We start from the raw sequence: 72,089 nt of genomic DNA, 5'->3' as shown, positions 1-72,089 counted from the left end.
GGGGTTAGGTTCCAAAAATTTTAAAAACATACTATTTTTATAATTAAGAGAAATATCTTTATTAAAGCAATTTTCACCAAAAGTGTAACATATTAAAAAGTATTAAATAATGTTTTCTTTTTCATCATTACTAAGCACCATTAACCGAGGGCGTTTTCTTTGTGACAAGCTACTATCTTCATCCTCTGAATTTAATACTCCACGAACAAAATGGATTTAAAATTCTAATAAATTTTTAAATTCTGCAGTCAAATCTGATACGACATCCATGCTCGAATGAAAAATTTCAAATGAGATATCTTTGGCTCGTAAAAGCTCTTATTATGCTCCATGTGGTACGAGGTTTTCCCCCAATTCTCGAACCGTGTTAGAGTGAACCCCTGTTATAGACTCTAACTGTGTTATACGGGGGCTACCTGTACTTCTTGCCTCTTCCAGCTTCTATGGGTGGACGTCAGTCCTTGATGCTCCTCTACCTGCAGCTGCATCATTCTACTCTGCCTCTATTATCACGTGGTGTTTTCCCTTTGGGTCTTTGTCTAAATTTCCCCCATCTTATAAAGACACCAGCCATATTGAACTAAGGGCCACCCCAATGACCTTATCTTAACTTGGGTACATCTGCAAAGGCTCTATGTGCAAATAATGTTACATTCGCAGACTTTTTGGTGTCCGTGTGGTAAAACATACGTACAATGTTCCATTTTAACCATTTTTAAGTGTACAACTCAATGGCATTAGTTATATTCACAGTGTTGTGCAACCATCACCATTATCTATTTCCAAAACTTTTTATTACCCCCGAACAGAGACTCGGGCCTCATTAAACAATAACTTCTCATCTTCTTTCCCCTTAGCTTCTGGTAACCTCTAATCTACTTTCTGTCTCTATGAATTTGCCTTTTCTAGGTCCCTCATAGAAGTGGCATCATGCAGTGTCTGGCTAATTTCATTCAGCATAATGCTTTCCAGTTTCCTCCATGTTGTAGCATGTGCCAGCACTTCATTCCTTTTGTTGGTTGAATAAAATGTTATGGTATAGGTAGCACACTTTGTCCATTCATCCACCATTGGATACTTGGGCTACTTCTACCTTTTGGTTAGTATGACTAATGATGCTATGAACACGGGTGGACTAATATCTGTTCAAATCCCTTTCGATTCCTTTGGGTATATATTTAGGGGTGGAATCACAGATTATATGGTAATTCTAAGTTTAGCTTTTCAAGGAACCTCAAACCATTTTCCATGGTGGCCATACCATTTTACATTCCCACCTCGTGATTTTAAACGACCAATTGTTTCCACTCTGGGAAATTATATTTATTTCATTGTTCTTCCCCATTTTTCTTAAAAAGGACATGTCAATTATTGGTTCTTCAAATGACCATCACAGAAATCTGCTGACCAACCAAAACCAAGTTTATTAGACCCACTGCAGCAAGGGAGACTATATCTTTAAAGGTTGTTAGTTGGGTCTCAGAAGGGGACAGTCAGGGGATAATGTTTATGGGGTTTAGGGCCTAGTTTTGGTGACAGTAAGGCAGGCCTTGGTAGCTGAGTCACTAGCACTGGGCAGAGGTTACGCCACAATAGTTTTGGATTTGTGGGTACAGTGAAGCGAGCGTCTCGATAAGTAAGCTCTTATAGTTGGCTCATAGTCTTATCTTCCAAGAACAAAGGTTTATTTCCTGGAGTAAATAAGATAGTTTTGTTTCTTGTTTAACAACATACCCCATCCCAGTATTGGTGAACACAGGCACAGGAAGTTATGTTGGTGTCCCTCTTCAGAGGTAAAGAGGGAAGAATCTTGTCCTTTTTTTAATATCGGGTATTCACTGGGTGAGAGTCACGACAGGAAGAGAGGGATGACAGGACCATGAATGATAGAGCTGGGATGGGCAGTCAGGTGGGAATTATAGTCCTTCGGCCGGTTCTCTGAACTCAGATCAAGTAGAATTTCTGGACTCTGCACTTGAACTCTAACTAGTGAATACTTTTGTTTAATGTGATAGAAACAATATATCCACATGGGGGCTTCCCAATGTTTCTAGTCTTGTCAGCCATGCAGGTAACATAACAGTTCTCGCCTCCTTTCCTCAGACTACCAACACACACACACACACACACACACACACACACACACACACACACACTTCTTTCCTCCCCATATCACCTTTAACACAACTTCCACTCAGTCAAAAATTGACAAAGAGCAGTAAGAAAAACTACAGTAGCTCCATAAAACTCTGCATTGTTTGGAGAAACAGGACAAAATAGCACATTTGTTAGCTTTTATCTGATATGTAGTTGCACAAGTTGTTTCAATTCTTGCAATATATTTTGTGCACTAAAATTCCTACACTTTAATAAAATCAGATTTTTATAACCACGTATAACAAAGGTCCACAAGGATTGGGCTAGAGTTTATGTTAAACATGACTTCAACGTTTACAACACTCAGCTGAAACAACCAGTAAAAAGTTAAAGAAATTTTATTAATCAGAATTCCTCTTGGGAAAGCATTTTATTTACTGGAAAGAAATATTTTGATAAGCAAGTTTGACTGGGAGAGTGGGATCCCAAGGACATGATTAAGTAGTAGCAGTAGTAGTAAGAATAATACTAGTAAACTGCCTTTTATGAAAGCCGAATGCTGGTATCAAGTGGTCAGTTGTTTAGTTGGGCTATGAGTTGGTTTTGTCACGCATCTTTGAGCAGAGAAGCAAGAAGAAAGCAGAATCTCTCTGTATAATAGAGAAGACCCTGCTAGGATGAGCAATGCTAGAAGAAGGAGAGAGAGAAAAACAATTCTCAGACATAATACATCAAAAAGCAGATAGAAATGATATATCAAATGTGTGCTGTTGGATGTAAACTCTAGGCCACTGTTGATCACCCTTGGGACTATTTACATTTTAGACCACATAATTCTTTATTGATGGGGCTGTCCTGTGCATTGTGGGATGTTTAGCAGCATCTCTGGTCACTAACCACTAGATGCCAATAGTATCTTCCTCCTTCCCCCAGTTCTGACAACCCAAAATGTCTCCAGACATTGCCAAATGTTCCCTGGGGCACAAAATCACCATGGGTTGAGAACCACTGCGTTGTATCTTTAGTAAAGTGTAGTTTGCTCTGGAATGCGGTAGGGGAGAAAGGCCAACAGCCAGTTACTAAAATGAATGTTCTAATAGAAAACAGGAAGCGGCTATAGGCTTACTTTACTGGAACACTTTACTCCTGTACTAATGTTGTAGACTGGAGCTATGGCCTGCACAGTCAAGTTTCTAATACACAGTCGATTCGTATTGCGAAGGCAAGATGAGACAGAGTTAGATCTTATGAGGATTCTTAGCTCCTGTGCCCCGGATCAACCTTGAACCTTCCTTTATCATAGCACTTTACCTTATACTTTAATGCCTGCATATATCTATGGGGTTTTTGTTTGTTTTGGTTGGGTTTTTGTAGACGGCAGGCTTTTATTATCATCACTGCCCAACACAATGTCTAAAACATTCTAAGCCTGAAGTCAAAAACTGGCAGTCCACTGGCCTTACTTGGCCTGCAGCTATGATGTTTTATTTAGTTCTTTCAAACATTGAGAATGTTCACATTGAAATATAGACGTACAGCTTTTCTGAAAGAACCGAAAGATGGTTCAGTTATAAACAGACATTGCCACGTGGCCACAATTTCTGGATCTGAGAATCAGCTTCCTCTTTAGCAGAGGGGCACCAGTTTGCAGAGCTCCTTCCATTCGCTCGGTATTGTTTCAGCCCTTTCTCTTGACTGTTTTACTGGCCTGCTGCCTGAAGGTGTGTGAATTTTCAATCCCAGTATAAATGCTCCCAAAATGTTTACAAAATTGGTCTTTGATTTCGCATTAGGTATCCTAATATTGTATGGTGTAAAAGAAAGAAAGGTGGCCACATAGCAATCTGAAACAGAGCTGAATGTATTTGTTTGTCTGACCAGAGAAAGCTGCATCACTCGTGCAAAATCAGCAGGTCTTTCTAAACAAAAATTAAAAGGATTAGATATGTGTCAAAAAGAAAGTAGAGTTGACCCTTAAACAACACAGGTTTGAACGGCACTGGTCCACTTATACGTGGATATTTTTCAATAAATACCGTAAGTGTACTTTCTCTTTCTTATGATTTTCTTAATAACATTTTCTTTAGCTTTATTGTAAGAATACAGTATATAATATGTATAACATACAAAATATGTGTTTATTGACTGTTTTCGGTAAGGCTTCTGGTCAACAGTCAGCTGTTAGTAGTTAAGTTTTGGGGGAGTCAAAAGTTATGCATGGATTTTTGACTGTGCAAGGGGTTGGCACCCCTAACTCCCACGTTGTTTAAGAATCCACAGTACATCAGATATATACTGAGTATAGTAAGTCTGATGGCTCATGAGGCTAACTGTAACCTCCTCTCTGCAATTAGTCACAAAAAGCAGGACCAGAGTGCTACAAGAGAACCACGATGGGCTGTGTAAGGCTTGAGTTAGCACAGGGCCACACAAATCTCTATGTCCATGCTGAGGACTGGGAGAAAGTTTTTGTTTGTTTAACAATGGTTAGTACGCATAACTATTATTTAGTCAGGTGGCTATCTGAGTGACTGAGACAATAGGTCTCCCAAGGTTTAGTTTGATCTTCGACTCTAGCACTTTCTTTCTGGATCATTCAGAATGTCTTAGTGATATTAGACGTAGGCCACTCAGTTTATTACAGTTGGCCGTCTTGAGTTCCACAGCCTGTTCTCTCTTTGCACCTCCAGGGACTCTATCGAGTCCTTGAATTCCCCAATCACAACACTAGTTCATTGTACCAAGTGGATTCTCACAGCTCCCAGCCCTGGAGAAAAATTAGGCCAGGCTGGGTACTTCCTGTAACAGGACTTTCATTTTCTCCAGCCAATGTGATAAATCAGTCATTCTCATGGCCATGGATTTTGGGCATTAAGATAAGTTATTGCTCAATCAGTGGACCTGCTTTTGGGCACAGACATCAAACCACGCTTCATTTCCCTGGATCAGTAGTTGACAGGATGCGTAATAACCATTTGACATTTTGAAAGTGAATACTCAGGCAAGATAGATAGACTGTAATAATCAGTCAGCCTGTTTACAAAGTACTTGCCTCCCATGAATATAATAATTTGACTGAAGAGATTATTAAAACATCCTTTTCTGAAGAAAGGGGGAAAAAGGAACCCCTCTAAGATGTTAGAAATTGCAACAGCAGTGATGGGAATGGAATTTGATATGTTTGGATAGTTTATAAAGCTTCCAGTGACTTATTAAAAATTTTACATTTCTGCCCTTATTATCATGCTCCTTTTAATTATTTTATTGTGGTAACATATACATAACATAAAATTTTCCATTTTAACCATTTTTAGGTGTACATTTCAGTGGCCTATTTGTTTTTTAAAGCTGTTCTTTTGCTAATAAACATCAGTGGGTGAAGGGGAGAAGGACAAATTAATTCAGGTCTGTTTTCACATCTGTAAATGGAGACCTAGCCTATGCCACCAAAAACCCTTTTCAATAAATCTTTACCCCCTCAAAGCCTCTGAAATTAAAGACATGAGGACATGGCCAAGTATATATTCCACTGTTTTTAAGAAACAGGACTTCAATTATTCTCCTCTTTTCAAATCCAAAATAGGGTAGTTAAATTATGTAGAAATAATAAGATATTAATTTATGATTTGGTGAGAGGAATAGTGCTAGTTAAACTCGAGTGAAGAAACCACACCAAAACAGTTTATCAACTATTAGTTGATTAGTTTCAGTCTATTTATCTTATTTGTATGCCTTCTAAAAGTCATTAAAAGTAAAAAATAAAACATGCAAAGCAATACTGAGTAAACAAGTATCCTTTATTTACTTTAAAAATTATTACTCTCTCAAAAATAAAAGCAGACATAAGATCAAATGCATACTTTAAACTTTGAATCTTTTTTTTTAATCTTCACATAAAGGAAAGAAAATATCTGCTTCAAATTTATTTTTGGGCATTATATAGGGCAGGTATTTCCAAATAATGACATAAAAAACACTGGTTTAAGGAGTTGTCAGTTGGTCCCACTGTCAATCACTGGAAAGCTGCAAACTAAATCCTCTCCTTGGAAACTCCCAATATATGACCACAGTGTAAAGGCTCTGAGAAGTCCCACAATGAAAGAGATATCTTTTCCATTTTCCCAGTGGTTAGCATCATATGTGCAGCTATGGCATTTGCTCTGGAGCCATGCGATATTTAATTTCGCATCAGCACCATCTTTTCATTGTCACCAAGATTAATCTTCATCAATAGAGGAGTTCTAAAAAATATGCTACAATTATTCAATTCCTTCAACTTCCAGTGTGGTAATATTTTACAAATTAGGAAACTGTGGCTATTAAGAGGATAGAAAAATGCCCGCAACTACGCAAATATTATCCAATAAGAAAAGCCTTTATTTTCATTTTATATTTCAGTGGCCTTTTTTCTTTAAGGAAATAAATCAGATTTCTATCGATTATAACCAAGGATGTTCTTTACCAAAGCTCTTTTCCTGCAATCCCAGGAGCTGCCACCAGGTGGTGGTGAGCCAGTTTGGATGCTTAGGCTCCCTTCCTAGAGAAGTGAGGGTCTGACCAAGCTCAAAATAGTTTCATTAGGGGAGGAAGGGAGGACGGCAGAGAGGGAGGGAGGGAAACAAGTGACAGGGTATCATGATAAATTAACAAGATGCATCTATTGATAAATTTTTTATAAACAGATCTCCTAGGGGCCAACTTGCTTCTCCCTTCCAATCTCCTCTGCCCTTCTCCCCCGTTCACTGGCCGCTGCGGTGGACAGTTCCCAGCACAGTGACAACTTCCCGCCTCAAGGGGGTCACCCCTGCTTTTCTGTCAGGGGTTTTTCTTTGGTTAAAAAGATTTTTGGCGTCTGTTCTATTTGCTCGGGGAAGCCTAGAAGACTCAGAATTCAATAATCTCAGAGGCAGCCCTCAGCCTATGAGGGGAAGTCCGTGGATAAACACGGATAAACACCCCAGCTTCTCCCTGTGGGGGGACCATTCTGTGAAGCATCTGTGTGGCTCCTCAGAGGGTTCCCAGTGAGACTGAGCCCCAAATGCCCCTACAGAAAACTGCTAATTTACATGCCACTTACTTTTTGGCCTTTCTCTGTACCCCTTCTTTTCTGCTCCCTCACTGGTACTTACTGAGATCACCTCCCCAAAAACGACTGGCCCTAACTTATCTCAAGGTCTGGATTGCTAAACTAGGACACTAGTACAATTTAACTCTGGTATTTTTTTCAGTTTTATTAGATACTATATTAATATTAGAATCCAGGCAATGGAAATTATACCTAGATTGGTACACACACACACACACACACACTCACACACACACACACACACACACACACACACACAGTTTGTGCTTGTTTTTTGACCCTGCTAGCTAGCTCTAAGTCTGGCAAAACAATAGCTACACAAACTAACATCCAAACGTTATTGATTTGCTAATTGCAGTGCTTAATCTGGGCTTTGCCTCTGTGTCTATTTAGTTTAGGCTGTTGGATTTTTTGGAAACCCCTTCTTTATTAGGTCTCATTACAGCTACAAACAAGAGAAGAAAAAAGAACTAAATCGCACATACTAACATACTAGTAGACATTGTATTATTCCATATTTATAGTTTGGCTTTTTACCTGAGCCAAACTGTTTTTTTCTTCTTCTTCTCTTTTAAGTAGTCTTTAATTTTTAGAGCAGTTTTAGGTTCACAGCAAAACTGAGCAGAAAGTACAGGGAGTTTCCATATACCCCTAGCCCCTACTCACGTACAGCCTTCCCCACTATCAATGCCAAACTGTTTATAATTAGATATTTTTTTGCCTTGCTGAAACTTAAAAAAATTTTTAATACCACTGTGGGGACAGAGTCCCAGAGAGCAGTTTCCAGGCTCTCGTGGAAAGGTGCTGGCTTGGGTAGTAGATGGCCATCAGCGGTGGCTAATTGCATTCTCAGCCCTTGCTCTTCTGATGAAGGCAGGCAGAGAAACTCCCAGGACTCTGCATTGGGCCAGCAAATATCAGCAGAGTTTGCCCAAGCAGAGTGGAGCACGTGGATTTTCATCCAACAGTGGGAGGCTGGGAGAGAAGAAAGATCACAGCCTTTTCCTTGAGTAAAAAAAAGTCATCTGTATGAAAAATTAAAGTAAAATTCAATGAAAGGAAAGCTAAAGTTTTAGTTAAACTTTGGAGCCATGGTAACGACTGATGTGGCAACTTGCTCCAGTGTAAAAGTCAGAGTAGCTGGAGGAAAACACATAGATAAATTTAAAGCATTTGGATTTATTTCAACACATATGGTTGAAAGCCTGAACTTCTATTGTCAATAAGAATCATCAGGTCCACAAAAGTGACTGATTTTATTAATGCCATAATTTTATAGTAAACTCAACAAACGTCTACTGGTTTACCAGCTGTATGCGAGGCCCAAAGGGACATATCCTCAGACAGGGAGTCCATATTTGTCAGTGACCGGTCTGTGATTGGTGCTCCGCTGGATGCTTTCACGTGTCTCCTCATTTAGTTCAAACAAGACTCTGATAAGAGACATCTTCCCCATTTTACAGCTGAGGAAAGTGAGTCTCAGAAAGTAGCATGTCTAAAATCATATGGCCTAAACAGGCAGAATTTGAACCTGGTTCTCTTTGACCTCAAAGCCTTTATTCATTCTAGCTCACCTCTTTAATTAAAAAATTAATTTGCCAACATGTTTTCTTTCCTAGATACGGTCCTACTGCTTCGGAGTTGTTTAAAGAAATGTTTATTGGACTCCACCCCTCTCCCCCACACCACCTACCCCCACCCCCAGCACACAGACAAACAGGATCCCCTGAGACCCCACTGGCCTCACAAAGAGCCACATTGGCCTATTGAGAACTTAAAATGTATCTGGTTCTAACTGAGATGTGCTCTAAAATACACACAGGGTTTCAAAAACTCAAGTAAAAGATAATGTAAAACATCTCCTTAATAAAGCTTTTGGTATCTACCATGTGTTGAAGGAATATGAGGGCTATATGGGGTAAAATAAAATATTAATTAAAATGAATGCCAGCTCTTTCTTTTTACTTGTTTAGTGTAGCTACCAGAGAATTTTAAATTGCCCATGTGGCTGGCATTCTATTTCTAAAGGGCAGCTCCGGGCACAGGCTGTACTTAGACCTCTTCTTTTGTTGCTTTCTTCTTAGATTAAGTTGCTCTTACTGGGAGTTGACAGAAGATTTGTGAGGAGAGCTGACAGCTTCTCAGCGGGCCTGGATGTCAAAGGAGACCCTAATGCCGGGACTGAACCTGGCTAATCTGCTAGAGCTGGAATTTAGTGGCCTCGGATCCTTAACAGAGTTAAGCCTTCTAGTGAGCTTTGGCTGTTGAGAACACTACCTGTCTTTTTGGATTGTATCTTAAGGAACTTAAAAGAGGCTAGGGCAGTGGCATAATCAAGGAACTAAACAGTCTCACTCTGTGTTGTCAAATGCTGGTTCAAGTTCAAGTTTTCTAAATTTGCCCTGCGTTTACCTGGATAGCAAGCTGTGAGCTGTTTCATTGTTTGCCTCCTTGCATAAAGGAAACGCCTCTAAAGACTGTAGTCCTCCTTTTTCATGCTGCAGTTGAAAGGGATGGAAAAGTACATTTGCCTTGGAGAGGCTAAGAGACAGAAAGAAACCCTGCAGGGGCTATCACATTGCCTCCTCCAGCTGGGAAAAAGGCGGCTGGCCCAAGATGGGATTTCAGCCCTGTGGTTAAATAAGCAAACCATCTAGCCATGTCACAGAATAATAACAATATGAAAAGGGGTAGGTAAATCCAGGTCAACTCCACACATTCAGCAGCTGGGGCCACAGAAGCCCAGGGAGGCGAGGCTGGCTGAGGTCACTAAATGTCACTGCCTAGACAGCCCTACTCCGCAGGTGGTAGTGATGGGAGAGAACTTCACAGATAATCCAGTCCAGACTCTCAAACTGCTGTGTACGATAGAATCACCTGGGAATTGTTGAAAGTCCCCAAACCCAGGGCTGCACCCCAGACCAATTAAGTCATCAATGCTTGGAAAGTTTCCCAGGGAATTCCAAAAGGCTGCCAAGTTTGAGAATGACTGATTTTTGCAGACACTGAGACCTAGAAAGGATCAGGGAACTTTGCTTAACTTACAAGAGCTAGCAAGTGACGGAGGTGGGACAAGCCCCTTTTTTCCTCTCGCTCTTGGTTTTGAAATTTTCTCTTCCTTCATTCTCAGACCACTATTCTTAGACCACATCACTTTGCCTTCCTCTGAAATGTCTGTCCTCCAGATCTCTGCAGGGCTATTTCCTTCTCGTTTGGACCTCAGCGTCCATGCAATGCTTCCTGAAAGAGGCCTGCCCTGAGCACCTGCACCACCTCCCAAGTCACCATCATCACATGTCTGTTTTTCTTCTGGGCACTTATCCCTGTCTGACATCCTCCCAGGAATGGTCAGTGTTTCCCCATAACACACACACACACACGCACGCACGCACGCACACACACCCCCCACATCTTGTCGGCCAGGTTCCCAGCTCTCTTGCCAGCTCCTGCAATGGTCTCTGTCCCATTGTAGGGGATCAGTAAGTATTTGTGGACTGAATGAATGTTGAACGATTCTTAACAGTGACATGCTCCTGATACTGTCTTCTGAGGGTATCATTTAGGGGAAACATACTTCCAATTATGTAAGTTGGAGAAAATGTTATTTAATTTTGAGAAATGGATTTTCCAGTTCAGCTCTTCCAAATTGCATCTGTTCCATCATGTGAGGCTTATCTGGGTGGCCAATGTGAATACATGTGAACGCTAAGACTCCTGGGCTATTTAAAGGGACAACATTTTACCCATGATCCAAAAATGGACTTTGATTAGATAACGGAGGGTAATGAGAATAAGAGAGTATCCCATGACCAAATGGAAACATTTGTTGCCAGTGAAGATCAAATTATAATTGTACTTCTTGCAGTTGCAGGGATTAACAATGTGGCAGTTAAAGAAAAAACTTTCCAGGTGAATAATAATATATATAGAAAGTAATGCAGGTGGCATTCAGTGTACTTGTAAGTCCACATATTCATGAATTCTATGGTGTAAAGTGATCCTGCAAGCGCACAGAGGTCACTGTCAATTCTCAAATGCATGAATGGAAAGCTGCAGTAAACATGACCCCTTCCCACTGAAATCAGCACTTACTTTAGCACTTACTCCTACACAAAGCATTTAGAACCTGGTTTCTCAAAAGTGTTCTTCCTAGAGTAGCAGCAGCAGCAGCAGCACTGTAAAAACTGGTTACAAATGCAAGATCTCAGGCTCCTTACCACACACACACAAACACACACTCTCACACACACACTCATACACTGTTAGAGAAGAACTGGTCTACAATCAGTATATCAGTATACCAGTGGGTCTCACCTTGGGGGAGGGGAGCAGATTTTACTTCCCAAGGGACGTTTGGCAATGACTGGAGACACTTGTGATTGTCACACCTGGGGACAATGAGGAGGGGGCAGGTTATTGGCATCTAGTGGGCAGCGGCTGGGGGTGCTGTTCCACATCCTTACAGTATACAGGACCATCCCCCCACCAAGAAAGAATGACCCGGCACAAAAAGTCAATAATGCTGAGGTGGCGACATCCTCTCTAGACCAACAGACTCTAGAGGTAAAAATAGTAACGTTATTATTAATAAAGCAAATTGTAGCCTATAAGCATTGGTCAATGAGAACTAACCACAGGATCCATATAGCTGAAAACTGGAACAATGAAATTTGAAAATCAATAATTACTCAATAGCCAGGCACATAACTGATGAGTTCCCCAACCCCCAAAAACAGGAAAAGGAAACGTATCACATTCTACTGCATAAGAAGCCACGGGGGTTAATGGTAAAAATATTTTAAAGTAAATGAAACTCTCTGTCATCAACCTGACCATTTTCATCTCCTCTCTGCACCTTGTTCTAGTCCCAAGTTCGCATCCTCCTTCCTCCAAATACACTTTCCTGTACTGTCCCCGCTGACTGAAATGCCCTTTGCCCTCTCCTTCACCGGCCACATTCCTCCCTCCCCTACCCCTAACATGCCATCGGTCACGCCCCCCACCCCTTCATGGCTCCTCTCCCAGCCTCCCAGTTCTCCCCTGCCCCTGTGCACACGGGAGTGTCTGTGTCTAGCTGTATCCACCCAGTTTACCAGGGCCTGAATCCCACCCCCAGAGAGTTTCTCTTCCTAGGTCTGGGGGTGGCCCCAGCGTCAGCCATTTTCAAGCTCCTCAGCCAGGCTTGAGAACCACTGTTCTCAAATGCTGGTCAGTCTCCTTAACGCAGGAGGAACTGAAGCCATCCTAACCACAGCTTGTTTTTCAGGCTCGTTGCCCACCCTCAGCATTTTGACCTCTCTTCACTTCCTTGCCATATTTCTAAATATGCATGCACTTTTTAAAAGGTTATCTTTTTTCCTTATTGAAAAATGTAACAGTGTATTTGTATACATTTGGGAAAAAGATGAAGAATGAAGAAGATGAACTTGATTTATCTCTAATCCCAGAACAAAGAAGTAACCAGTGTCATCATTCCGTATGTCCTAGCAGTACTGCCATGGGCATAGTCATGCTTAACCTAACCCTGCTCTGCACGTATGCTTCTGCTCATATGGTCCCTCTGCCTGGAGTGCCCTCCCCACTCCCATCCCTTAGCCTCCCAACAAACTACTGTAGACGCCTCAGTGACTGTCACATGTACGTGCTTCTCTTTTACAAAATGTTTCCTGACCAGCTCAGGCAGAGGAGATGTCTTCTCTCATATCTGCATTCCCATTGCACTGTGCTCACTTCATCTCACGGAGACCTGGGACATTGTCTGCTGCTCATTTCCCCCCCTGCAAGACTGTGAGAACTTTCGTAGGAAGTCGTGACGTTTTTTTATGCTTTTTTTGTTTGTTTGTATTTTAATCAATGATGCATAGCACAGTGCCCGGATGGGAGAGAGACTTAGTAAATGTTTATTGCATTGGTGAATTTGCTTCTGTAATTGAATGAGAGAGCAAGGTATATCCCTTCATGAAACCATTCAGGAGGGTAGCATGTCAGCAACTGGTGATGGCCTGTTTTTGTTTTCTTGTTTAAATTTGGCTTTATGCCTTTTTATGTTTAACAACATTCACTGTTTTCTTTGTTCTTGAGAGACTAAATAAGGCTACCATTTTGAGATCAAAATGACAGAGAACAGCCATAATGAATTTTCGTCTTTTATTTATGTTCTGCACAATTAGACTATGTGGGAGAGGAGTGGATGGAGTTAAGATGTCATGAAAGTAGCGGCCTGGATCTTTAACAGCAAGGAGGACATATATCCACGGCCCTCCCAAGCCCCACAGGTGACATTTGAACTGAGAATGTTTTGATAAATGGACTTGGTTTAACCTGGGTGTGATAGTGGATTATGCTTTAGTTTTAAAGGTGCTCCAACCTTCATAGCAGGAACATGGCAGAGGGGGGCTAGGAGGACATGGGAACTTTAATAAATAGTTACTTTTGTCAAAAGAACTACAGTTATATGCATTTTCTTGTGTGTTATCTGGAGCATAAGGATGCTGCTAGAGATAGCAAAAACCAGCAAACTCTACATTTAAAATATGTCATGTTTTAAATAAAATATAAATACCTAAATTATAAATATTCTTATATTTTTTAAAAAGCAAATGGTAAAATACCAGGGAAGTAAAATAGGTAATTCATAGCTTCAGAAGAGAAAACAAATGTTGAATTCTGAGCAAAGCAAAGTCCTTATATGAACTCATTATCATTAATGACAATTAAGATAGCAAGACTGCTCCCTAAATCTTTCCCATCAGCTTCCATTTCAGCTTATTATCACACAAACTCTGCAGTCATTGCATTAGAACTGTTTTCAATTGTATGCTCACAATTTGTTGGCTCATAGGGGACTCAGATTAAAAAACAAAAAACAAAAACAAACTATGAACAGTTTCAATTACATTTCAACAAAAAGTGGGACACTGCTATTTATTTCTCTCTCCATGTCAAATTCCAAGGAGCAATTTGAGGATGGGATTTGAACATGGGCTAAAGCTGACTTACTTGTTCTACATGGCCAGGCCTTTTGATTCCATGCTAAGTAAGGACTGCCCCTGGGCCAAGGTTGGTTCTAGAACTTTTTAGGAACACAGCTTTGGAGGCAGACCCCTTCCAGACCCCTTTGAACCTCAGTTTTTCATTAAAATAAGACATAATTATATGAGCCCATTCCCAAGGACATTTTTGGGTTAAATAAGACATTACATAAAAGCACTCAGCACCCTATTTGGACATAGTATGGTCTCAACAAATGGTAGCAGTTAAGATAATTCCACGTCATATTCATTCGAATACATTTGTAAGCGTCCTGGGTATCCTGAGAGGGGTCTCTTTCCAGGGTTCATTGGATCCCCCGGAGGAGCCAGATGCTCGCCCACAGTAGATCTGGTGGACTCCTCTTTCATATCTGGACTTAGGGTTCTAACAGAACTCAGAAACAGAAAGCCAACAAAAGATTAAAGGAATATTTTTTCACCAGATTTCTGGAATTAAGTAATGAAATTTCACTATCAATAATAACCTTCCTTAATAATCTCGGTGATATTCTGGGATTACTTAGAATGAATTCTCCTAAACATTTAAGGATCCTCAATAAATACATTTCTATGTTTTCTACTGAGTCTGGTTGACTGAAGGTTTTCGTCGGGAATATTGGTTCTAACACTGTACAGAGACACTCAAAATAGTAGTGATTCAACAAGATGAAATCTCATTTCTTTCTCAAATAAAAGTCGGGATATGTAGTCCATGCCTGGTACGGTGGTTCCATAATCCTCAGGAATGAGACTCCTTCCACCTTGTTTATATGCTGTTTGTAATACAAGGATTCCATTTAATAGTCCAAGATGGCTGCTCCAGTTCCCCAATTCTAAACAGTGGAAATTGGCAAGCAAGGGAAATTGAAAGCATGGGTATAACTCTTTCCTTTAAGGACAAAACTGGGAAGTTTCACCTGTCACTTTTACTATCTCATTGTTCTGAAATTAACAACACATCCATACCTACCTGCAAAGGACACTGGGAAGTATCATCTTGATTTGGGGTGGCCATGTGCCCAAGTAAAAACTGGAGTATGTTAGTATGTGAGAAAAGGGGACACATAGAAGAAGATAACTAACAATCTTCATCGTGCTCACATTTCCTTCAAGCCTCCTGCTTTCAGAGACCAATGGGGATTGTCTCAGCTGAATGAGAAGCAAAACTAGATTGAGTGCCATCAGTGACTCTTTCTTGACTGTATTTCCCATATTCAGAAATTGTTCTCCTGGTTGAAAAATGGAAGCCATCCCAATCATTGAACCTCTGTCTCTGTTACAAAGGGAATTTTTCTGCATTAAAATAAAAATAAAAAATAAAAAAAACCACAACTGATTATGAAAGTAAAATATAGAAAAAAATTTATTTTAAGATAAAAAATAAAACTTTATAGTTTCATCCATCTGGCAATAACTGTTAGCATTTTGGTGTACACTTTTTATATTAATTCACATTGTTTCTCTCTACATATTTTAAGATAAAAAATAAAACTTTATAGTTTCATCCATCTGGCAATAACTGTTAGCATTTTGGTGTACACTTTTTATATTAATTCACATTGTTTCTCTCTACATATAGTATATATAAGTTTTTAACATAAAAATGAAATCATACTGTGCAAACTATTTTAAAAATTAATTTTTCAAAAGGAGTCTGAAGACCTGAACAAGTCTTCTCCTTCTGGTACTCCTATGATGTGAATGTTGTTACACTTGATGTTGTCCCAGAGATCTCTTAAACTATCCTCATTTTTTTGGATTCTTTTTGCTGTTCCAATTTGGTGTTTTCTGCTACCTTGTCTTCCAAATCACCAATTTGATCCTCTGCTTTATCTAGTCTACTGGTGATTCCTTCCAGTGCATTCTCCATTTCAGTTATATTCTTCACTTCTGATTTCTATGTCCTGTTTTATGCTGGCTATCTCTCTGTTGAAGTTCTCACTAAGTTCCTTGAGCATCCTTATAACCAGTGTTTTAAATTCTGTCTCTGGTAAGGTTGCTCGCCTCCATTTAATTTAGTTCTTTTTCTGGAGTTTTCTCCTGTTCTTTCATTTGGGACATATTTCTTTGTTGCCTCATTTTGTGTGCCTCTCTCTCTGTTTATTTCTATATATTAGGTGGCTCTGCTATGTTTCCCAGTCTTGCCTGTGGCCTCATGTAGTAGTTGTCCTGTGGGTCCCAATAGCACAGTCTCCCTGGTCACCTGAGCCAGGTTCTCCAGGAGTGTCCCTTGTGTGGGTTGTGTGTGCCCTCTTGTTATAGTTGTGCCTTGATTACTACTGCCACATCACTGAGTGGGACTGGCTTTCAGGTTGATTGGCTGAGGGGTGGCCATATTCACTGCTTACAGGCTGTTGTGCTGGGGGCTTACCCCACTGAGTGGGATTCACCCCAGTGGGCTCTGGTGCCTGTTGAGACCACCTTTTGTGTGTGCCACTTGTGGGGCTAATTGGTTGGTGTTCTGCTGTAATCTGAAGCCAACCTCCAAGTATGTTGGGTCCAGCGCCTCTTGGGAGGGGCTACGGTGCAGACCCAGTCACACATCACCTGTTACCAGCTGGGGACTACCTGGTAGGAGCTACAAAGTGATCTGCAGTTGTTCACTTCCTGTGCTAATGTTGGAGGCACATGGGAGAGACCATGCTGCAAACCGAGGATGGCTACCCCTAATACTAAATCTGGAGTAGCTCCATAAAAAGGTAGAACACTCTGAGGTCTGCTGCCACCTGTCGGCTCCCGTCAGGTTCAGCCACTGATAAAGCCTGTGCGAGTTGAGTGAGGCGGGGGTCTCAGGGAGTCACTAGAGTGGGAAGAGTTGTGGTCACCAGGTTAATGTAGACTCTGGTTTGGTGCCAGTGCTGAGCTTGGAGCTACTCAACAAAAGTCTCAGAGCACACCAAGGCCAGTTGCCTCCCACCTGGGGCCCACAGACTGGGATAGTTTTCCAAGAAAGAGTGCAATGTGAGTGGGGCTGGCTGCTCACAAGAAAGTGCCCCCAGTGATGGGGGAGTTGGGTGGGGCGGGGACCTACCAGAGCTCACCAGGTTGTAGCAATGGAGCTCACCAGGCCAATCAGATTCAGATTTGGCCTGTGGGAGAGGTCTCAACACATTAAAGATGGCAGTCACCTGCCAGTTACACGGGAGAAGGATCCCTTACAGGGAAAATGGAGGCTGTCCTCCAGCCCACCCCTGGAATCCATGTACCTCAGTCTGCCCCCCCGTATGCCTTCAACGACCCCCGAGTCACCGTTCTTCTGCTAGAGTCCAGGGTGAGTGCCTGCAAGCGAGTGAGTCTGTGCATGGGCCGTTTAAAAGAACATCTGGGTTTCTTGCAACCTTCTGTCCCACCTGGGTAGTCAGAATTCCCACTGTTTTTCGAAATCACATGTTGTGGAGGCCCCTCTTCCTGGCACCAGTACTACGGGCTGGGGAGGCCAGTATGGGGTTGGGGTCCCATGCCCCTCTGGGGAGAACCTCCATGGTGGCCGAGATATTCCTCTTGAATCTCAGCTGCTATACAGAGATTTGGGGCCAGCCCATTTTGAATCTCTGCTCCTTCTACCAGTCTCGATGTGGCTTCTACTTTATATCCCTAGTTATAAAACTTCTGTTCGGGCAGATTTCAGCTGGTTCTCCAGGTTGATTGTTCTATAATTTAGTTGTAATTTTAATGTGTTCATGGAGGGAAACAGGCACAGTGTTTATCTACTCTGCCATCTTGGATCTGTCCCCTATGTTTGTTTGTTTCTTTCTTTCTTTCTTTCCTTCTTTCTTTTTTTTTTTTTTACCATTAAAAGTCAGATGGAGTAATAGAATGAGACCAAGGTAAAGATATTTAAACCTAGAGTTCTTGGTTCAAGTCTAATTTGCTCAAAGACTTTGGGCAAATCGATTACTGTAAAATGGGTGTATTAATTTTTAGGGCTGCCTTAGCAAAACAGCACAGATTGGGTGACTTAAACAACGGAACTTTATCTCTCTTCTGGAGCCTAGAAGTCCAAGATCAAGGAATCGACTGTTGATGTAAGAAACATCCAAGCCTGTGGAGAATTTAATAAGAATTTATTTGAGCCAAACTGATGGCATGCATATACTGGGGTGCAAGATCTCAAATGCTCCCAAGAGTTATAGTTTTGCAGCTTCTTTTATGCATTTGAAATTAAGGAGGAAACAGAGTGGCAGAAAGTAAGGCAGGGATTGGATTACAGGATAGTTAACAAGATTATGTGCTCTTGTGAGGGTGGTTAGGGTTTATTTCAAATGTGTGTTAACTTAGATGCTCAGGAACAATGGACAGGGCTTGATTAAGACAAAGATAAACCTTTACTAAAAGTTATATGCCTGGGGTGTGACTACCCACCATGACCTGCCCAGTTAGGAATTTATGATCTGATCCCCCTGGGAGGTTACTTTCCATACATCAGATACAACAGATTTGGTTTCTCCTAAGGCTTCTGTCTTTGGCTTGCAGATGACCACCTTCTCACTGTCTCCCCATGTGGCCTTTTCTCTGTGTGTCCTCGTCCCTGGTGTCTCTTTCTTCTTGAGTGTGTCCTAATCTCCTTTTCTTACAAGGACACTAGTCAGATGGGTCAAGGCCCACCCAAATGACCTCGTTTAATGTTAGATACTGTTTACAGGCCTTAGCTGCAAACACAGTCACATTTTAAGATAGAAGGGGCTTCGGACTTTACTATATGAATGGGGGGGCACAATTTAACTCTTAATCATGGAGATTATGATATTTGTTTTCCTATCTCATGGCACGATGGTGAGAATAAGCATTAGAAATACTGGATCTAAGCTATGCCATTGTAAAGATCTAAGCGTCAGGAACTGAGAATATTGTATTTCATTGCCAAGTAACTGTAGTTTTCCCCTGTGACCGGAGGCTTTTGTAAGGAATGATCTGCTTTCCATCACAGCTACCTGATGTAAAGGTGGATTGGCTGTCAGCCTCCCCAGTGTAGATTTGAGAGGGAACACCTGGCCAGGTGCACACAACTAGACAATTGTCCTGCCTCCTGCCCACTTTATTTGGGCACAGTATCTCCTCCCAGCTCGTTTTGTTATCCCAGAAATCATGATTAAAATGAGTCTGTCTTTACGTTCCAGGCCAAAGACTTTTGATACTATGTTTTGGCTGCACCATTTATTCCCCATGGGCTATGTAAATGACTCCCATGGCTCAAAAAGTTGAAATCTGTTGTTAGCTGACATAGCAAGGAAGGAAACAGTACCTAAAAAACGTAATGAGTGATCTGCACACAGCTCAGATTCTGAGCAGAGCTGAGATGACCACTTCCACAGACTGCAGGCTGCCTTTCCGCCCTTCCAAAGTTGTTGAGTCAAGGCAGGGTGAAAGAAGATAGAAAGGGCAGAATAAGCACTTGGTTTCTTAGGTAAAAGTCTAACCCATTGTTCTTAACAACTCTCACAAACAAAACTTCACAGGCCAGTAAAGATTTGACTTCATCTACCTTTAGACAAACAAGTGTGTACTTCCTTTGTGGAGACTCTGCCATCTGTTCTTGCTCTAGCCAGAGGACCATAGTGGTGTGTGTGGGTGTGGGTGTGTGGGTGTGTGTGCTCGTGCGCGCACGCGCACACACACACACACACCACAGAGGGTGGGTGACAGGAACCATAGTTGAAGAACAAGAGAAAAATGAACATAGGAATGATAGGATCACCCACCTACAAGGTGACCTAATTCACAGACGGTTTAAAAAGATGGCATTCATTCATTCCATGCCTCCATAAGAGGCTCATTAACAGCTTTGCCGTGTTCCTTCAGTCTTTCAGGCCCCTAGACACTGGGGATGCCAAGATGGATGAATTACAGTCCTTGGCCCCAACCACCTCAGAGTCTAGAAAGATAGACCCACAAACCATCACAACAGGTGCAGTTCCTCCAGGCAGCTGAGCTTTCCTCTTGCACACACATTCCACGCCTGAAGTTGAAGTCATATCCTGGCACTAGGCCCCCATAAAAAGCAGAGCTCAGAATTCTTCAAGCTCTTCTTACCCAAGAACTTGTCTGGCCTCTCAGGATGCTTTAAGACACATGTTTCTCCGCTCAGTCTCCCCTAAGCTTTACCTCTCTGTGTGTTTCACGTGGGAAGTGTTCTCCCTGTCATCTATGTTATAGGCTGGGTTGTGACCCTCAAAATCTGTATGTTGAAATCCCAAACCCCAGCACCTCAGAATGTAATCGTGTTTGGAGATTAGGTCTTTAAGAGGTGATTATGGTAATGTGAAGCTTCTTAGGTTTCTCTTTAAGAGATTTTCTTAAAGCTCTGAGCAATATTGTTAAGATTCTTTCAAGAGAGACTTTAGTTTTCTTTGGTCTTTAGTCTTGGTATCAATGGCAACAAAATATACCAAAATACACTCCTGTGCCAGGAAATTTCCAGTGGAATATAACTTGTCTCAAAATTAGAACAAGAAATTTTGTTGTTTATGTCATCAAACCAGTGATTGCTATTGCAGAAAATATGAATCTGATTTGAAGAAATGCTGATGAGCTATCAGGGGGAAAGTTGCAATTTCAGCATAGTCTGTGCATTTAGAGAAACATTCCCTAAGTTGGCAGCTTCGCACCTGTCTATTAGCCCTGCTTCCCGCATACTTCAATTTTGATGTCCAGTCCTGATCATGGAGATGTCTTTCAATGCTATCATATTAGTATTTCCTAACTGAGTTAACTTATGGGATCTACAGTAAACCTTGACAGCAGGTGAGAAATACATTGGCTCTTTGGCCCATATGCTGAGTTTTGTAAAAAAAAGGCGTCTTTGAAAGTTATATGCTTTAAGCTCTCTTTATAGTGATGGAGCTAGATTTCCTCATTCAATTATTAATTCCTTCGATGTCACTCACACTTCTTCTCTCTTGTGATTTAATGGCATTCATAATGAAAAATTAAAGTTATAGGTATCATCAGGATCATAAAACAGCAAAAGGTTCTCTGGGCTGCCCAGCTGTGACCGTGGTGTGCTCAGCACCAGGTGTAGGCCGTGGGTTTATGGGATACCACTTATAAAAGGCCTGTAGATATGTCTGCAGTCTTTCTAGTAAAAAAAAAAAAAAAAAAAAAAAGGCAGATCCTTTCATCTACTGGAAATAGTTCTCTAAAGGATACTAATCATTTTATTTCTTAAAGATGACTGAATTTAGATTCCACAAATAAAACAGTTTTGTGTTGCATCCATGAATATGACAGAAGCGAGAACTGATGAAGTCATGTTAATATATTCTGCAGATTATTGCCCAGGAAAATAAATATAAACCAATAAATAACTCTGCTTCAGGAGATCCCTGTAAACTAATCCATAAAAACAGTTTGCTCATCTGGGAAAACAGCTCACCTATCAGGAAATGGCTGCTCACCTGTGACAAAAATCTCACCTACAAGAGCTTACTCATCAAAACCCTTACCTTGCTGTGCCCACTAATCTGAAACTTATGTCATAAGCTGTGCCCAGTGTCAATTGGTTCCCTGTATTAAAGAATCAGCCCTATAACAACCACTTAAGCCCCCACCCTAAATCCTATAAATAGTCTTCCTTGAAATCCTCCTTCTGAGACACTATGGATATTCTTTCAAGTTAGTGTTTTTCTTTGTCATAGTAAATCTAGTAAAATTAGCTTTTGAGGAGTTGATGGTCAACAAAAGAGAGAAAAATATTTATTGAGTATTGGTATCAGTGCTCAATATGTGTCAAACTGCTGTATGCTATTATCCACTTTCTTTGCTGATTTGTATAGAACACATGCAAGTCAGTTAGAACACAAGCTATGCTGTAACTTGGGCTAGGAGAGAGTAAAGTCTTACATCTGGTTATTTATTCTAAGATTCATAATGAAAAGCAGTGGTCTCTTCAAGCCTTCTTTACTATGAAAAGGTTAAAAAATGGTAAGATTTTAAGGCCTTCAGCAACTTGCCACTTCTCACTCTCCATGAGCATTTCCATGTACCTCTACAAATGTCACGTTCACAGAAGTGGTATGGAAAATCTTCCCTTTCCACCTTTCCCTTGTGCCCAGTGTCCACCTCCTGAAGTTAGCTTCTGTGGCCATTACTTTGCTCAAACCTCTAGTATGGCCTCATAATTCTTTGCTCAAGTCCAGTGTTATAGATTGAATTGTATTCCCCCTAGAAAGATACGTGGAAGGCCTGACCCTTCAGTACCTCAGAATGTGACTTTATTTGGAAATAGAACCTTTACCGAGGTAGTTCAGTGATAAGGATCTTATTAGAATGGGCTATTATCCAATATGACTGATGTCCTTATAAGGGGAAGTTTGGATACAGAGACAGACACATAGAGGGTGAAGAGATGTGACAACACACAGCTAGAAGACAGCCACGTGACTGGAGTGATGCATCTACAGCCAAGGAATGCCAAAGATTACTGGGGAAACACCAAAATCTAGAAGAGGGAAGGAAAGATTCTCCCCCAGAGGTGTCAAGGAGAGCATGACCCTGCTTCTATCTTGATTTCAGACTTTTAACCTCTAGAACTGCAAGACAACAAATTGCTGTTGTTTTGTTACAGCAGCCCTAGGATGCTAATACAACCAAAGTCAACATTTTAAAGGAAAGAATGATTACATAAGCAATTTCATTATTTTTTATTATACAGAGGGTGCCAAAACAATGTATACATATTTTAAAAAAGGAAACAACTGTTTAAATTGTAATACTCAATATATACCAATAACAAAAGATGAATACAAGTCACATCTGACTTCTGCAGTTACAAGAGGTGCTCAAAGTGGTTACCATCAGCGTCCAGACACTTCTGATTACAGCGAAGTACTGCTTGAGCAACGTTGACCAAAGTGTCCATTTGTACACATTTTTTTGTCACCCCCAGTATATGTAATTCATTTTAAACTGTTACTTAATGTGATTGAGGGCAATGTCAATGGATAAAAACGATGGGTTTCTGGTTACCTAGGTAGACCTTTTATATTAATTCCTATAGAAGTAATTTTCCTTTATAACTCTTCTTGAATTAAACTATCTTTTCCTGAAATATGACGTGGGTGTATGACATAGACACCTTGATGTACTCTGGGCTGCGTACTTGACATAGATGACTTAAATTGTTGATGAAGTTGTCAATACTTTTTCTGAAGATAAGAAAATACGTTTAAAAATGCTAACTCGCCTAAGGTCACATAACTGATAAATGATAAAGTCAGTCATGTCAACTTTCTGCCATCTTAAAACAAAGTCTACCTTTCAGCTCTACAATTTCATTATTAAAGAAACTAATTACAAGGATCAATTTACAGTAAGGGATCATCATAGGATCCATGCCCAAGGTCATGAAAGAGAAGAACAGTTTTAGAAAAATCAGATGTCAGTGGCCAAGATCTTTTCCCCAACCTTTTAACGAATAGTGACTATATATTTAATCTAGAAAGATTAAGATTCAAATATACTAGGTGTCAGATCCTGTACTAGATACTTTCACAGATGATAACTTTCAATCCTTACACCAACAAAAATGTCTGTTACTATGTATTAAGATTATAAAGAGTTCATTTTAAAACAACCCAAATTAAGCCGTACTGAAAACATGGATAATTTTGATTTCTCTACCCTTCCCTTTATTCACTGCTAGAGATGGATTTGATAAAAAGTTTCAAATGTTCCTTGATGGGCTTCCTTTTGTAAGCTTTTTTAAGTCTAGCTCAGTGGTTGTCAAGCTTTGACAAGGAAAAAGATTACTGTACTAGACTGTGTATGACAGTCACACCATGCATATCCCCGGAGACACAGGAGACAGAGCCAAGGTTTGTGGTACAACCTCGCGAGATGGTAGAGATACTTGAGCAGAGATGCCAGGGTCAGCAGTAGAACCAGAAGGGAGTGAATCCAGTTGAGTGGGACCAGAGCTAAGGCCAATTTTGACCACAAGTGGAGACTGACACCAACCTGGTAGCTTGGTGATGTCCAAGGGCAACAATATCTAAGAAAAATGAGAGGGCACAGTCACCCGGAGGACACTGTCCTGCTTTGCCAAGAACACTGGTTTCCCAGGTAATTTGGAGGATGGACAGAAACCACATCCACCTAAGAAATGGGAGAGAACCACTGGAAACACAGCTGGGAAGTCTAGTTCATATTCCAGGAACTCCGGTTGTGGGCTTGAGCTGAAGAAAGCTCCCATTGTAACCCAGGTTCGTGATTTCTCAGCAGCAGCAGTAGCAGGTGTGGCCTTGGAAATTAGGACATTGCATATCAGATATCAGGCCATTTAATAAATGTTTTTCATGCTGTGAACTGCAATCCATTAGTAAATCATGAAATAAACTTGGTGGGTCTCTCACAGCATCTTAAACATGAGAAATAGAATAAACTAGACTAGAAAGAAAATATCAGAGTGCATTGTCTATATAAGGAAAAAATGAAAATTTTATTTGGTGTGTGTATGTGTGTGTGTGTGCGTGTGCACCAAATTTTCATGTCAAATATATTCCTTGTGGGCGAGGTTCAAAATATTTGAAAGCCGATGATTAAGAGTCTCATGGCTCACTGCCTAGCTAAATACTTGATTTGAAACATATAGTCTTCAGAACATTTTGTATCCTGTTTCATTTTTATGATTAAATTAAAAGGAAATAAAGTGATTCAGGGCACTGGCCATATTAATTAAATGTCTTCTGATTTTGGAATAACATGTTCTGGTTTCCTATTGCTCTTTTGGCTCCACAAACGTTCATCCTTTATTCAGTAAGAGGATTGTTAGTTCTTTTGCCGGTCTTACTTCCTTAATTTCTCATTGATAATGATTTATTTCCTGGGACATTCTCTACTTCCATTCCCACAGTTTTGATCATTGATTCCAACAGTCCACCATTCAGTCTGATATAAATTTTCTGTTTGTAAAAATTAGACTATTTCTTTTCTTGAAATATTCAAGAGCCACAGTAGTGTTTATCACTTTACTTTCACACGAGGACTCTCTTTCTTTGATTTTACTAAGTGCTTGTGAAGCTACAAACAAGAACACAGCTGCCAGAACCCACTGACAGATGCTGGTTCTAGAGGGGAAAGATCTGAGAAAGAAGGGAATGAGGTGTTCTAATTGAATGCATATTATTTCTGGAGACTTATCACACACATTGAAATAATTAGAGCACGCTAACAAAATACTTAGAGTTCTACTACAAAACGAAGTGCTCTCAAGGATCCTCCTAGCTGATCCATCTTTGGTCTGGAAGGCCCACTGGGAATTGCTGGTTGGGTGATGCCACCAATGCCAGCATAGTCAGCCCCAGGTCTTTTTTGTTTTGTTTTATTTGTATTTGTTTTTGTTTTTTGAGTTCCACGTCTTTTAAAACTTAGTGCACCTCATGGGGAGGTGGGGCTGATAAGAAGAACTGACATTATTTCTGTTAAAAAAAAAAAAATCAGCAGTAGACTGTTCATTGGGCCACAAAACGTACAGCCTCTAACCTTCGTATGACGTCAGACTCTCAAGCCCAGTAAGACTTTCATCTGCTGCTTTGGCCCTTGCTATGGGCTCAGGGCTAGTGTCCTCCTTTCGCCAGTTTATGTTAAAATCCTAACCCTCGACATGGTGGAACTTGGGAGGTGATTAGGGACAAAAGGGGAGAGCCCTCAGGAATGGGCTTAGTGGCTTCACAAGAGAGACCACTATGGGGAGTGACTGGTGATGGGTTTTTCGTGGGGATGAATAAGACATTCTACAGTAGAGTGTGCTGCAAATGGTTGCACAACTCTGTGAATATACTAAAAACCATTGAATTGTTCACTTTAAATGAGTACACTATATGGTGCGTGAATTTTATCTCAGTAGAGCTGGGTTGTTTTTTTTTTATTTATTTTGTTTTGTTTTTTAAAGTGCAGATAGAGAGATGGGTCCTCAAACAGGAGGCAGGATTTGGGGGGTGGTGCAAAGGTTCTGGAAGTTGATTGTGTATCATTTCTTAAACCTCATTGAAATGTATGTAAATTCATCTTCAAGAAAGCTGATTTTTGAAAGTGTCCAGAATCTAGACAAGTAGGACAGGCTGGGGTTAAAGCCCGCTCTCAGGCTGGTAGGGGCCTTGTTACCTCCCCATAAGGAAGAGGGCTGACCCCAGGGTATGATGTACACAAAAGCGTAATGCCTGATAGGCAGCAAGACTTCCCTGTGCTCAGACAACCACTCTTTCCCTCAAGGATCCTTAGGAAGTGCAAACCAGGTGAGATTTCCTTCTGTGCTATTTTCCATTCAGTTTCAGCAGGTCACTCTTACTAACCTTTGGCTTGAGTCAGGTGCCTCACCCTTTAATGTCACACCCCTGTGATGCCCCCACAATACAGTTTCACACCCGTCCCCCTGGGTTTGCATCTCGGTTGTTTAGGATTGGCCTTCATGGTACTGTATAGCTTTCTGTTACCTGCTTAGATTGTTTTCTTCAGTTTACTCTCTTTGAGTGACTAACCATTCCAACTCCCAAGCCTCTGAGACAGCTGCTGGAACATACCCAGGGCATATGCTCTAAGGAGCCACCACTCTAGAATGCACTTTCTGAACTTTCCTAGGAAGCGTGATCTCTGAGTAGCTGTTTTCAGTAATAATAACTAATACCCCATAGGTGTCTGGGGCTTACAAGCATTATTTTATGTCATATTTAAAATAATCGTATTGGTGTGTTGTTTTCCGTATGTTACAGATGAGGTCTAAGGCTTAGTGAGTTGCAGTAACCTGCCCAAGGTTGCATTACGGGAACATTTTAAAGCTGGGATGCAGTGATGATGGCAGTGGCCAGAGCTTAGAACTCTGTTCCAACCAGGGATATGCGTGGGGTTTGGTAAACATGTATAAAGAAATGTGTTTCGGTATCATTCCGCAGCCTACAAACTTTATTTCCTTCTTGGCTTCCCTCCCACTGAAACTGTACATTTCAGAGCTTTAGGCAAAAGGCTAATCATATTCAGTAGAGAAACACGGTTAGTTCTCAGATTTGACTATTAACTTAGAGAATTGCATCCAGAAGCGACAAGACAATCAGCTTGACTATCAAACTGGAGAGAATACGTGAAAGTGTGATCAAGGATTCCTAAATTCCTTTATTTACTGAAGTTAGTGTATCTAGAGCCACCTCTAGACCCTAGAGTTTCTTCCTTAAAAATAAAAAGCTCTTTTCCCCTTTGATGACTAGGAGAATGTAATGAAGGAAAAGAGTGAAACCTACTTCTTCTCCCAAATGGAAGAAGGGAGAAAAGGGAGAAGCAAAGAAAGCAAAACAAAGATTTCTATCTCCTGTTCCCTGAAGGCAACGTGTGGTGTGTGTGTGTGTGTGTGAGTGTGTGTGTTTGGTGTGTGTGTGTGTGTGTATGAGAAGAGGGAGAGAAACCCCAAGCTAGATTTAGGGAAGCCAGAAAGCAGTAGGGCTAGCGACCCTCTTCAATGAATATGTACGGGGAGCATCTCTAGGAGAAATGAAGCTGTAGTTTTGTAGGTCAGGTGCCATCTAACATGGCACTGCAGTGGGCGGGGGCAGATGCAGGGAGAACCTGGGGACTAGATGAGCCTGAGTCACAGCTCCTGGTTCTCCAGAGCTGTCATGTGGCAAGCACGGAAATAAGACCTTTCTGCATGCCTGCAAGAGAGGGTGTGGACTTTCTGAGAGTGCAGGTGTGCCAGCAGAGGCCTGGGGCCAGCACAGGTGGGGATCCCAAGACCAGGGACACCAGAATCACAGGTGCCAACAAGAGAAATCAGTAGATCATCCCCATGAACAAGATGGGATCAGGCACATCTCAGCTCTCCACCAGACCAGAGAGAAGACCCACCCAGGCTCTCTGCAGAGAGATCAGTGTGGACCCAGTAGGCACAGCATGGTCCCGCTCCACCCACAGGGTCCTATCAAACACAGACACGCAGTCACCCCCAGGCCACTGTGGAGAGGAGCAGAGAGAAGTGAGAAAAGCCTAAAGGGACTCAACATTTGTCTAAAGAAAGTGCTTAAATTATTGAATTGGAATAAATAGGACTAACGTGCAAGTGTTTCTATTGCTGGCTGAATTGTATCTTCCCCAAATTTGTATGTTGTAAATTTGATCCCCGGTACCTCGGAATATGACTGTATCTGGAGATACATCCTTTAAAAGGTGATTAAGTTGAAATGAAGCTTTTAGGGTGGGCTCTAATCCAATCTGGCTGGTGTCCTTATAAACTGAGGATATTTGGACACACAAAGAAACACCAGGGATATGTGGGCACAGAGGAAAGGCCATCTGCAAACCAAGGAGAGAAGCCTCAGGAGAAACCAAACCTGCCAAAAGCTTGATCTTGCACTTCTAGTCTCCAAAAATGTGAGAAAATACATTTCTGTGGTTTAAGCCATCTAGTCTATAATATTTTGTTACGGCAGCCCTAGCAAACCTCCCTGCCACCTCCCGTCTACCCAATAGAGGGAGGTCTTGAGGAAAACCAAACCACTCAATAGGAAAATGAAGTTATATATTCGTGAACTTGTTCAAGTTACTTAAAAAAACCTTTTTTTTAAGAATTAAAAAAAAAACAATTTTACCTACAAATAATCTACGCTTATTTATGTAGTCATCAAAGAAAAGGAAAGAAAACCTTTCCTTACAAAACCTAGATATATTTAAAAGCAAACCCCCATGCCCCAAACTTCTTTAACATTTCTAATTGGATTTTTAAAAATTAAATTAGCACAGTTTATTCCAAATTAATGAAGTATACCATACTTTAATTTCAAAGTCAGTCTTACAGAATCCTGGTTTCATTCAGTCTCCCATTCAGTAAAAACGAAAGCTCATATTTTCCCACTGAAAAATAGGCACCTGAATTAACTGTAGATATACTTCTCTACAATTAACATTTACGTGTATGGTGTTCTTTTGTTCTTTGTGGCCCCTAGTTCCATTTTATGTGCTCAATTTTTAAAATGGAGACCAGGAATTTCCTCATGAGTATTTCTCACCAGGGACCTAATTGGAATGGAAATAAACGACAATGGCCAGTCCTTGGTCAGGACCGCCCTTTCTCTTTGTTGATGCCCAGGCCTTTCCCCTCCTCACTGTAAGTAGGACACTTGGTGTGTTAGCCTGTCACCTCATTTAAGCTGAATTGTACAGAACAAAACCACCGCCTTTGACTGGGAACATGGTGCCTGGACACCGTGTGCTACTCATTGTGCACATTTCCATTTGCTGTCCGTGGAAATTTTTGCCAAGTCTTTAACAGTTGCAGCCGATTAAACACGATTTCCCAACATTCACCACTTCTGTTTCCAGTCATGTAATCTAGCACAGTGCCTTTCTGACCAGTCTGAGCACCGAGACCAAACACTGTCTTAACATCTGAAAGGAGGAGTGGCTAAGCACTTGCTGCTTCCCCGCGGACCACTGTGCCCACCTCTCCCCGCAGGTCAAATAAACAGAAAGCTGGACTTCAGCTTTGACAGGAGGATTTTTCTGGTTAGTCACAGTCCCTCCTCCTTTTCTGAGCATAGACTTGTCCGTCTTAGAGCAGACTGTGTGGACTCAGCACAAGGTTCCCCTGGAGATATGCAAATGCAAGAAAGGAAAGGCTCTTTGGATGGAACATGCCAAGTCAATCAAGATGGTGTGAGGATGTTTGTAGGATTAGCAAGGCAAAGGAGATTTGTTGTCTGAGTTGGAGCAGGAAAGCAGGTCACCCATGGAACATAGGCAACTGTGTTTCTCTTCTTTCACAATCTGTTGCTCTTCCAAAAAGATTTCTTACTACTGGGAAAGTATCCCAAAATGTGAACCCATGGTAAAAATTGCTGTGTCATTTTTTGGAAGCCCTCCTTTTGCTCTTTATTTCCAAAATAAAGCTTTCTCCTTTGCCCCGTCCTCCTCCTCTTCTTTCTTCAATAAAATGTTATTTCTGGACATGGTCAACATTCAAGATGTATAAGCACAAATATTGTAAAATAGTATGTTAGTGGGATGTTAACGACTTATTGTGGTGATCATTTTACAATATATACAAATATCAAATCATTGTGTTATATACCTGAAACTAATACAGTGTTGTATGTCAATTATACCTTAACAACAACAACAACAACGAAAAACCTTACTGAAAAAAATGCTGAATACTTTCTTTAAAGCATAGAGAAAAGTACAGAAATATTGTAAAAAAAAAAAATTCCACCGGTGTCTTCAGTTCAACCTCTGACGATAGTTATTATTACCAGTTTCCTGTATATACTTCCAGAGATATTCTATATATAAATGTATTCTGACATGTCCTTTTGAGCTCTGCAAAAACAAAACAAGATTTGCAATCCAGTAAAAGACCATCATTGTTGTTCCCAATGAGAGAGGTGTGATTATTATGTGGAGTATGTGAGATCGTGAGGCTTCCTCCAGATTTTCTATTCCTTGTAGAATTCCCTACAACAGGATTCTCTCTCTCTCTCTCTCTCTCTCTCTCTCTCTCTCTGTATTTTATTTTTAAAACTGTTTTATTATTAGTTTCAAGTGTACAGAACAACATAGTGATTAGACATTTACACTCCTCTCAAAGTGATAACCCACCAAGTCTATTACCCAGCTGACACCACACGTAGCTATTACAGTACCATTGACTATATTCCCTGTGCTGTACTTTACATCCCGGGACTACATATGTATTTTTTAATTATAGTTGACATTCAATATTATTTTGTATTAGTTTCAGGTGTACAGTGCCGTGGTTAGGCATTTAAATATTTTATGAGGTGAAGCCCCCATAAGTCTAGTGACCATCTGACATCCTATATAGTCTTTACAACATTTTTGACTGCATTCCCCATACTGTATGTCACATCCCCATGACTATTTTGTGACTTCCATTTTGTACTTCCTAATCCCTTCACCTTTCTCACACATCCCCCACCCCCTGTCCCATCTGGCAACTATCAGTGTATTCTTTATATTTATAAGTCTATTTCTGTTTTGTTTGTTTGTTTATTTTCTTTAGATACTTGTCCCTCTTTGTAGCCCTCACTCAGAAGACACTCCATCCCTGCCTAGGTTAGACACAATAAAATAAAATCTCATTCAGAGTGCTTCCAGTTCTAAATTGTGGGGCACAACAAATGAGTTATTTTGCCAGCAGCTTCTACCTAGAGTTCATCTTTGGTCTACAAAAGTAAATCAATCAGTTAGTGGATTAGCTTGGACTGCTATAACAAAATGCCACAGACTGGGTGGCTTAAACAACAGGCGTTTGTTTTCTCAGAGTTCTGGTTGCTGGACGTCCAAGATCAAGGTGCCAGGAGGGTTGGTCTCTGGTAAGACATCTGCTCCCGGCTTGTAGGTGACTGCCTTCTCGTTGTAGCCTCACGTGAATGTGGCCTTTTCTCTGAATGCAGGTGGAGACAGAGAGAAAGCTCTCTGGGGTCTCTTCCTCTTCTTATAAGGGCACCAGTCTAATTAGATTAGGAATCCACCCTTATGACCTCGCTTAACCTGAATTCTTTAAAGGCCCCCTCTCCAAATATAGTCACATTTAACATTAGGGCCTCAGCACAGCAATATTTGGGGCGGGGGAGGGAAACACAATTCAGTCCACAAAGTTAGCAGTAGTGATCACTATTTTAATAAAATAATAACAGCTGCTATTTGAGTACCTACTATGTGTCAGGCAATGTACAGCAAGCTCTATGCATATTATTTCTAGTTCTCAAAAAAACTCATTACAGCTAGGATGATACTCAAAATACTTAATGATTGGTATGGTTTGAGTGCTGACCAGTCAGATTGAACAGTGGCTATAAACAACTGAGTGACTATTGTTCTGAAGTGCATGTGGGCCGAAGGTGAGCCCCAAATAATTCCTTTACACAGGTAAAGAAGGGGAGATTTGGAGAATTGTACAAGCTCTCAGCTGGCAAATGGTTGAGCAGGGACTGGAAGTCATATCTGTTTGACTCAACATCATTTTATCTCTTTGCTGCCTTGCCGGGAGCGATCTGCCAGAGGTATTCATATTCCTCGGCCTTGGTGAGCTTTTGAGTGTGTTCCATCGTATTCACCACTTAATTACAGTGCCTGCCATAGAAAAAGTTGGCTTAGGATCAATGTCAATTTGACCTCAGACTCCTCTCTGAGCTGACCCAGAGCTCGGTGCAGGGGTCTTCTTCACTCTCTATTCTTTGGCTCCCATCTGACAATATTGACGGGTTTCTGAAACTGGATCTTTGCAATGGGCCCAGGCTGTCTTCCCCAAAAGATATATCTGGGTCTCTGGGGTCCTTTGCCTCCTTCCATGAGTTTGACCTCCACTGTCTCTCTAGATCTGGTGTGTGCTACTCCTGCTTATGATCCAGATTATGCATTTATCTAGTCCAATCTCAGGGCTAGACCTTCAGCCAGCTACCCATTGTGAAGGACCAAACATCAAGTGTTTTCTGAGTGCTCCATTTCAAGTCTAAATCCTTCCTTTGATTTAATCCTACTTCAGCTGCTCATGTTTTCTTCCCTCCTTCCTAATAAACTCTTCTTCCTGTTTAAGTGCTTCTCAGTCTTTCCTTTTTTTTGTTGTTTTATTTTGTTTTTGCTTTCATATGCTCCTTTTTCCTCTTCTTCTTTTTCTGTTTTCCCCCTATTTGGGGCTGTGTTAGCACATACTCAAATAAGCAGCCTTCACTCGTGACATTGGGGCTTAAGAAAATTTTTGTCTCCTGGGTTGTCAGGGGTTCAGAGCATCCATGGGACATTATATGAAATTCTCTATCCATCAGTCAGTCAGTGATACCTACAAGCAACCTGGAATCAGCCCAAGTTCAAGGCACTTTCATTAAGGATTAAAAGGCAGCATTGTTTATCTCAAATTTTACCACTCTTCCCCCAAATGTCATCTTGTCCAGAGGGAAAAAGGGAATGCTCTGTCATTGGTGAATTTGCTGACACATTCAGACTTTAGCTGGATGCATCCTCCGTTTCTTCAACGAAGTCCCAATGTGTATAGTCTTCTTTGGTCCCTATCCTTCTGTACTCATTGCTGCTAGAATCCATATTTGTAGGACAAGCAGAATTTTGCTCGAAGAACAGATCCAAAGGAGACTTAGCACTCTGATAAGTGAGATGCCATTTTTTTAGCTTCCTTTTGTTTGATATGCACTAGATGTTGTGTGTTTTGGGTCAAGCACAATGTGCGAATTCCAGGCACTCCTTGATGAGAGCTCCTAATGATAAACTGCCGCTTGAAGACGATGCTAGAGAGATTTCCCTTCCCTGAAAAGTGTCCCTCTGTGGCTCTAAAGTTCTCAGTAAGAGCGAAATCCTGACAACTTTTCTTTTTGTACCATAAATGAGATCACAGTGAAGACATCGGTTTCTCCATATGGGAAAAATTGCCTAGGAATAGGAAGGCGTGATGTTCGTGTGCCAAAACACCCACGGTGAGGTGCGTTTCATACCCTCAGGCCTGGGAGTTGCCCCGGGGAAGGACTCATTTTGCGTACTTGCACGACTGTAGTCGGCACCCAGAGATTAAGGGACATCTGGGAAAAGCAGTATAGAACTTGAACCAGAAACCTCAGCAGTAGTTCCAGGCTGCTCACAAGCTGATGTTCATTCCTTTGTTTGTCACTCAACAAATACTGACTGGGCACAGCCTTTGTGCCAGGGCCCACACTGGGTGAGGATCCAGCTGTGGGGAAACCGGCTTGGGCACTGGTCTCAGGAAGATGACAGTCTCCCAGGAGGACTGCCTGGGCTCTTTGCTGTGCATTGTCACCTGGGGCACTGACAGGCAGTGGCTGTGAGCTGCTGAGCTGATTACAGGACTCCTGCAATGCTCAGTAATTGGGCCCCAGGGAACTTCCCTTGGCCCCTGAAACACTGGAGGTGAACCTCAGCTTTTGAAATCTGGTCTTCATGGGTCAAAGGCCTTGGCTTTTTCTGGTTGGGGGAAATTTTGACAAAAATTTAAAATGGAAAACAGACCAGCACTTCCTATACCTAACATGAAGGAATGACTTTCCAGGGTCCATGCTTTAGAGATCGTTTTCGAGAAGGTTTAATCTCGTAGGACAGATTTCTGTGACTGCTTCCAGTGCTCCAAACCCTGGGCAACTAAATACAGATGACATTTGCTTGAGTTAATCCTACCTCAAATAAGTGTAAAAGGGTCACCATCTTTCCCCCAAACTCCCGCCTTCCCCCAATAACCTTTTCTGCAGCTTATCTCCTTTGGCCCCAGAAAAAAAAGGCTCCCATTTAAGTCTGTCTTCCTTTTGAACTTGGTGCCATCAGTCTTCTGCAAAGAACTGTCCTAATAATGCTTTCGAAAGCAATTATTTGAAAATTCTGAAAGCTAACAATTAAAAAAAAAGCCTTGTTAAATAAACAAAACAGAACAAAACAACCTCTAGTCATTCAGTGACCAACTTTCTGCCTATTTATCATTGCTCTTTATTTGCTTTAAAATAATTGTAATTCTTAAAGACAAGAAGACTTAGGCTCAGAAAGAGGATGATTAATGGCTTGTTTTCACTCTGGTGACTAACACACTCAACTTCCTTTTTCGAAGTGGCACTTAGAGACGTTATCTCCTCCTTTTCTGATTTGTTATTCCAATTTTCTAGACGATATTTAAAGAATGGGGAGGCTGATATTCTATTGGTCCCCCTGAAAATGTGTTCACTACACAGCAAATACCTTTTAGTTGATAACATTGACAGTTGACTCAACATGTTGACAAAGGGCTCAGTATCGAGCCCTTCTCTGCTTGCACTTCCTGGGTCAATTGGGAGCTGTTGAATCTGTAGGAAACTCTAGAGGTATATATAGGTATGGCCCAGTGTAGCTCATGGGACCAAAGCCCTCCTTACCTTGACAGGTTTGTTCCTGTCAGAACTGACCACCCACTTGTAAGACTGGAGAATACTTCATCAGGAAGTCAGTTAGCTCCACAGTGGGAATCTCTCAGAGGTGCACAGTCGTGTTCAGTCTGAACCCCAATCCCAGGAGCCTTGGGAGTGAGGTGGGATCTGTGGGTTGGGCGGAGGGGCCCTGGCCAAATGAAGGCTGCTGGCCTTCATCCTAGGTCCAAGGGCTCATAAAAGCCTTTCACATTCAATTGTAGCAAGCACTGTAAAGAGAGCCATTTTACCAAGTTCTGGAAGTGAAAGCTATGCACACTGACAGGACATCCGTGAGTAGTTCCCTCTTGAACTTGTTGGCACAGTGCCTTCCATTGAAAAATTCTGTTCTGCCACACAATTCAGGGTTTGCCATTTCTAAATTCAGATAATGATCCTGCCATACTTTAAAGTGATTTAAGGGTGAATTTATTAAAACGTTACTTCATTTTATTGCTTGACATTGCAAATGTAATTTTGGAAGTCACATCCCTATACGAAATAATTGAGTTCTTGATAGGAAAGACATTCTTATAGGTCTCATGGTTATTGCAACTGCATGCAATTTTGTGATTACTTTCTAGAAGGTTTTTATGCCATTAATTAAAAGAAATGAGTTACTTTCATCACTCAAGAAAGGTTAAGAAATGTATTTAAGGAGAAATAATAAACACTTTAAAAATGTTATGTCTTTAAGGGTATAACAGCCTGGTTACAGAGGATCTAACCCGGAAATTTGTCTTTCTTCTGGTCTTTTTTCCTAAATATAACAAAAATGATGCTTTTAAAAAGTAATGTAATATATATACTGTTTTTACAATATTCTTTTTTTCATTTAATATTTTTCCATGTCAATTTTGTCTGGAACAAACGTATCACCATAAGATATTTTGCAGATTATAGACAATATTATGACAATGGAGTGAATATAGGCAGGAAATTGTTTCAGACACAGTAGCATAAAAGGCATATATAATATTATTATACTTATATTATATTATATTATATTATATTATATTATATTATATTATATTATATAAGACCCGGTCTTATAGTAAAAAAAGACCGGGTCTTATATTAATTTTTGTTCCAAAAGACGCATCAGAGCTGATGGTCCGGCTAGGTCTTGTTTTTGGGGAAACACGATATATTCCCAGAGTTGTGCACCCGTCACTCACCACAATCAATTTTATAACATTTTAATTATCCCCGAAAGAAACTTTGTACCCCTTAGAGCTGTCACCTGCCAACCATCCCACCCCTACCTCTTGCCCAAGGCAACTGATCTACTTTCTGTCTTTATAGATTTGCCTATTTTGAACATTTCAGACAAATGGAATCATACAATGTATGGCTTCTTTCTCCTAACATAATGTTTTCAAGGTTCATCCACATTGTCGCATTGCTCTTTTGTATAGCTGCATCATCTATATTTTATTGTGCACAGGTACCATCACTTAGTTGACTGTTCCTCTTTTAGATTCATGGGTTCATTCTAGTCTTTGCTCTTTCAAGCAATGCAGCAGTGAATAACCTTGAACATATGTCATTTCCCACGTGTGCTGGCCCACATTCCCAGATATGAGACTATGGTAGCAAACCAACCATAATTTTGTTCGATATTGCCAACTTACGCTATTGCACTCCCACCAGCAATGTATGAGAAGTTCAATTCCTCATAGCCTTCCAATAGAGCATGTTGTCAAACTCTTGAAGTTTTGCCAATCTAGTGGTTTTCATTTGCATATTTCTTAAGATGGTTGAGATTGGTGTTCATATATGAGTACATTAACAACTCATCATTTCCTTGTTTGAACTATACTTTCTTGGCTTCATGGGAGTGGTGGGGTGGTTAGCGTCTGACAACTATGATAATTTGGTTTCCTGGAAATGTTTGATTTTCACATCTTTTTCATTTTGCAACAGGTCATTTTAGTACTGATGGTTATAATAAAGGTGTATATTATTAAGCACACTCTTCGTAACATATGTATCAAGAGGACTGTAATTTGTTTATTTCCATGTGAGTTTGCTCTTATATTTTTAAATTAATTGAAGAAGAAATCAGCTTTCACTAGTGATGGTTATTTTGGTTGGCAATGTGATTGCTCTTATCATGAAACTACAATTCACATGAAATAAAAAACAAAACATCTATTTATAACCAATTGAATTACTTCATTATGTGTTAGTTGCCTGTCACCAGTCTTATTTGGAATTTCTCAGAAAAAAATCAGCTCTAGTATTTCCTGAAAAAAAGAAATGTGTCCATCTGAATGTTCTCCTCCTTTCATTAGACATTTTATCAAGTGAGTTTTTCTACTTGAAACTAAGATTTCTTTAAAGAGTAAGCAAATCCATATATGTTCTGATTTATTTACATTGAATGTACTGAAATCCAGAGACTTCTGCACAAGCTATACGCATATTTCCTGAGCAGCAAGTCATCTGTGTCTCAAAGACCACGTCAGGCACAAAGATGTAATCTGCATAGCCACCTAAGGGACTCCAGGGTGTCACAGCAGGACAGCAGAAATTCTTGAGTGGGTGCCCTGAGATTTCCTGAAAGGAGCAATGACCAAAGTGAGATTGATGGCCAGGCCCTGAGGACCTGACGTGAACACTCAAACCAGAAGTGAGCCTGCCCTAACTTGTAAACGCGCTGTCCTCGTGCCTCACAGAGAACCAGGCACGTGACAGGGAGCCCCCACTGCCAGGTGTCAGGGTCTGAAACAGCGATTCATCACTAACGGGAGCCAGCAGTGCTCTTGAGGGTGCCGAGGGTGGTCTGGTGGCTGCTCAGCATCCACAGCAGGAAGAAGTATAAACTAAAGGTTAGACCCTCTGGTGTGAGCCTGAAAAGTAAGCCAGAATTCTCCGAGAGGTCACACCATTTGTTATCAGGCAATGACAACCACCGCCACAAAAATAATGGTCGAGTCTACTTATTTGTGGTAGTTGGCACAAACAGTGAATTAGCAAATATGACAAAGTTGCTGCAAACACAAATTAGTGAGTACTGAACCATTGCTCCTAGGAGTAATACACGGTTAGGTTCCTTGGAACCTCAGGTCACAACATTTCTGTCAACCGATGAATGCGTAACCTTGTTTAATGTGTGCACTCCCCAGCAGCACTATAGCTCACGCCTGAATGAAGCATATTCGACACGTATCTTCCATGGAAAACACATCACATGCATGATGTGCTCAGGAGCACCAGGCAGCCCCTCAGCATTAGGCCTGGGGGCTATTTGGAAGAGCAAAATCACCAACAAATGCACAAAAATGCAAAAGACAGGGCACTAAATAGACCATTAAAAGGACACTGTTTCCAGTCTGACAGCTGAAACAGAAGGGTACAGTGTCTGTCACCTTGTTTGACTTCAGCTCAGAATGTGTGCAAAGGGCTACTCAAATTTTGTGCTGCTCTGTGCATGCTGATGAGTAGTGAAAGAAAGTGCAAAGAGCATTGATTTGGGGGTACCATAAATTTTGGTGAGTAGGAAATCTGTGAATAATGAGGGGTGACTGTAATTGTCATCATTAAGAAAAATGTTCCTCCCTACCTTTGAGAAACCTGGTACTGGTGGCGGAAGCAATGGAGCGCTTAAGCTAACCTATGAGTAAGAGCCGCGGGAGGGCCCTTGGGTGGCCGTAATGGGGCCGGCTTGAGGTCTGACACCAATTTTCCACAGACCTCTGGACAGCTCATGGAATTTCATTGTGCCTCAGTTTCCTCATCAGCAAAACTGACATAATTCCTGATCTACTTACTTCAAAGGGATGTAAAATGTAGGAAAGCTAACATGTACGAAAACTGAAGGACTAGGTAAATTAGAATGAATTAGGAAAACAAAAAAAAAAATCCAAGGATCCATGGTGGTTATTTCTGTGTGAGAATGGTAGAGGTAATTTTTATTTTCTTCTCTGTAGCTCTCTAAATTATTTCACAAGGATCATTATTTAGTATGTATCATATATATAATCCCAAAACATCTTTGAAAGGAAAAAGCACCTGTGAGAATAACATAGATTCATATGAAAGTGCTTTGAAAATAAGTAAACTGTTAAAGATTAGAAAGCGTCATTTTCCATGAAATAAATCAATATTAACAATAGGGTAGTAAATGGAAGTGAAATTCCAACCTGCTCTGTCATGCATGGAAAAACAAGTTCCACCTGGTTTGTGTAGTTAATCTTGTCTTCAGAGCCATTTGGCTCAGGCCTGATTTTATACCATTAGGGAAGCTCTCTGGCCCCATGCAGACAGGCTGTGCCCACCTGCCCCCAGGGGGGCTGCCAGAACTGCCCTGGACTTCATTTATACTGAAAGAAAAACAAAGGGGGAGGAGAGCTGAGTTATTTCCCCCCCCCCCCGCCCAACAGCAACACGTAATATAAACCAGGGAGAGAGGGACTCTAGGACAATGTATGGAGAAGTCTGCTCTGTTTTCCCTTGATTTAGTAATGCATTTTTAAAATGTATCACTAGTGTGCTCTTTTGGTTCCAGGAACAAACTTGACCCACTGTTTTAAAAGCACATGTTCGTCTTGGCCTTTTGAACACAGAACAGGTTTGTCTGATTCGAAAGTGCACTGCATCCATAAATAGTCATTTACTTGCCTTCAGATTTCTCTCTGTCCTTTCAAATGGACATGCGATTCTTTTTCCTTTTCTAATCTGAACTCTCCATGGTGTGTCTGAAGGCAATTCAACAGCTGTGACGCCTGATGCTAGAGATGGTTGGCTCTCCATGCTAGGAAATGTGATCCTAAAATAGATTAAAGAATGAATCCTAAGCCCTTCAGCTCTGGCCTCTGGCTTACGTAAAACACAAACCTGGTTAATAGATTGTATCGGTTCCTAAACAATGAGGTCCCTTGCAAAACTCAGCAAAAACATCACTGCTTAAAGAATGAAAAAAAAAACAAACAAAACAAAAACCTTGCAGAAATAATAGAGAATAATCGCATGGTTATTATTTAATCAGAAGAAAAATAAAGTAATTAGTGTTTACTGAAGTGAATACTGTTTTAACATTAATTCTATTAACACAACTAATGTATTGTGTCAGGCAGATTTAGAACATTAACTGTGTCCCCTGCCGATTTTCACATAAATGTCTAGTTTCACAATAATCCTTCAAAAAGTCACATGAAAGGAACCCAGAAATGTTAGCCCCCATGGTGAGGGAGCAGAGAAAGGGAGGAGTTTGTAGTAGTTACCAGCCACGATGGACCGTTTTTGTACCCCACACAAATGATTTAGAGAATTACCAACAAGCTCTGCTCTTGAACTATACAAATGCATGAGATTTTGGCTGAGCCATCCATAATTTTGTATCGTGGATTAATTATAAGGATGTTGCTTTCTATAATTCTCTTTTGGGAAAAAATCCATTATCATAGTGCTATTAGAGAGGCACTAGAAAGTGCTTACCTGTGGGAGGCAGTTAATCCTGATCTGAAAGAAGGAAATTTGTTTGTGGCTTTGTAGCAATACCCTTGGAGGGAAACTGAGTCTGGGACATGACAAAATTGATGATGATAACCCTGGAGGAAATTAGTCTATTTGACCTCTCTATTATTTCGTATCAAAAGCTCTACTTGAAAATATTTAGTACATTGAGGTATAATTTCAGTGTCTGAGAAGAGTCTTGACAGCTGTTGGACTCTCAGACTGTTGGAATTCCATGAGCAAGGGGAAAAAAAGAGAGAGAGATAAACAAGTGAAAATAAAATAAACCACGGGCTGTTGGACAAAGATTTGGTTTCATGGAACATTCAAATAAGCAAAGTATCTTTGCTGACATGTATAAAATACACCTGAGATATAAGTAGATGTCAAGAAGAGATAAAAGTCTTGTCATCTTACAGTTGGAGACACGGAAGCCCCAAGAACTTAAGTGACTTGCCCAGCTGAGGCTCTTTCCTCCATGCCTCACTTCTCTTGAAAGAAAACACACTGAAGATGTCAGCAGCTCATAGAATCCCTCTGTGACTAGAAGGAAGAAGAGAAGGAAGTGAAGAAGGGAGAAGGGGGAGATCCTTGCCTGAGGAGGAAGCCATTCTTCCTGTGGTCCAGACTAAAGCCCCTTCAATAAATGTTTCTTTTTTTTTTTTTAACTTATTTATTTAAGTGTGTTTTTCCAGGACCCACAACTCCAAGTCAAGTAGATGTTTCAATCTAGTGGTGGAGGGTGCAGCTCACAGTGGACCATGCAGGGATTGAACTGGCAAACTTGTTGTTAAGGGGACTGTGCTCTAACCAGCTGAGCTAACTGGCCACCCCAATAAATATTTGTTAAACTTCAGGCTGCCTCTTCATCTCCCCTCCTGCTCCTAATTATCTATGCTAATGTCATTAGTTATGGATGTTCTGTGCCCAATTAAAAATGAAATGAACTTGGGAATAGAATGCAAGGAATTGTTAAAAACAGCAGGTGATGTATCCATATTAAAGAAGAATAAATTGGCTGTTTAAAATTGAGTCCTAATAAACTTGTTGTCTTACCAAAAAACTTGTTGATTAACGTCTATAAATGCTAACATAATAAAAGACGCTCCATGACCCAAATGTCCCTAGTATTCCTTAGCAGGAGGACGGGTGCCTATAAGCATGGAAGCATGATTCAGCAGTCTTTGATTTTGTTTCTAACTGTTGTGTGACCTTGGACATGTCACTATACTTTTGTTGCAGCTTCTCAGTCTATAAAAAGGGTAATAAAGTTATCCCCTGATGTAACCTCAAAGAAGTGTCCTGATGATTAATGAGTTGATGATGGCTTACACACCTGAGGTGAAAGGCAGTGTTTACAAGCGTCATATCATTGTTTTTGTGATGACTGTTATTGTTCATATACAAGGAGCGAATATGGGGGCTGGCAGCATGTCAGTCACAGCTAAAGACCAAGCTGTCCAAGAAAAAGAATGGGGGCTTCATTTGTAATTAATGAATGTTGGCTTCATTTGTAATTTATTTGCAAGGTTAATCATTTTAGCGAGATATAAGCCTTAACTTGAATTATTGATGAAATGAAACGTTTTCTGAACCTGACTTCCCAGGGGCACATATGGAATATGTGGAATATTCTGGTAGCCAGCATTATGACCTTCATAACATCCGTTGGATCTCAGTATCCATGTCTGTAAAATCCAGTTGTAGGTTTAGAGGATCTCTGAGTTTTCTACTTCCTCTGAGAGTTTACTATTCTACCACTACAGAAACCTCCAAGGTCAATCCTGCAGCTGATGAAACACAGAAGCCCCAAGAGCAGCCTTCGTTGCCAGTTAGGGAAGGTTAGTTACAAAACTGAACAGTACTGTGGAGAGATTTCGAGCAGAGTGTCCGGAGTCAGAGAGCTGCACTGGAATTCTTGCTCTGCTACTTTATTATTAGCTGTGGGCAGATTTTGTGATTATGTAAAAGAATATATTTATTCTTAGGAGATGCATGCAAGAAGTATTTAGGTGGTCGTGATACCTAAAATTGAGTTTCAAATGGTTTAGCCAAAAAAACGCACACAAAACTCACTATGTGTGTGTCTGTGTGTGTGTGCGCACACATATATTATCTATCTGTTGGGCAAATTGGCAAAATATTAACAATTTGATGGATCTAGGTGGAGGATATGTGAGTACTCATTCACTGCACTGTTCTTTTAATATTCCTGTAGGTTTGAACATTTTGAAAATAACAAGTTGGGGGGGAAAGAAAATATAGCATATTATGAATTGAGAAAAATGTCTGTAGAGAAAGTCCCTAGATAACCCAGATGTTCCCCAGAGCTCAGCAGCTGGTGGGAACAGCACATGAACTATAGTCACCCACAGTGCCTAGCATATCATTGATATTCAGTGGATGAATAAGTGAGTGGATATTTCAATGGTTCTTTGGACCACATACTGCCACCCAACACGAACTCCCTGCAAAGTGACCCCCAAGTATACATGATGGCTTTCACAAGTGCCGGCTGCCAAGGCTGGGTCTCAGGTTTTTCATCCGTCCATCAATTCATTCAGCTAGGCACTCATTCATCTATCTAACAAGTACTTCCTCAGTTCCTGGGACACTACGTTCATTGTTAAATGCCAAGACACAGTTTTGAATAAGACAAACCCCCTCAGGTGCTTACATTCTGATGACATCTGAACTACTTCCCCCTTCTCCTCCCCTGGACCCTCTTTGTTTGTCTCTGGTTCCAGCCAGGACTTCTGAGGTGATAAACCTCCCAAACCAGTATTCACTGGAAAGTGGAGAGGGTGTCACTCTCCCACTCTGTGCTGGCACTGGCTTGCTATCTGCAACAGTGTGTACAGTTCTTAATCATGACAGATACCATCTACTGAACCGCGTTCTGTGCCACACACTATGCCAAATTCTTGTTTTCATTATCTCATTTAATCCTACCCAGTGAAGCAGGTACAATTACCAACACTTTTTGGCAGATGAGGAAACTGCGGCATAGGAAATTTAAAGAAGGTTGTTACAGGGCCAGTAAGTGATTGAACTAGTATTTATTTTGGGGGTTAAAACCAGAATTGCCTGGCTCTATGATGCCCCTTTGTCTCCTGGAGGTTTTAGTAAAATGCCTATTGGGATTCTTACACCCCCCTCTGCCCTTCCCTTTCCTCCCCATCGCTATGATTCATGACTCTGTGGAGACTGTGCCAGACAGACATGAATGAGAGACTTGGTGCTATTCTGGGAAGCACTTCTCTGTTCTGCTCCAGAGTCGAAGACTTTGCTCTTGGGTCAAGCCTCTTGGGCATCGCTCCCTCTTCCCTTAGAAGTTCTTTCTTTTGAAAGCTCATGCCAATGGACCTTTGGCAGGCAACCCCAGTCCTAGAGATCACGCCCTGTCCTGTAGGATTAGGCAAGGACAGGGCATGATCATAGAGGTTGGAGGGGTCTAGGTTTTCACTATTTCTAATATGGATATTAGCAAAACACTTTCTTGTCTACTGAGGTTCAAAAGCCTCATTACATCACAGCCCATTCTATCCACCCATAATGTTTTTCGTTTTGTTTTGTTTTGTTTTTAGCATTATTTTCTCTGGGCATGACCACTGCATGTATGTCTGCAATTGTTGGGACAGATAACAATTCCATTCGCCTTCCAATACCAAGGTGCCAAAGTAGCAGTTAGCTTGTGTTAGGGTTGTGTCACTTTATTCCACTCCTCCTTCTAATGGCACATAGATAGATGGGTTACAGAGAGCTGTGTATTGAGTGGGAGAGGAAAGTCTTCCCTACATGAAGGGGCAGGCTTAATAACATTCAGGCTAGCTCACTGCCCCCATGCAGAGGAGTGAGATCCAAAGACCACCTTCCTCATAGCATAAATGGATGTTGTTACAGTATGTGGCCTTGCAGATTTATCAAAAGCCATGTATAACTCAAAGTGTAATAGGCATAAAGAGTGCAACAGGAGTAGCTGTCCTCCAGGAGGAAAGGGATACGGAGAGATTGTAGTAGAATGCATCAAAGTTGTTTCAGGTATCTGAAGTGAGTTCCAGGTATCTGACAGAAGCCAGGGAGCTAGAACCCATCCTATGTGAGAAGAGGAATTGATTATTTTGGAGTACACGGGCAAGTGCCTTCCTAGTAAGTTTGCTTAATACTACACTTCTCAAACCGTGAGCGACACACACTGGGAGTAGGAAGTGCATTTAAATTAGAAATAAGTTCGTTTGTTTTTAAAATATAATATAATAAAAACATAAGAGTCCATAATCCATGATAAGGACAAGTGTTGTTTGTACCTATGTACGTGTATGTATGTACTGGGTTCTTTCTGTGGGATGTGGTCAAAATGTTTGAAAGTCACTGCCAGTTTGTATTATAAATTATTCGCTTGTCCATAAAATGACCATGGGCACAATTTAGTTGCCACTGCCACTGCAGTTTTTATTTTCTTCCTCTCCTTTTTACCCCTTTGAGTTTAACAAATATAATTTGCTAATGTTCAATAGTGAGTTAATGGAGTTAAACTTTATTTTGGGAGACAATGGTTTTCTTTCGAAAGATCATTTTTTAAAAGAAAAGCACAAATTTTAACTGAAAGATATAGAGATATAAGAGAGAAAATGTACCATATAACTGAATACAAAGACTTACTAGCATTTAAAGTCTATTGCAAATTAGATTTTCATTCCCTCATAGGTAATCTCGCTTTTTATTTTTGTCCATTTAATCCTTCTACTAATATTTATCTGTTACATTTAAAGTTTCCAAGATTTGTAGTCATTTCTTTCCTATGATATCCTTTCACATCTTTCTGAGAATGTTACAATCTGTTGCCTGTCTAATTAACTATACTTCCTTGGGTGTTTATTCTTTTGTTTGTTGAATTTGTTGCCTCTTTTGGTAGTGTTTTTCCCTAAATAGTTGGTGATACTTGTTTTCCTGTTGATTTTTGTATTTAAATGTTCTGGCCACCTGCCAGTTATAGCTAACATTGTGAGGGGATGTGGGAGTGGATAGGAGAAGCTCCGTTGGAAGGAGGGGCCTACCTTTAGTTTCTCCTATGAGTATGGAAGCTTCCAGTGAATATGGTGATGTATAATTCCCCAGACCCTGCCTCTCCAGTACCAGTGTCCACACTCAAGTCTTTGTCCATGAGCAAATCCCCCAGCTCTTCAAATTGCCCAACTCTCCCTCCTCCAGCTTTCCAGTGTATGCCGCTGCTTAAATCCATCGCTCTCAGCTTGGTGCTTTTCTGGGACTGATCCCAACATTAAGGTTTTTTCCCTTCTGGTAATTAATCCATAGTGCTGATCCTTAGGGCTCTCTATCATGAATTCTTCAACTTTTCTGGTCCATTGAGGACACTCTTGTTTTCTAAGACTACATTAATTTATCGTTGATATTGATCAGGCTTAAAATTTTCTCCAACTCCAAAAACACAAAGTATGACAGCAGGTAGATATTTCCAGATCCAGTCTTTTAACTGTCCCTTTGAGGTTTAATATTAACTTTTCATGTCTTGTGTCACTACCTCTCCTAAAGTGGATAAATGGTATTTCCATTATCGGTCCTCTACTTTTAGCAGAACAATACTATAGGGGATTTTTTGCTTAGAAAAAGTAAGAGGGAGAGGTCCCAAGAATATAGAATTATCCTTTCCTTGTAGAATTACCTGTATTATTAATATAGGTTGGGCCACAGTTAATGGTGGATATTTATGTATCTATATCTTCCTCTGGTCTATTCTAGGTCATTTCTATATCACCAAGTGATGTAGTAAATTTCAAGTCCAGCACATTGGTTTTGTCTGTATAATAGGTTTTCATGATGGGTGTCATTTTACTTGCCACAGGAATATCAGGGCAGACCCTTAAATGACATTTTTATCAGACTGTCCTTCTATCACCAGTAAATAAAAACAAAGAAAGACTGTTGAATAAAGAGGGTCAAAATCCAAAAACAGCTTGTCTTCTGAAAGATCAGTATCCTTGGAATTGGGCTTGTCACCTTCATCTTTGTATTTCTGCAGACTCTTTGCATCTTAGTTTAGTTGCACAAATTATAGTCCATATCTCATTCAAATACTAGTGCGAAATAGCTTTCTAGGGTGGTTATTGAGGAAAAGACCAAGACTCTGACTAAAATCAATGCTGACCTAGAACCAGACAAAAACTGTGCATTGATAGGAGTCCTCTGCTCTTAACAGATCAATACGATCAATCAACAATCGAGCACTTCCCGTAACTAAATGGGGGACTCCCTCACTAGCAAAACCCATGAGAAACAAGTTTCTATAGACCTAATTTCAAGAAAGTGGAGAAAGAGAGAAGACCACAGGATCCAACAAGAAGCCACTGTAGTGACTACACGGGAGTCATTACAGGACAGAATTGGGGACATTTGCCTTCATTTGTTCTGTCATGGTAGATAAATTAGGTCCTGCTTTTCTCTGCAGCCTTATATAACAGTGTTACTTTTTCAGGTTGAATGGAATCCACTGTGGTTCTTAACCGCATTCTCTTCTAACTCAAAAGTATGACTCATTTTATGTATGTAATTGCCTTAGTCTTTCTTTTTTCAATGGCGTTAAAGGGTGGGCGGAGGGAGGGGCAGAGAAGAAAGGGTAAAGCAGGTCCTTAAGGGGAAGCCTGAAATATGAGATGAAAGATACTAAAGCCTGCAAAGAAACGCAGGCTTCTGCCTGCTTAGTTTTCTGGAACTCAGTTTCTCTCTGCTTGGAATGTTGTCTCCATTCCATCTCAGCTTAAAAGTCATCTCCTCTGGGCAGCCACCTCTGACCCTCCAGACTAAACATATCCTTAACTTTCTGTCCTTATCCTTCTTTATATACTCATGTGATTATGTCCCCTGCTGGATCTTAAGATTACAAAGACGGTGCCTTTGTTTTGCTCACAAGCCATGCTGCCAAGATTTACAGAGAGCCTGGTGCATACTGGGTACTCAACAAACATTTGCTAAGTGAGAGAATGGCTTCTCTTTCCCCCATTATCTAAACAGGAGTTCGAATTGGGTGTTTGGAGCCTTGAGTCTGCTTTGTTGGGGAAATGGACGTTTCCCTGGCACTTACCGGAATATTTTGCTTTTTCACCTTACTTCTAGTTCAGTTTTCTTTTTCACTCACCCATTCTTATCTCAAGCTTGGCTCAGAGAGTGCTAAATATGACTTTGATATTTTGCTGAAGGACTTGTGTCTTTTTATTATCTGTTTAAATATCTTCCTAACCCAACATTAGTTTTCTTTGTGAAAAACAGCAAGAAGTCAGTTAGAAAGCCCCTTGGACAAATGGACTATAATTTTTATAAATTTGAACTGAAATATTAACTATGTTGTGTGAGTTCCAACAATTATATTGCCATCACTTGAGAAAGCCACCACTTCTGAAGTCAAATCTGTGACTTAATTCTTTCAAGAAAAATAATATTTTAACTACTAAATGTAATCAGAAAAAAAGTCTTAAATTATAACAAAAAAGTGCATTATCATTCAAAATAGAATTTGTCAGCCTGATTATCTAATGTTATCAAGTGAGGTATCATTTTCACAAAATGTTTAAAACTGAAGGGAAATAAAAATTGTGTAAAGCAACTTTACCTGAAGTAGTAATTAAATGTAATAATTTAATAAGAAAAAAATAAATTAAAAAAGTTTTTAAATTTACTCCAATAATGGAAAGTATTTATCAATATGACAACTTACAGAATAACCCATGTAGGAAACCAGAGATAAAAATGATTAAAACTATTAAATAAACTAATTTTTAGGTTAATAATTATGTTGCTATAAAAATTAGTTATATGGATCTATTTGCTTAATATATATCACATTAATAAAGTTTAATTTATCCTTTCTTCATATTTTAACTCATTGTGATTAAAAATACATGAATATTACTTATTTTAAAATTCATATATATTAATAGTTTTATACCACAGGGAGAAATTTCTAGAAGCTTTTATCCAAGAATGAGAGTTCCCACATAAATGGATAGGAGTTAAATAAGTCAATTTAAAGAAATGGGATATGAACTGGTTTTACTTTCAAAGTTTACCTAATCAAAAACTTAAAACTTACAACTTATGAGTAGTCAAAATATTAAAACATTAAGAAGAGAGAAACATTAAGGTATAAGTAATAATATAAAGACAGTATATACCACATCTTTATTAGAGTTAAAAAGAAACAAATGTAAGATGTATTAACTTGGACCAACTCTATACATAGTCAACTGCCTTCCATTGTAATCTGGCCATGAATACAGAAGGGACAACAGTTATATTGAAATAAACACGCTCCTGTGGCCATTTATGGATCTAGCATAATGATAGCTGAAGAATATCCAGCACCTGCTGAGATCATAGCATTATATTATTTTAATTAGTATGGGCTACTCTATCATGTTCAAGGTTCAAATAAGGTCACATCTCCCTTTAATAGCCCAGTTAATCACCGGATGTGCAGGAAGTCTGCTTTCTCCGTTGGGGGCCTCTCCCCAAAACACCAACAGGTTACAAAGCCTAGTAGGGCCAGTCCTGTTCCAAATATCTAGCCAACAGAATCTGGAGAATCTGATTAGGCCACTGACGAATCTCACATCTGAGTTGTTGGTTTTGTGAATACCTCTGGTTCACACTTATACGTTCAGCCACAGTTCCCCAAAGCACAGCTTCCAAGCCAGGATAAGCCATGCATTCTGCTGGAACTACTTGTCAATAATCTAGGCCCTGATATTGGGCCTATGAGTTAATCAACCCTTTCCTTCTTGGAAAGATTTTCCTTGCAGACCATCGCAATCTCTTCTAGAGAATCAGAAACCCCAAAGGGTAGGAATTGTAAATCTCTACATGTTCACCAAAGCTCCTGGTTCCCCATGCAAATTTGCCCACTTTCTCCTCAAAACATACCACTTCTATATACCATGGAGTATTGGAAGGAGCATATTTTGCTAGGTCAAAAACAAAACAACTCCAACCAAAAATAAATATTAAAATGAAGGAGCAATGTGTCCTTAAACCAAGAAAATATGCTTCAGATTTATATGCTACTGCAATCTAGGTTGAGAGGTGACCAGCATTATTTAAATAGCAACCTCTCTAGGTAAATTTAAATTTGTCACTAAGTAGTAAAACAATATTCAAAGTACCTAGAGTTGAAAACCAGTTTATTTCTCGACCCCTTCTTGCACTAACCTTACTTTCTTCCAAGCTTGTAGGCAAATTATCTCTATTTCTGCAGAAAGGAAAACACTGACATCACTCCATAACACATTGACAAAGAGTGGGGCCACCCTGACAGCTTTAAAATATATATATTTCATGGTACATGCAGCCAAGAAATAGCTCTTAATTTTCTCTTTCTCATAATTTAACTTCCTATATTTTTAAAATCCTTATTGAACTTCAAAGGGTCTCTTCTTGGAAGAAAATTATGAATCAAATCTAAGTTATCTGACTAAAATACAGGAAGAAACAATGTGAATTTGTTGCATGTGGGTTACAATCCCTCATGGTTGGCAAACCTTGGCAGTTTGACCATAATTTGATGTAGACTTAATATCTGAATCACATAAAATCAAACAAACCAAAAAACCTCTTTAGTTATCTTTCCACCAATTTTTGAATATGATGTTTTTAGATTCTGCATCTTCATGGCAGGGTCTCTTAGATATACTCTCTTTAAAAAAACATGCCTGGTTTTTATTCTCCTAAAACTCATGCTTGCACTCTTTAACCATCAGAGCTGGAAATTGTTTTCTTCTATACCTTTTAACTTAAAATCTTATTTATGGGAACAAAGACTTTCTGTTTCTGGTCATTTATGAAGTCTCCTTTTGGATTTCAAGAATTAAATATTGTTGTTTATAATGTACATATTTTTAAATTTCTCATTTAAATCTTGATGTCTCCAGATTTCTATGTAGTATAAAAGACTGTGAAATACTACGTTAGCTCCAAACACTTTGATATTTTGCTGAATATCCAGTGATTTGTTAAGCAGTATTTTTTTAAGTAATGAAGAAGTCAAACTTGAAAATTTCCTTAGGATTATATAGAAAACCACTCAGGGTAGAAACTCTGCCACTGGTAACTCAGTCTATCCTGAGAAGGTTTTCAAAATGTTTTGGAAACTTATTTTCAAGGTCAAAACCCGTTGTATATGGCACACTCAGGCACTGACTTCAGTTGGATTTTATGTCAGAGTCAGCACATTTGCAACACTCCATCTGGCATTGGAGGAAAGAAGGTCCTTTGCATTATTTAGGACTTTTTGCCAGTGACAGAAAAACACCTCTAACTAATTCAGTAAACGAAGGGGATTTATTGGCTCACATAATTAAAAGTCCCAAGATAGATAGGCTTCAGACAAGTTTGAGTTCACAATTCAAACAATCTTGCCAAGAAGGATATCTGATTCTCCAGGGCATCTCACCACCCTCCACCCTGCACCAGCAGCGCCAGGTGGCAAAATGGCAGCAGATTCCAAGACCTCACAGCTTCATATCACACCTTCTAGGGTAGCTGGCTCCTACACAAGTCTTAGGATTCACCATTTCTGACAAAAATTGGGTAACTTGCCCATTCCTGAATCAAACTCTGTGGCCACGGGGATGGAACATATCCATAATCTTAAATTAACCAGACCCTCCCCCTCCCACACCCCTTTCTCAGAGATGAGATTGATCCCTTGGGCAGGAGTGAAATTCCTGCTGTACCCTTACGGCAGGAGATGGGTGGTGGATGTAGGCAGAGGCAACCGTCAGATACCCATGACACCCTTTCTCTCCATGCTCTTTTCTTTCCCAAATCCCTTTAGGAGGAGACACATGAATGTAGGAAACAGCTACCTAGGTGTCCGCACCCTATTTGACTGCTTTCAAATGCGTGTCCTCCAGGTAAATAACAGGGTAGCCTGTTGTCTCTGGCCATTTCTGCAGGGCAAGCAAATATTTGTACTCCTTCTGGTTGATTCATTCAGCCATCAGTTCATTATTTTGTTCACTCATTTGCTCATTCAATATATATTTATGTGCCAGATGTTGTGCTTTTCTTTCCATGTCTTCTTTTAGGATCGAATGGAGGTTCTGGGCCCCCTTGGGGGAGTTGAACCCAGGTGGAGCCAGTGTGCTCAGAGGTGGTGAGAGCAGAGCGGACAATGTCTGAGTAATTTTCCTCGCTAATACCCAGGCCGGCCAAGAGCTTTTCTTTATGGGCTTATAACTCCACATCCACTCTTATCTAGAAATGCCTGGAGAGTTTCAAGGTCATCAATTAGTTATTCAGAGATAATCCTTGGGAAACTCCTATTTCAAACCAAGTATCTTTTCACGGTATTTTAAAATTCTTTCCTCAGATAACAAAGGGAATTGTCATTTATTCAATGCCTACTAGGCAGTACTTATTCATTTTACTTTCATTATTTTATTAAATCTTTACAGCAAACCTCTGAGGTAGGAATTATGATTTCACTCACCAAAAATGAAGGCATGGAGAGGCCAAGTAAATTTCTCAAGGTAGAAAGTGACAGAAACGGGATATAAACCAAGATCTGTTCAAGGCCAAAGCCAGGACTTATTCCATGGGCTTCTCTCCCCCACAGGTACAGTGAACCCTGTTAGTAACTATCTTATCATCATTAGGTATTAGGTCACACTTAACCCCATCTATGACATCAATGTCTAGTCAGTTTAGTTTCTCATTCTGAAACTGACATCTGGACCTGGAATAGATCTACAAGACCACATGATAGAATTACATTTTACTGGGGCCTAGGAGTAGAACTTGAGTTTCCTGGCTTTCAGCTTAGAGTTCTTTTCTGGATCCCACAAAAGAAAATGTGACACAGACCCTTCCTGAGTTTGCATTGTAGTTGGGGAACAAGACTTACAGAAGACAACTCTATCCTTGGTTGTCAATGCAAATTGTACAAATGCAGTCAAATGTCAAATGCTGTCAACCGTAAGAACTGCAGGACGGACCTGGAGTGTATACAGCTCCTGTGATTCCTTTTACTTTTCGTAGTTGTGGGGAGAAGCCTTTTTTCGCCTTGCCTCATTATTCCACAGGGAGGAACTACCATCAGAATACTCTGCCTGCAGTAGAAGCGAATTATCTGATTGGTGGATGGCAATGATGCATGTTTCTTGATTGGGTAAAAATGAATCTATTTAAAATGGGCAAGGCTGCAAGCATTGGTGATTCCATGGGCTTCTCTCCCCCACAGGTACAGTGAACCCTGTTAGTAACTATCTTATCGTCATTAGGTATTAGGTCACACTTAACCCCATCTATGACATCAATGTCTAGTCAGTTTAGTTTCTCATTCTGAAACTGACATCTGGACCTGGAATAGATCTACAAGACCACATGATAGAATTACATTTTTCCTCTGTGGCAGACAAGTGCAAGGCAGTGATCCTGGAAGAATGCATCTGCTCAGGTGCTTGGTCACCTGCTTCAGACTGTGGCCACAGGACATTAGCCAGTTCTGCCCTTCGGGCCGTAGGTATAAATCCACATGCTGCAATCAGCTGCCACTGTTACCTGTGTTAGGTGCTTCAGAAGTCCACAGGAGAGGTGAGAAGTATTATTATTTATTGACCTCTTAAAACTCCCAAAATATAAAGCATCCACTTTCTTCTTTATTTCAAATCCAGCAACATCATGGCTTATCACTGAGTCAAAGGAACTCAAAACTTCTTTATCTATATTTTAATTTGCATTATAAATGCTCGGCAATGATTTAGCAAGATGTACCTTGGTAAAACACCTGACAGCTTTTCCTGGGACCCTGGGCTGTTTGTGACTGGAGTAGAGGACCTATGGCAGCCTATATCGCAGCCCTCGCCTTGCTCTGCTTTCAGTCACAGCTGCTGAGGTGCAGAGTTTCTTACGAGCTCAGGCCAGCCCGCCTCAGGCCGATGTCTTGTGTTGTTCCATTTTCAACCCCAGAACCCTCTCCCTAGCTGCAAGGCTGCTCACCAATCTGCAAGCACAGGCTGGAATTGTGGGGAGTCAAGGCCTGCAGGGGCAACCCTCAGGCAGTGAGCCTTTCTTTTGTGTGGACAACTCTGGGAGGCATTGGTAACACTTCTCAAGAGGTTCCAATGGAACTGAACCCCTTTTCACACAGAAGCGATGGGAAAATACAACACACTTGTACTGGCATTTTCTCCTTTCCTGTCTCTGCTCTCTCATTCCTGTTTCCAAGGATCACCTCTCAATTAAACTACTTGTACTCAAATCCTGCCTCTGCCTTTGGGGAGACCCAAACTAAGGCAGTGACTAAAGAATATAATCTATGCAGGAGGAGCGGGTTCCTCCTTCTTTGGGCAGACAATACCGTCCCAACCTATCCCAACACACAAGACACTACCACCCCTTGACACACACACGTGTACACACACACTCATACACAGGTGTGCATATACAGACACACACACACACATACAGACACACACAGAGATACAGAGACACAAACACAGAGACCCACAGGTGCTCATACATTCAGAGACTGACAGACACATACACAGACACACACACACAGACACATACACACACAGAGCAGGCTTCAGGTCATTGCCTCTGGCCAGGTTTACGTGTCACTACTAAAGACACCTAAGAAGAAAGAAAGACCATCTCTCCATCAAAACCACGTCCCTGAGTGCTGGCCTTTTCTCACAGTCTGGGCTTATCCAGCTATAACATTCTTAACTTGTCCTACTCATTACAATCAAGTAACTGGTTCAAGTGTAAGACACTCTATAACACTGAGAAAATGTCAAGGTCTTAGCTGAGCTGAATTACAAACACAGTTTCAATTTCCTCTGCTGGCTCGCCTCAGCTTTGAACATTAAACAATACCATCTGACGCTCATTGTGATCCTGTCCCCATTTTAGCCAATGGCCTTTTCCTTTGGATCCTGACCCATATTTTTTCCTAGACTATCTTCCTCTTCATTCTTTTGTTTGGATTATTGCTATTGCGTTCCCACTGGGGGTTTTGGAGAAATCTGTTTTTTTACATTTGGGTTCCAGGGCTATTCTTGGAGGCACTGGATGAAACAGTTACTTTGGAAGCGGCTTCCCACAGTCTTCCTGTCTCACCGTAGCCACAGCCTAGAATCCTGCTCCATTTTTATCCCCATCATTGGCTCCTTCTCTTCGAGTCTCCATATTTAGGGTCCTGTGGCAGACTGGGTTCCCCAGAAGCATACACTGAGATTATCATGCAAAACGTTTTTTAGGGAATATCCTCAACAACTGGGTGGGGGTGAGGGAATGGAAGCAGAATTAGGCTGCGAGAGAAGACGGGTCGCAGCGCAGACACAACACAGCCCCGCCCCACAGAGTCCGGAGGTTGGGAGGACTCCCCGGAGCCATCCTGAGGTGGGGCAAAAAGCTGGCCTGGACTCCGACCATTGGATGGCCTGGAGCACCGACCATTCCCCTTGGATGCAGGCTGCTCTGGGACGAGATCGTGACCTTGGGCGTGGCTGATTAACTCAGTCTAGGCAATTCCTAAAGAGGGCTGACAGCTGCCAACATTCCCAGCAGCTGAGGAAATAAATCCTTCAGCGTCGCATGAGTCGGGGGAGGGGTCTGGGCAGCTCCGCGCATCACTCAGACTTTCAACCTTACCTTCCACTCCTTGTTCTCCTGCCGGCCACTCTCCAAGATCGCGGCCCTGAGCTCTGTCTAGAGCTGTTCAGGTTGAAAAAGCAAAGGCTTAGCAACGTCTCAGAAAGCCTATAAAAATTGTGGTACAAGGTAGGCCCATTTTCTAACAAAACTAAAATAGAAACATAAGATCTTTCTTTCTTTTCTCTCTCTCTCTCTCTCTCTCTTTCTTTCTTTTTCTTTTTTTTGGTAAATGAATGCCTATGTTCCAAAATATATTTCTGAACCCTTAGGCATCGTTTTCTAGACACACTACACTTTGTGAATTCTGTAGGGAATGGAAACTTTATTTCAAAAATAAACCTTGAAGCAATTTGAAAACACAGAGGACCTTCCTTTTTAATGGAGCCTGAAAGTCAAGCAGGCCCACAGGTACTGTGAACCAAACTTCTTAGGAGTTCAAAATTTGAAAAGATTGTAATAACAGATGTCCGAGAGTACGTCGCAAGATTTTCAGGTAGCTTCAGGAATACTGAGCAGGCTCCCAGTTAGAAACTTATACTTTTTTTTTTCTGAATATAAAATACATTCTAAGTTCCTTCAGACATTATAAAGTCAAGCCCATTTGGAGGAACAAACAACTTAATATTAAGTAACTGTTATGGGTTGAGTTATGTACCCCGCTGCTCCCATAAGATAGGTTGAAGCCCCAGTTCCTCAGGATGTGACTCTTTGGAGATAGGATCTTTCCAGAGGAAGTCAAGTTACAATGAGGTCATTAGGTTGGGCCCTAATCCAATATGACTGGTGTCCTCATGAAAAGGGGATTTGGGGATATAGAGAAGGACCCACATTAGAGGGAAGATGATGTGAAGACACAGGGAGAATGCCATAAGCCAAGGAATGCCTGAGATTCCCAGAAGCTGGGAGAGAGGACACAGAACAGATTCTCCCTCACAGGCCTTAGAGGGAACCAACCCTGCTGACAGCTTGATTTTGGATTTCCAGACTCCAGAACTGTGAGACAATGTATTTTTGTTGTTAAAACCACTCAGTTGGTGATTACTGCAACTCCAGGAAACCAATATTGCCAATCTGAGAGCAACTTCTCCATTCAGCTCAGATTGTTATCTTCCATGAAGGCAGCTCAGAAGTCAGATGGACTTGAACTTGGTTCCGTCATTTGGGTAAGTTACGTAATTTCTCGGAGACTGTTTCCGCATATGTAAAATAAGAACATTAATAATACCTACTGTAGGGTTCTTTTGAGTACTAAATGAGCTAAAATAGGTAAGATCCTTTCTGGGTGCTTATAAATTCAAGAGCATCGCGCATGGCCAGCTGACTATCTTCTAACAGAAATGCTTATAAATCAAATGGTGGGGAATCTGATCCTTATAATTTTTATGGTTCTTAGAGATTCAAGTTCAGCATCCCTTCCTCTGTCCATTAGCACCCATTATAAATATTACTGTTATTTCTTATCAACTCTCAGCAATCAAAGCCTTTAAGTCTTCTGAAACAAAACAATTAATTATCTTTATGTATTGAGGAAAGCATAAATCAGAAAGACAACAAGTTTGGAGCGAGCATGCCACCATTCTTGACATGCCATTATGAATCAGTCTGGAGATAGCGTAGGTTAATTAGCAAATGGGTCACAGTCAAGGAGTCATCCAGTGGGGAACCAGCTTCTAGCCTCTTTTGAGCCAGACATGTACATGGAGCTTTATTATTTTAAATGTGTTTTTAAAGCCAGATAATCACCCTTGGTTTGTGTGGCACAGAGTCTTTCAAATAATACCCTAATATTACAAATCGTCATACAGATGGTCTTTGGGCTTTTGGATACATTTGATCATCTGAACTGTTTTCTTTCATTGACAAGAGATAATTAAATACAGGTTAAACCACAGTGAGATACCACTTCACACCTATTAGGATGTCTATAATAAAAAAAAGGAAAACTACAAGCACTGGCGAGGATGTGGAGCCTTTGTACATTGCTAGTGGAAATATAAAGGTGTATTTACATGGAAAATATGCAAATGTTTTTTGCATATTTAGAACCACTCAAAAGTGGTTCTAAAACATTTAACGTAGGATTTCCATATGACCCAGCAATTTCACTCCCCAGTATATGCCCAAAAGAAGTGAAATCAGGGACTCAGATACTTGTGCACCAATAGCCACTGCAGCATCATTCACAATAGCCAAAAGGTAGAAACAATCCAACTGTCCATCAACAGATGAATGGATAAACAAAGTGCTATATATACACACAATGGAATATTATTCAGCCATAAAAATGGAATAAAATTCTGATACATGTTACAACATAGATAAACCTTGAAAACATTATGTTAAGTGAAAAAAGGCAGACGCAAGAGGACAAATATGTATGGTCCCCTTATTTGGAATATCTAGAATAGGCAAATGCATAGGCTCAAAAAGTAGATTAGAAGTTACCAGGGGCTGGGAGTAGGATAGAATGGGCATTAATTGCTTAACGGGGACAGAGTTTCTATTTGGGATGATGGAAAATTTAGAAAACAGATAGTGGTGATGATTGCACAATTTCACGCATGTAATTCATGCCATTGGATTGTACACTTAAAAATGGCAAATCTTACGTATATTCTTACTACAATAAAAGAAATAAAAACTGATTATATAATCATTCTATTCTTTTCCTGTCAACCAGAGGCATGAATACAGGGGCTCTATACACACTGATGATCTCATTTCATCATCACACGATGTTATGAGGTAAGGACCATTGCCTCAATTTGACAAATAAGAAAACGGAAGCTCCTGCCCAAAGAGCTGTTAACTGACAGAGCTGGGATTGGATTCAAGTCATAGTCCTTCCCCAGCGCTAAATAGAAAATACATAAATTTCTCTGCTATCTATGATCTGCCAAGATTGCCCAAACATAAATATTTATTTCTATTTACAGTAGCAGATCCAGGCTAGTGGGGAAGAAGGTTCCTGTGGGCCTCATAAGGAGAATGTCCTGGTTCTGAGGGGAAATTGAGCAGAGTTTTCTCAATTCCAGTTGATTATTTGTAAAGATAAGGTTTGCCTTGAAAGTGCCACTAGAATGTCTCATGTATTTGTGACTTCAGTTGACTGGAAGACATCCAAAGATCCAGAATGAGCAAAAGTCACCTGCTGAAGTACGAGAGCTGGCTGTTGTGTTGAGGCTGCAGCCTTTCTGCATATTTTCGCAAGGCCTTTTCTTATCCCCACTCCCAATCTGCAGCTTTAGTAAGGAGGGGCTAGACTGGACAGGAGAATGAGGTCATTTTTTCAGAAGAGAATTGCAAAGGGTCTATGAGGAGGAGAATCTACCCTTCCTGGTGAGGCAGACATCCTCACTGTACCCTTCCATGTCTGGTCCTTTCATTTCTGTCTCTTTCTTGACTCCTCTCTGTCTATTGGGCTTTTAAATGTTGGTGATACCCAGGGTTCTGCCCTTTCCACTTCTCTTTTCATATTATACTTTCCCTATGACCCATCTACAAATATGGCTTCAGCTACCCCTGGTCCATGATAACCTCTGTATTTCCAGCCCTGATGGCTCTTCTGAACTTTGGACCATTTTATCCACTTCACATTTCCAACAGGATGTCCCCAACCATATTCATCATCTTCTTCTGAAATCTTCGTTTCTGTTGGAATAACAGCATCAACCAACCAGTCACCCAAACCAGAAACTTGGAAACACTCCTGGACTTTTCTCCTCTCTCTTCTTTTCCTTCACCCTCCTTACTTTTTCTCTCCTGTCAATTCTATCTCTTGTATGTTGCCAATCCAGTCTTTCTTCTCCATCCCCATTGTGTTTTGCTTAATTCCTCCTTATCCAAACCGACCAGGACCACTGAAATAGACTGTAAGAAGTAGACTCCTTTCCTCCAGTCTTATTCCCCTGCAACCTGTTCTCCAGGAAGTGTTTAAACAAACAAGCAAACCACATTCGGTCACATTTTTCTTCTGCCTAAAAGCTTTCAGGGCTAACACTTGCTTGCAAGATAAATTTCAAACATCCAGACTTGACATGGCTGACAAGTTCATTCATGTTCTTTACAGCCTTGTCTCAGGCTACTTTTCCACACACACCCTGAGCTGTGGTTATCCTGGCCTACTTAACTACAAAAAATGTGCCATGGCCCATCTTGCCTTGTGCTTTGGCATATGTTGTTTTCTCCACCTGGAATGTCCTTCCACTCCCTCAACCTCCACTTCTCTGCCCAACATGTATACAGCCTTAGGGACTTAGCTCGAATGTCGTCTCCCTGTAGAAGCATGTCCTGACTGCCCTGAGCAGACTTGGGGCCTTCTCCTTCATAGTTTTCCCTTACCAGCATGTGGAGAACTCTACCCTACTCCTTATATCGTTGTCTCAATATGGATTTTCTTTTATTGTGTCCTCACTAGCCCAATTCATTGTTGTAGGCAGGCAGTGGGTCAAGCACATATTTGTGACATAGAATGAATAAAACATATGTGGAATGAATGTTCCCTACCTGGAAAAATTTTCCTTCTCAGCCCAAATCATAAGGATAGGTAACCCCTCACAGCCTTGACAATAATTCCTGGAGAGCTCTTTGAGACTACATGTTTGGAGAGAAAAGACAAATTGGTTAAGACCTGAAAGTCAGAGCATGTTAAGACAGACATTAGAGACATGAAAAGGACAGTAAGGATAATAAACCCGGATTATTCAGTGTAGCAGCTTGTCCGGGAAATTGGTGGACATCGCTTGTTTTTGTCTTCCAGCAACGCTTTTCCTTTTTTTTTTAGTAATAATACCTTGGTAAGTCTTTGGGATACCAACCCTCCCCACCAACCCAATCCCTGTGGTTCAGGTGGGGCTGACCCCCAGCTCCCACTTCATTGGTAGGCCTGTGACCTAGATCTGTCCAATCAGAACACTCCATTCCCTTCCCCTCAGTCATTGGCTCAGAGGTAGGTACATGATCCAAGCCAGAACAATGATGCTAAACATCAGGAATTTCTCTGGAGCTAAGCCTGCAGTGACTGGTTGCCAGCTTAGTCTCCATATAGATGACTTGAGAATGAACCCCACGCAAAAAGGAGCTCAGAGGCAGAAAAACAAATTACTGATAATAACGTTTGGGTGCCAAATCCAACTTTGCATGAAGCCAAGCTTATTTTACTTTGTTGCTGTTTTTTGTTTTTGTTTTTGTTTTTATCTAGTTACATGATAAAATAAGTTTTCTTTCTGAATAAGGTAATTCAATTTGGGTCTCCGCCACTTGCAACCAAAAGAGGCTTTATTAATACTGACATCAGGGTAATCAGCAAATCTAGAGAGAAAGCATGAATACAGAGGACCCTGGTTCTGTGGTCATGTGATAAGATGTGTTTCCTTCCACCCAAATCATTTCACCCGGTGACCTTCTAGGCTTATGGTCACTGAACCTCAATGTAGCAGAGGAAAGCATACCCTAGAAGGCACTGTGAGTCTCAAACTACTTTAACTATCGCCCACTTACAGGGGGCACAGCTATTCCCCATGCCATTCATACTTGCCAAAAAGTGTGTTTCCAAATTTATTTTGTTGTATATTTATTTTTAAATATGAAGCAAACATGAATTCATTCTTCTTGCGGGAGTGAAAATATTATGTAAAATGCCGAAAGTCCCCTGGCTTTTACTTGCCCATTCCCCCACAGAAGTAACCCTATATTCAGCTTGTATCCTTTAAACACTATACCTCAGTGTAGATACATATAAAAACAGAGGTTTGTTTTACATGGTAGCTATGTAGGGGGTGGTGACTGATGATACAGGTTCTACCGACATATGCACTAAGGATAAAATTGCATTGAAAAGTCTCAGCTGCAAAAAACACCTCACTTCTCACTCTATCATCTAACCCTGGGGACAGCTGAAACTGCCCCTTCCTTTAAATTCTACGTATTTAGGAATCCTCTCTAAAAGGTTGCTATTAAAAAGTTTCATGGGAAGGAGAGTATGAGGTACACTATAATTTTTCTCATTTTTTTCCTCACTCATTTTGTTAAAAATTATGTAATATATGAACAGGTGCTTAATGTAAAAGATTGAAAAAAATACAGGAATGAATACATGTACAAAAGGTGGAAATTTCCCTCACCTCCCAGTCTCATCTTGCCATTTCCCTTCCTCGTTATACTGTGTACTTTTCAGTCCTTTTTCTCTGCATTTTCATTATATATGTAAAGTAGCAATATATTTTAGGAACTTTTCAATGTTAGTGTCATAAGATTAAAGAGTTATGAAAAACAGAGAATATGCCTTTAGGTAATGAGATACAGGAGGGGCAAGTTTTGAAGGGCGGAGGGGCAGGAGATCTTTGTGCACAAGCCTGAATTGGGAGGATTGGGTCCGTGTGTTGAGCGTTCCTATGGGGTGAAGCACACCGCGGGCCTGTAAAAAGCAATCCTTGCCAACTTCCCAACTTTTCCATCTTTGCTTCTCTGGGAGGATGGCTGTGTCAGTGGCAGTCATAAGACTCTCTAATTTTTTCTATTCCAAATTGCGACTTTAAGCTCAGTATATATAAAGCTCAGTATTTTTTAAGCTCAGTATTTTTTAATGGACTTAAATGCGACTTAAAGCTCAGTATTTTTTAATGGAAATGAGCTTATTGAGAAACTACATTTTTTTTTTTTTTTAGGGAAACAGGACTTTATTGGGGAACAGGTGTGTACTTCCAGGACTTGTTTTTTTCTAAGTCAAGTTGTTGTCCTTTTAATCTTAGTTGTGGAGGGTGCCATTCAGCTTCAAGTTGTCCTTTCAGACTTAGTTGTGGAGGGTGCAGCTCAGCTTCAGGTCCAGTTGCAGTTTTCTAGTTGCAGGGGGCGCAGCCCACCATCCTTTGCGGGAGTCCAACCGGCAACCTTGTGGTGGAGAAGATGAGCTCCAACCGACTGAGCCATCAGGGAGCTCAGTGGCAGCTCAGCCTAAGGTTCCGTGTTCAATCTTAGTTGCAGGGGGCGCTGCCCACCATAACTTTGTGGGACTTGAGGAATCGAACTGACAACCTTGTGGTTGAGAGCCTGAGCTCCAACCAACTGAGCCATCCCGGAGGCAGCTCAGCTCAAGGAGCCCTGTTCAATCTTAGTTGCAGGGGGTGGAGCCCACCATCCCTTGCAGGACTCGAGGAGTTGAACTGGCAACCTTGTGGTTGAGAGCCCATTGGCCCATGTGGGATTCGAACTGGCAGCCTTCAGAGTTAGGAGCATGGAGCTCTAACTGCCTGAGCCACCGGGCCGACCGTCAGTATATTTTTTTAAAGCACAATGTTTATCTTTCCTTTTTCAGATAAGTCAAGCTAGATATCTTTTTTTTTCTCCATATGTGCCCATTTCATAATGTGAGATGGATTTTTGTTGTTGTTGTTTTTTTAAGTGTGTTTTTCCAGGACCCATCAGCTCCAAGTCAAGTAGTTGTTTCAATCTAGTTGCGGAGGGCGCAGCTCACAGTGGCCCATGAGGGGATCTAACTGGCAAACTTGTTGAGAGCACCACACTCTAACCAACTGAGCTAACTGGCCACCCTGAGATGGATGGGTTTTGATGAATGATTCTTGTTTTGAATTTTTTTTTTCTTAACTGGCAGAAATATCCTGATCCTTTTCTCCCATCTCCTCTCCCTCCTTCTTCTCTTTCTTCGTTAGTCTTTCCTCTCTCCCAGTATTCAACATTTTTTTGGAGGAGGGATGCATTTTCTTTCCATTTTGGACTTCCATTTAATTTAGCCTCAATATTATGATTTATTATCTAACATGTTAACTATTTTATGCCGAGGCTTAGAGAATGCCAATTACAGTTCCAAAATATTTGAGCACGTGGACATTTGATGTGATGTACACATACCACCAGGATGAGTGACACTACTGCTTTGTTCCCATGGAAGCAACATAGGCCTTGGAGAAAATCACAAGCTCGGACTCAGACAGATGTGTGTGTGTCCGGGTTCTATCACTCACTAGTTTTAGGAACTCAAAGAGGCACCTAACAAAGTTGTAGTGTTTTCTTCTGTAAAACAGGCAAATGCTTCATTGGAGGTATTTATCAGGTTATACATATGTAAAACACTGATTCAATACACAAGCACTATTTTTCCATCCTAACATTTTGATTTAGAGAATTGTTAATGGAAATTTCACACCATCCATCCAGTTAGCCAGGATATAGGAGAAGAGGGTGATGCAGGGAGATGCCCTGTCCAAAAGAAACACTGGTTGAATTATGCTTCTCTTTTGCTGTGTTTACTCAGAAACCTGAACTTGCCTTACCTAGTACAAGAAGAAAAGGAAGCCCTGAAAATATGATTCCCTCTTTACAAAGACAGGTTGATAGAATATAAGCAGAAAACCTGGTAAGGGTGAATGACTCTGTTTGTTTCCTAAAGACGTAACCGCAATTTCACAATAGTAACAAGCTACCTTCCTAAGCTTCAGTGAATTTCATTTTGTAGCCCTCCTTTCATTTTCCTGTTTGTATATCAGGAAGTTTGATATTTTAGTCTAAATACACACATTATGGCTCATTTTACTTGTAAAAATAGGAATGGGCTCTGACTTCAAGCACCACTAGATTTGGGGTTTCTCACGCTCCTCTTTCCTGGGCTCCCCTCTGGGCTCGTCCTGCATTGTCCTGATGTCTTCTAAAAGAGAGTTAATCTGCACTCAGTAAACTTTAGGTTTAGAGGATCCCAACACAGCCTCTTTCTCAAGATACAGCCATAAAATGTCCATGATGGACTCTGATTGGCCCTCCCTAGATCTTGTGACTGCCCTTGATCCAATACCTGTGGCTACAGAGATAGGATATTCTGATGGGTAGGTTGGGTCCTGTCCCACTTCTGTGCCTAGAGTGGACAAGATTTGATGGCCAGCAGTTCTGCCAGAAATACACAGACTGAGGAGAGGACCTTTCCCAAATGGAAGGGGTGGCTTTTAATAGGAACAGTGGGGGAAGGGTTGCTGGGAAGACAATACAACAGGTATCCATGCTAGATATAATCTTTCGTAAATGAACCTCTAGCTAGAATTTTACTGTGATTGTGTAGATGAAAATAGAGCTTCGAAAGTGTATATATCAAGTTCTTTATTCCCTATGAGAGTATGTTTGTCACATCATTAATTCTAGTAAATATATCCTAAAGTATTGATGGAAACTATTATTTTTCAGAGTAGGTTTAATAGTGGTAATAAAAAAGGGCTATATTGGGATAGCTTACCAAAGCAACAAAGTCTCACAAATTGTCCATTTGTGGTTTACTTCTTTCTGCACTTGCTGAAAGTAGCTGATTGAAAAGTAGATAAAGGCGAATTCATGATTTTATAGTTAAAACCAATGTGTGGTAGATTGCTTTGGTTTTCTTGAATTAACACCACTGGTATAAAATGAGGTTGGAAAGTGTATTCTGATATTGTGAGTACTCGCTGGCATCACTCAGGCCCCTGAGGGGTGGGAGTGGGGAAGTTTGTCTTTAACAAGGCTAGGGGCCATTATTGGAGAAACTTGGTTCTTTAAAACATTTACACACATTATTTTTCTTTGCTTTGCTTCTTTCTTTTCCCTCCTTCTTTCCTTCCTTCCTTCTTTTCTTCCTTCCTTCCTTCCTTCCTTCCTTCCTTCCTTCCTTCCTTCCTTCCTTCCTTCCGCTCAGAGGGTGACAGGAGCTTCTGCTTTTTGGATAAGTAGCACACAACCACAATAAACTTCAGGTCTATCCTTCCATCCCCTTTACCCCTGCTTTTCCTCCATCTATGGGAAGCTCCATTATGTCCCTGTTGAGGATGCCAGGACACTAGAAATGAGAGATGCTCTGTTTGTTCTCTGGGCCAGTTGTTTTCTTTCTGTGCCTGGCTCTCATCTAAGTTAAAAGTATGTCTACTTCTGGCGGTAGACAAACTGACAATAATGTTGAATCAGTGCTTCTCAAACTTTTAATGTGCACAGGAATCGTATCTTGTTAAAATGTGGATTCTTATTCAGTAGATCTGGGAATGGCCTGAGAGTCTGCGTTTCCAACAAACTCCCATGTGAAGCAGATGCTGGCCAATGAAAACACATTTTAAGTAGCAAGATACTAAAGTCACAGGTAGGTGTTCCCCAGCCCTAATTAAAGCTGTTTCATACCCACGTGAGATAAAGTAGGGACTCTCACTAGACTTTTAGTTAATTCTTTGATACTTCCACAATTTATACTATGAGAAATACACTCTAAGCAAGGTGTGATGACATAATGAATACTAGAGTGTTGTGGTTTAGAAATTACATAGAAAGTATATGAAGCAGCTAACATATAATGTTTTTATATTTGTCTATGGATCCTACAAATGTTCACAAAATCACTAGGGAATCAGTATAAACAGGAATAAACTAGCAAAGTATAAATAAACAATCTTCACATGTAGTTTATTTTTTTAAGAAAGGATGTTATGACATGGACTTACTTCATTAAAAATTTCCGGACTAAAAACTGTCTTTATGTAGTAAGAAGAATACAAATGATATAGATTTTCAAGATGTGAAGGAACGAAAGAGAAAAATTAAAATGATTTCTCTGCTTTGACATTGACCGTAATTCTCAATTCTGTTCACCTGGTGCTTCTATCTTTAAGAGAGTGGAAAGAAAAGAAAAAAGCAAAGAAGAGAGGCGAGAAAGAAGAGAAGATGGTGAATAGGAGGGTGAGTATTTCAGATTGATTTGTACCTTCTCAAAAGTGTAGTAGTAAACTTAACAAGCACAGGTCCTGAGGTAGATGTTACTGTGTTTTGCACACCAGCATTCTTTCCCTACCTCTGAGGTAAGTTTACTCAAAGTTCTTCCTCACTCGAAGCCTACATGCTGCCTACTATCGTGGACCTCACTCGCAGCCCTGGAGATGGCCCCTGATTAACTTGATCCAAAATATTTTTTCTCCCTGCACACAAGGGCTGGTTTTGAGGTAATGATAGTAGATTAATGCCAACACAGCCAACACAATGCCAGGAGATATTCCCGAGGATTCCTGAAAAACATAGCCATTCTTTCTTGGGCTTGATTTGGTGATTTGAGGAAGGTTAGCTTAGAGCTGGGGTAGCCATGGACGATGAAGTCAACCCAAGAAGGAAGACAACCCCAGTGAGGCCAAAAATCTGAGGACCCTGCTGACACGTGTCTAAATAAAGCTGCATCAGAAGAAGCAAACTCTACATCTATGGTTTGAATTACGTGACTGAATAACTGCCTTTATTTAAATCAGCTTGAGTAGGGTTTTCTGTTTCAGTGTAAATGAAAATGATGTTGATTGGCTGGGATATTCTTGGAAGTGCACGGATATCATTCTTCTTTGTATCTCTTTACCCACTGAGCTCAATATGATGCTTTTATACAAGGTAGGTGCTCACTAATGAATGATACAGTGGAAGGTTCTTTGGGTTGGAAGTTGAGACCTGATTGTCCAATCCTAGTTTTTGTGATAAGGAATGAGTCACTATGTACAAGTCTCTTACCTGTTTGGACCCCATGTTCTCATTTGAGATACGAAAGTACTGGATAAGTTTGCGTGTTCTGGGCTGGTATGATGCCAGTTCTCGCCAGCATGGCAATACTAGTAGTTGTGTACATCCTGTGTCAGTTTCAACAGGTATAAGAACCAATTCTGTTTGGCCAATGCTTTTGCTGTGCTGGTTAAATATTATAAATGTCCCTCCTCTCAAATTTATTCAACAAACATTTATTGAGTGTCTGCTGTGCATCAGACACCGACTTTGTGAAACCCTGGGGTACAGTGGGGTAGTGAAACAGACATGGTCTGTTGTTTTCATGCATCCTACAGCCCAGAGCTATGCTGATCAATACAGTAGCCACCAGACATGTGTAGCTATTGATTGCTTGAAAGGTGGCTGGTCCAAATTGAGATGATGTAAGTATAAAAGAAACACTAGGTTTAAAAAAGTACCCCAACAAAGTATCTCATTAATAATTTTTATATTGATTACAAGTTGGAATGATAATATTTGAGATATATTGAGTTTACATAAAATATATTACTAAAATATGACTAACTTGGCTTGATTTCTTTGTACTTTTTTAAAATGTGGCTACCAGAAAATTAAAAAATACGTGTGGCTCCTGTTATATCTCCAATAGATGGCGCTAGTCTAGAGCAGGGGACCAGGAATTCTCAAATTTTAATGTGTCCATGAATCACCTGCAAAATCGTGTTAAAATGCAGATCTGGTTCAAGTAGTTCCGGGGTGGGGCCTGAGATTCTGCATTTCTTATAAGCTCCCAGGTGTGCTGTGGCTGCTGTTCTAAGGAACACACTCTGAGTAGACTAGAAGGGTCTAGCAGACTTACGAAATAATAAATGTAGATTGATGTATGTGAAAAAAAAAGGAATGAATTCATTGTAGAAAGAATGAATGTTATAATAAGATAAACTAAAGGTATCAAAGAAGAAATAACTGAAGTAAGTGTAGTTTGAGGTTTGTCTCTCAAACTTTTAAGAAACACTTTGGTATCATGTGAGAGTTTTAAATGCCCTGAAAGTCCCAACATTGGTGTATGTACCCCTCTAAACTTACACATGCATGTACAGTGTTCAATGGTTGAATTCAACAAATGTGTCTTGAGCTGACTTGGTGCAGGCATTGCATCTACCAGCACATTGGGCAGACCCGAGGGAATAAGATGAAGACACGCTGCTTCTTTTATAACTGCTCATCATGGAGTTAGAAAAGAAAATAACCACAACTGACTTGATACAGCACAAGAAGAGCTAAGCACAGGGTGATTCAGTTTCATTTCACCTTTCCACTATGTTTCCCCTAAAATAAGACCTAGCCGGACAATCAGCTCTAATACGTCTTTTGGAACAAAAATTAATATATCGTCTTATTTTACTATAAGACTGGGTCTTTGTAATATAATAATAATATAATATAATGTAATGTAATATAATATAATACCAGATCTTATATTAATTTTTGCTCCAAAAGACTCGTTAGAGCTGATTGTCCGGTTAGGTCTTATTTTGGGGGAAACACGGTAAATATACTCTGATTTCCCTGTGGGAAATTTACACCTGCCTCCCCAACACATTTCCTTAATGATTTTGAGGTGTGTACTGCTGAACTCTACCCTAGCATCCCAGGGTGGAGCCAGTGAGTCACGTCTGGATAGAGAGAACATATGCAGTGTTCTGAGCACACAGATTGGGCAAAGAAAGACACTAAATGCCTCAAGAGAAAATGAGATTTCTGGGAAGAGACTCTGGGTGTCCATTGGGATTGGAGTCTGCAAGGGCCTCTAGCCATCTTGTTGCCATGAGGGAAGTGGGTGGGGGGGTTTCAGGATGAAGCAAATACTGACATCAAGAAAGCCAACCTATGCAATGGAGAGTCAAACTGCTCTTTCTGGTCTGATCGAGCCTTTATCAAGCTATCCCTGAAGGCAGACATACTCCCTTTAATTCTGTAAGTCAATAAATTCTGTTTGCTTCAGCAAGTTGAACTTGCATTTTCTATTCCTTGTACCCCAAAGAGACCTAAAAAACCAATAGCATGAACAAACACAGAGACTGGGACAAGTAGTTCTTCATGAAAGCTTCTCAGAGCACTTGACATTTGAATGAAATGCCTTAAATGACCATGCGAGATCTAATGGACCTTTAGATGATAGGACTGTGTTCCTCGTTATATTTATGGATTCTGCAAATTGGACAGGATTCCTAAAAATGCCAGGTCGAGTCCATGTGATACAAGAATATGTTCCGAGTCTCTGGAAGAGGCTCTCTACAGCTGGCGGATGATTTTCCTGCAAAAAGTATTAGCCAGTTCCTCATTAGGACTTAGATATCTGTCACCCCTCAGAATTGTCTTTCCTGACCTCCCTGGCCAAAATTGTCTCTCTTCCTCCTTTCTTCCAATTATCCCGTTTACATGCCTGAAGAGCACTTTTGACTCTGTATCTTGTTTACTATATTTATTTATTTATTGATCTCATAATAATCTTATCTTTGAATATAAGCTCCTTGAGGGTCAGGATCTTTTTTATCTTGGTAAGTGCAATTTTTGCAGTATCTAGGTAGCACAGTATTTATCATCTGGTGGCACGTAAATATTTGTGGAATTAACGCTCAGTTGCTTAGAGCATTGAATCCAGGCATGGCTTCCAAAGTTTGTAATGCTATACAGAGAAAACCTACAAGTCCAGAGAAAAAGAAACAAGAAAGATGAGAAAAAGAAACAACAAAGTTCAGTAAGGAACTCTGAAAGGAATTAAGACAGATGGTTCTCGAGAAGAGAAGGCTCAGGGATGATTTATTTCACAGTTATAATAAGGCTTTTTATCAGGAAAATGTGGAACGATTGTTGTCTATTTGTCACAAACTTCTAAATCAATGGGATAAATAGACAGAAGCACTTTCACTGGTCCTAAGAACATGGGCATCGTTACATTAAAGGCAAGAATTTCAGTGCCCAGTGCATTGTGGGTTCCATCAGCTGCCTCACCTTTATCGAGGGGGCAGATACTGTTGGTCGTTTACCCAATAACTATTGCCGCCTTCGTGGTTAGTCACAGAACTGTGATTTGAGTTAACCTGGCAATGTGTGCTTCTAGGAAATTTCTGTCCCAACCTACATCGTAAGTGATGACATTCGGAGGATGAGATATAAGGTGAGATGTAATGTGGGAAAAACCATTCCATAATTCTTTTTATTGCCTTAAAGGAATTATTGGGAGTTATATGCCTTATATTTTCTTCCTTCTGGATGCCTGGAATGTGGATGTGATGCACGAAGCTCTATCAGCTATTTTATGACCTTGAGTAAGGACGTCACCTATGAAGAAGCCACACACTGAGAATGGCAGAGCCGAGAGAAGCATCTTGGGTCCCTGGTGGTTTCGTGGAGTTGCTGTACTATCCCTGAAGTGCCTAGTTCCATACTCATTTTATGTGGAATAAAAACCTTTGTATGTTTCAGCCACTATTATATTGCATTCTCAGTTCCATGCAGCCATACTTAATTCTGACACATTTAGGTTATCTCTTTTTAATGAAATATATCAAATCTCTATTCCAGAATGTCTTTAAAAAATAATAGAAAGCCAACTATTCTGAAGGGTTTGATATAACTGCCTGAATTCAGAGATCTTTACAGCTATAAGATGGAAAGGAGATTCAGATGAATTAATAAATTACAGAGGTTTAATAAAGATAACATAAAAGGCTGTCTATGCTGAGACTCATACATAGAACACCAACCAAACAAGCATAGCAATGGATTTAAAGAGATTTTTAGACATATAAGAATATGTCGTTAAAAAATGTTTACTGACTTAACTGGAAATTATCATGAATCAAAATGAACCAGGAATGAAAAAGTATGTGTTGTTACTTTAAAAAACTAATTAATTTTAGACTATTTTAATGTAATTCTGGTGGGTAAGGGCTGGGAATAGATTATTTCAATACATTTTATAATTGTCGGGTATTCTGTTTTGTCCTCCAAATGATGAAGAAGGGAGAAGAACAATGAACATGATTAAAGGGATAGAAAACAGGTCATTTGGAAAAGAGTTAAAAAATATATTTTGTAAGAGCATTTGAGATCTTGCTCCCCAGCGTATGTCATCAGTTTGGCTCAGATAAAATCTTATAAAAATTCTAAAATATATATACATATTGTCTAGCCTGGTAAAAAATAAGTAAAAAGGGACTTTAAAGTATTTCATGAATATGAAGGGTTATTAAAAGGAGGCTGGTAGGGTCTTAATCACTAAAGTGGAACAAAATTAAATTACTTTAAATTGAAGAAGGCACATAGTGGTAGTGTTTATGCAATCCAGTGTCATTGGAGATATTGAGATTGAGGCTGTCGATCCCTAGAGGTCTTTATAAAGTCTAAAGAGGATGTACCCACTGTGATGCGTCACCCCACGATCGACCATGAGTTTCCCTCCTGAAGATAACACCTGTGTTGCAAAGGACTTTCTGCAAAGACAGAACCACAGGATTTGGCCACACAATCTTTTAGAATTCTCCTGATTCTTTCTTTGACATTCAGTAACTGGAAAATTCCTTGAAATACACTCCAGAATTTTTTTTCTTTAAACAAAAGGGTAAGTGGCAGACACTGTTGATTGCCCACCTGTATCAGATGCTGCTGGTGCCTTGTACATATCCCCTTGGCATTCAGGTGTCCAGTAGATGCTGATGGCACCTGTAAATCTGCATTTCAGGGCTATCTCTCTACCACTGTGCAGGGCAGTGATTTGTCCTTACCAGGGCTGATATGTAACCGGGTATGAGTTTGCCATTTTTGCCCATTGAGCCTTGTCAGCTCCACAATCCAAGGGCTCACAGAGTTGGATTTGCCATCATGGAATCTTGCATAAAACTGGTGTTCCACCAAGGGACCCATTTTATGGCAGAGGAGAAACAATGTGTACGTGACTATGGGATCCATGGGTCCTATCATGTACTTCATCACAGATAAGTGCTGCCAGATGGAACTCCTAAAGGTCTCTTTAAAGGCCAGCAAAGGAGCCAGCTTGAGGATGATACTCTTTTGGGGTGGGGTCCTGTCCTTCAAAATGTGGCATATACTGGGAACCAAAGGTGAAATGATGCCAGGTTCCCAGTTGCTAGAATACTGACTCCCAGCCCTAGGAGATGACCTATAATTGAGCTAAGTTTATCAGGGCCATTTCCTCTGCTCGTGTTTGGTAGGGGAAGTGAACTGAGTGCATCTTAGAAAGATGCAGTTCCTCAATAAATACATACTTACATGTAGGAGAAGCCATCTTTTCCTTCTGGCTTTGGATATATTGTGTGAAGATAATGCTTGCAGCAGTTGCTGCCA

At 40.6% G+C, this 72,089-nt stretch overlaps 1 long non-coding RNA gene across 2 annotated transcripts; it reads left to right on the top strand.

Moving 5' to 3' along the window:
• The first annotated feature begins 55,505 nt into the window (after positions 1-55,505).
• Positions 55,506-70,214, top strand: LOC117026006 (uncharacterized). 2 transcript variants are annotated; one of them, XR_004423672.1, is made up of 5 exons: positions 55,506-55,637; positions 56,214-56,392; positions 65,229-65,331; positions 65,855-65,921; positions 69,954-70,214. It is a non-coding gene; the product is annotated as an uncharacterized LOC117026006 (long non-coding RNA). The 2 variants fall into 2 exon arrangements; XR_004423673.1 differs by having other exon boundaries at positions 65,226-65,331.
• The last annotated feature ends 1,875 nt before the right edge of the window (positions 70,215-72,089 follow it).

Source organism: Rhinolophus ferrumequinum, chromosome 8 (assembly GCF_004115265.2).
Source record: "Rhinolophus ferrumequinum isolate MPI-CBG mRhiFer1 chromosome 8, mRhiFer1_v1.p, whole genome shotgun sequence".
Lineage (NCBI taxonomy): Eukaryota > Metazoa > Chordata > Mammalia > Chiroptera > Rhinolophidae > Rhinolophus > Rhinolophus ferrumequinum.
Note: the sequence above shows the minus strand (reverse complement) of the source record. Positions and strands in the feature narration are given on the sequence as shown.